This window comes from Calypte anna, chromosome 1 (genome assembly GCF_003957555.1).
Source record: "Calypte anna isolate BGI_N300 chromosome 1, bCalAnn1_v1.p, whole genome shotgun sequence".
In the NCBI taxonomy this organism is placed as follows: Eukaryota; Metazoa; Chordata; class Aves; order Apodiformes; family Trochilidae; genus Calypte; species Calypte anna.
This window is the reverse complement of record NC_044244.1, coordinates 169,116,042-169,174,247: the sequence shown is the minus strand read 5'-3', so window position 1 is coordinate 169,174,247 and position 58,206 is coordinate 169,116,042. Positions and strand designations below refer to the sequence as shown.

The window sequence follows — 58,206 nt, the reverse complement described above, 5'->3', positions numbered from 1 at the left end:
GAGAACTGCAGGTGGCCATGGGGTGCAGAAGTGACTTTTGCCTTGTGACAGATGGAGAAGACGTAGCCTGAGTGTGCAAACAGTGGCCACGGGCATCCCTGGTTATTCCTGGGATAGTGCTGGACGTGCAGCATTGCAAAGCAGCACTGAGGGGAATGATTGCACAGAGCAGAAGATGAGCTGCTTAGAGAGAGGAGGAAGGCAGCAGGGAGGAAATGTCAGGAAGAACCTTGGAATTGTGAATTGGTTCCAGTTCAGCAAATTCCATTTTCTCCCCAGTTTTGTAAGATTATCTCTGGCATTTATCACGGATATCTTAATTGGCATGTTATTTAACTCTTTTAAAAACTGCTTTTGGTAGTTCTTGCCCAATGAAACCTGGCCTTTTGTGAAAATGAGAATCATCGAGGCATTTACGATGACTTTCTGCTTAAAGAAGAATCCATACAATTCCAGTGCAGCTACTGCTTTTATCAATCCATGGAGCAAAAATGGATTTTTGAAAAGACATTTGGCAAACCAATTCACCACAAATAAAGTATTGTGAAAAAGTCAACAACGGTTGATGGCATTTTGCTTTTGAAAAGAATCCTTGATTTTCTAAAAGAGAGAAGAAGATTTGCTGATGCTCTCACCTCTCATCACTGTAGACACAAGGGAAGAGGAGGGAGAGGAGAGGAGAGGAGAGGAGAGGAGAGGAGAGGAGAGGAGAGGAGAGGAGAGGAGAGGAGAGGAGAGGAGAGGAGAGGAGAGGAGAGGAGAGGAGAGGAGAGGAGAGGAGAGGAGAGGAGAGGAGAGGAGAGGAGAGGAGAGGAGAGGAGAGGAGAGGAGAGGAGAGGAGAGGAGAGGAGAGGAGAGGAGAGGAGAGGAGAGGAGAGGAGAGGAGAGGAGAGGAGAGGAGAGGAGAGGAGAGGAGAGGAGAGGAGAGGAGAGGGAGTGGAGTGCATCCACACATTTTTCAGGGAGGTTTGAGGTTCTCCTCCCTCCCTGCAAGAATCTCTGGCTCCCACATGGCTGTGCTGAAGTGATGTGAAAGCTTCCCTGCAAGGGAAGAGGAGGTATGGGAACAGGGACCCAAAGGGGTGGACATGTCACACCCATAACCAGTGCATCTTGAAGCTGTGAGACAAACAGGTCCATTTGTTTCTCTCCTCATTGGCACTGAGTAGCAGATCAGGCCCAAGAAAAGATGGGGAGGAGGGAGAGGAAATGAAAAGAGAAGCTCTTGGGGAAGAAACGTGCTGTACAAGGAAAACATCTATTGGGTTTGCTGAAGGAGAGTTTATGGAAAACCTGTGCCTTCAGATGGAGAAGGTCTGTGGTGGCAGAGGTTTTACTAGCAAGGGAAAGCACAATGATTCTTCCCAAACTGGGAACCAGCTTCATGAGAACCATCTATGTTAGGGTTTTTGGAAAGGACAGTCTCCAACCAAAGCACAAAGCTGTTGGTGGGAAGTGATGTGTGCTTTACAGTGGTCACACTGGAGGCATGCAACTCTTCTCTCAGTTTTAAAAATTGCTGGATCTGCTTCTCTTGGAATGTGTCAGGTGGCACAGATGTGACAGCTGTGGGTGCTGTGGAATACCAGGAGACTGAGCAGCAGATAGAGGCCCATGCCTAGATATCTCAAAATGCCATCTCCTGGAGTCACTGATGAGGACAAGGTGCTGGGCTGGAGGGACTCTCGTACTGAGTTGGTGGAACCTATCTTACCTTCTTGCTTAAAAGATCTGGTGGACAACAAAGGAAAATTGTAACAGTGCAAATACCTCTCCTCAGGACTAGGAGAGCAGAAGAAACTTCATGCATCAACTTTGCACACAAAGGGTGCAGAAAATTGCCTAACATCCCAGTTAGGTCAGAGAAAACACATCCTTAGTACACCCCATTCCCCAGTGACTATAAAGAGAGCTAGGCTGACGCACTCAGATGTAGACACTCATGGAAGAGGTGTCTAGTTGGCACAGATCCTGCTCCTGCAGCCCCTAGACAGGCATAAAATGGACTTGAACCTTGGATAGATAAGGGGCAGTGATCCGTTTAAATAGCCAAACAACATCTCTAAGAGGCAGAGCTGAGGGTGTAAAATGAGTCCTTCCCTGCCCCAGGGCACCCATGTGGGCTGCCCATTCCAGAAGGCATCAGCAGGTTAGTTTGCCCTGGCTCCTTCCCCAGAGGAGTGTAAGCAGTGGAGCCAGAGTATGTCCTGCATTAGCCAGAAATCCTGCTGGCACCCAGCAACAGGGCTGTGGAAGCAGGCTGGTGAGCTGCCCAAACGGATATAGATGGAACCTCTCACATCCTTGAGATTCAGACTGGTGCCAGTGTTGTCGAGGCATTTTAGGTTTCCCCTCCTGCTTTGGGTGATGGAGGGGAGCCTGGTGCCACCTGAATGGGAATCATCCTGTGGATGTCAGCAAAATACACAGGTGAGGATGAGAAAGAACCTTGCTGTGCCTGCAGTGACCGGAGGGGGCAAGAAGAAATGGAGAACAGCATGTAGGAAAATCACCCCCAAAAGTACCAGGGAAAGAAATCCGACTGAAACCCAAACTTTAAAATTTAACTTTGGGTTTGGACAGATTGATGCATCTCCCAGCCTGTTGTCCTGCCAAGTCACATGCTGCCTGGATACCTGTGGTTTCCTGTGAGCATATCTATTTCACCTCGACAGCTCTGACCAAAAACAAAATGAGCAAACCAGAAAACTAGTCTTCCGGATGCCAATTTTTATGTCTAGTCACTTTTGCTGTGCTAATCTTACACAGCTGCACCAGCAGTCGAGCTGTTACAGCATTATAACCCCATGGGTATGATGGTGATGCCACTCGAGCTACTAATTTGGCAAAATCTGTATTCTAATGATGATTTAGCCTATGGCCTTTTGTCATATCCTTCCTGCACATTACAGAATTAACAATGGTCTGGTGGGAGGTGTCCCTGCCTATGTCAGGGGGGTTGGAACTATAGGATCTTTAAGGTCCCTTTCAACCCAAGCGATCATTCTCTGACTCTATGATGCTATGACCTTGGAAATAATGAATTGCCAGAAATTAATTAGTGACCAGAAGTTAAATGGGATTCATCCAGTACCCCATGCATATGGACTTGTTCCTCCTCTGCTGGCTGTATCCACACAGCTAAAAAAACCTCAGTGAGGTCTCTCTCCATCATTCAGGGCCAGGGAGGGCAGCAGACCTTGCATTTCCAAGCCTTAGGAAGACCACAGGAAATTCAAATTAATGGAGTTACGCTGGTCAAGAGCCCCTCTGTGCAAAAGCAGAAGAAACACCTGGATTCACACCTGCCCACCAGACCATGGCTGCTGAGCTTTTGTTTGCAAGTGAAGCTGCGTGCATAGAGACTGCCACAGCTCACCAGATCACAGAATCACAGGATCATGGAATCATTCTGGTTGGAAAAGACCTTTCAGATCATCAAATGCAACCACTAACCTAACCCTACTGAGTCCAGTGCTAAACCCTATTCTCAAGCACCACCTCTACATGTCTTTAAAACAGCTCCAGGGATAATGATTCAGTCATCATGCTGGTCAGCCTTTTGCAGTGTTTAATAACCCTTCCAATGAACAAGGTTCTTCTAATATTCAATCTAAACCACTCTGGCACAACTCAAGATAATTTCCTCTCATTCTATCACTTATTATGAGGGAAAAAAGACTGGCTCCCACCTGGTTAAAACCTTCTTTCAGGTAGTTGAAGAGAGCATTAAGGTCTCCCCTCAGTCTCCAGGCTAAATAACCCCAGTTCCCTCAGATGCTCCTCGGAAGACTTCTTCTGCAGACCCTTCACCAGCTTGGTTGCCTTTTTCTGGACTCGCTCCATCACCTTGATGTCTTTCTTGTAGTGAAGGGCCCAAAACTGAACACAGTAGAGATGCCTACATCTCTTAGCACCTTGCCAAAACAGTGCTAAGTTGTGTGTTGAAAAGCAGTAAGGGGGTGCTGTGAGACACAAGAATATGACATGAAAAATATGGGCAATAAAAAAAAGCATCACCACAAACATGAGCTCATGCTCTGGGCAGGAGTCACCTTCAGATGTACTGGGCACTTGTTTTCATCCTTTTCCACAAATGCTTCTGCTGAGGAGCTGCTCCTCAGGTGACGTGTAGAAAGTGAGATGGGCACAGATGAATGTGGGGATTTGGGCACTGCAAAGGCTGCTCACCCAGCCTTTGGAGCTGGTCTTTTCTTTACAAGGACAACAGCATTTTCTGTATACCAGCCCAATGACAAGGATGTATATTTAAGTTGAAGGTGGGATCATGTTCTCTTTTGCTCAGCCTGAGGAAGAAGGCAGGTCTCAGGGGGCTGGATGGCAGCCCCACCAGAGCCCCAAGGGTGGATGGATGGCAGGGCTGAGGTGTACAGACTCTGATGCTGATGAACTTGGTCATGGTCCCAAGCCTAGGCATTCTGTTCAGTCAGTCAGTGGAACAGAAATAATCCCAGGGGATTTAGGTGGCAATAACCAATGTAAATAACAACGCACCTCTTGCTCATTTAATGCTTTCATGGCAGAATACTTGCACTGATAACTTGCAGGCTGAAATTTTCTGGTAGGAAGTGTTCGTACATCTATCAGATACAAATCAGGAAGAAATAAATAAAAAATAGCTGGATGCTCACAGCTACTTTGGGAACGGAGAAAAGGATTCATTTAAGCAAATCAATTCACTTAGTTGTCCCCAAGTCTGTCTGAAAATATTCTCAAAGTGTCTCTCAACACTGCAAAAATTATCTCCTGTTCTCATTTACAAGCGAATGTTAAGAACTGAAAGATACATATTCCTTCTGTCTTCAGTGGGTTTTTTGGGGGGGTTGTGTTGTCAGCTGTTTCAGCATTCACAATATCCCTCTTATTTATCTGTTCAGGCTTTTTTTTTTTTTTTTTTTTTTTTTTTTAACACAGAAGCTCTCTGCAGTCTGGCAGAGCCAGTATCGCAGTATTGATTTAAGAAGAGGCAGCTGTGACAATCCAGTCCCAGGCTGAAGCCCATGCTGTACAGGGGCTGCTCCATCCAGAGCACAAACCTCACCCCCAGTGCCTGGCTCACATTTAAAAAGAAAAGGAAAAAAAAAAAAAATAAGAAAAAAAAGAAAACCTACTGTTTTGTATTCAGCTTTTCTGCTTTGAAGGTAAAAAGGATTACCAAGGCTAAATAAGCCAACTGAGTGCTTAGCTAGCAAACCTAAATAGCACCCTGACAGGAAGTTCTGGTGGAGAATTAATTAAATTAACCGTCTTTGATTTATTAACAAGCAGAGCAACATATCAAACAGGACTGTCCCATGGAATGAACGTGCTTTCTGATTCCCTCGGCTGCCTCGGTGCAGTCACCTCCTGGAACACCCGGTTAGGAGGACTCAAGCTTAATGAGCCTCAATGGCTGGAGAAGGCTCCCTGCCCACCAACAGAGACACGCACTGGCAATAACAGGCAAAAGCATGTTATTTCCCTTGCACTTCCCTAATTCCTTTTTAATGCTTAGGAGCATCTAATGGGTAATTAGTAATTTCCTGCCCAGTGATATGCAGATGAATGACAAGCAAAAGCCTTCTGCATGTTTAATTATTCTGTTGATTTAAAGGCCACTTTTCCCTCTGTGCAAGTTTGTCTCGGTGTGTGCTCTCATGCATCATGGATTTCATTATTTTTAGAAGCATGCTCTGTGCCTTTTTACACTCTGATAGTTCCAGCATCCAGTAATTACCATGTTTTGTGTCCAGTGGACCTGATCCACCGGTGAGTGTAAATGAGGAAAACATCCCTGACTTCCAATGGAGTTACTCCAAGTTGTACCAGACCTGTGACCTGACATGTCCTATTTTTAGTGGAGGGGGGAAATGTTATTTGTGTACTGGGACCCTTGTAAAGTAGCAGAATGTGAAATTCAGAAAACTTCAGAGCTGTGTAAATCCAAATCAAAGCCTGCTAATGCCCAGACGTGTATCTATTTATACAGCCTGCTCTACCTCTGCTTAACCCCTGCCAGGAATTGCAACTCTCTTTGCATATTTGATTTTTCTCCCTCAGTAAAACATAGTCCACTTAATCTATTTTAGCTAATTTCAAACAGTTTCAGCGGTGGGCTTCTTCCCTGCACCTTCCATTTAGCTTTGGTGCCTGAGTGCTATTTTGTTAAATTAGGGCAATTAATAAATGGAGACGTTAAGCAATCAATTTTGCCTGCATATCTCCACAGCCTTACGTACGACTGGCTGTAATCACAAGATAAATGCAATGTGCTGATGTATGGTAATGCTCAATAATACATTCTCCACCAGGCTCAATTCATCAGGGAGTTTCTGGAGGGGAGGCATTTGTTATTGGCTGTCTCCGGACCTCAAGGATAACATTTCTGTCCTTTCCATTGGCCGCCCCGCTGCTGCAAGCCTCTTCCCGTCTTATTTTGATGATGAATATGAAGGCATCCTAAGCCCTGCCGGAGCGGAGCTCTCGCCGACTGCACTCCCTCCCCGGGCTCAAGGACTCAGGGGCTCCCTCGCTGCTTCCCCTGCCCACAGCCCGCTGCAGCAGCAGCAACAGCAGCAGCAGCAGCAGCAGCAGCAACAGCAGCAGCAGAAGCAGAAGCAGCAGCAGCAGCAGCAGCAAACGCCAAAAGTTGTGATGCTTTTCTTCACCCAGTGCTTTGGGGCTGTGTTAGATCTTATTCACCTGCGGTTTCAGCACTACAAGGCAAAGAGGGTTTTCTCAGCTGCCGGGCAACTTGTCTGCGTCGTCAACCCAACGCACAGCCTAAAGGTGAGTTAAAAAAGATTTGGGTTTCTTCTGATACCGCCGCCGGTTTCTCCGCAGGGAATGAAATGACGCTGTGGCGGTAAGGAGGGAGAGCTGTTAACACCTTGCAGCCCTTGCAGAGAGGATGTTTGCTTTGTCTGGCTGCACGATTCCCTCCGGAGTGAAGGGGAAGCAGCCCTCTGCTCCGAGAGATGGTGGAAAGTCACTTCTCCCCTTCCCCAAAGTTTCTTCACCCCTCTCGCCTGTGTAAATCGGCGTGCATGTTGCGAGTGCTTGGAAAAAAAGGACTGGAAAAGTTAGTTGGAAGAATTAACATCTCTTTTTGGTGGAAGGTTGCTGGGCGGTCTCCCAGCTTGACACCCGAGCGCGGCGGGTGCTGCTCGGCAGCGGGGACTGGGGAGAGAGGGAGCAGCATCAGACGGGTCCCTGACTGCTGCTGGTCTTGTTTGCTTTTGGGGGGAGGGGAAAAGGCTGTTTCTGTCTCCTGAGGGAGTCTGAAGGCATTTCTCCGGTGCTGAAAGTGTCCTTAGGCTGTTAGCAAGGTGAATCTATTTTAGACAGGAGAATATATTTGCCTTAATGCAAAACTATTTATAGTCCCCGTAAAACATTTTTCTTACTCGCACGCTTCTGGTTTTTCACTGACGAAGTGTCAACAGCTCCGTCTATGCCAGAGCCCTAATGTTTTCATGTAGAGAAGGACCAGCAGGAGGAGAAAGCCACTGGAAGGCTTCAGTTACTATATTAGAATAGTGAATGATCAACTTTAACAAAGTGACTCCTGTTTTACGGGAAGTCCTTGTGGACCCAACTTGTGATGCCACACTGCTAGCCTGGCACAAGCTCAGAAATTAAATTAATTCAGGACAACTTATCTTTGGCTCTGCTAGGGTTCCTGTGAGGAACTTGGGATATGGGAGCATCTTTCCTCAACCTCAGGCACCCAGGGTGTCTTTTGGTGGGGTAAACCCCTCTTCAGAACGGCATCCTTCCCCCCTAAAAGAAAGGTAGATTTCCCAGAGTTATATTTCGAGTTTCAGGTTGTGCTTAGGCATGGAGAGGTTGTTTTTATGGGGGCACAAGCTCCGGGAGGATTTCCCTGTAAGGCTTTTCTCATCCCCTCAAGCACTGCCGTCTGGGGCAGGCAGTCCCAGGAGACTGACAGCTCAGGTGCAGGCTCTCCTCTCTCAGCATCGAGCTCCTTCGCCAAGAAAAAAACCCACAGCACTGTTATTATCTGAAAGGATCTACCCGTTTGAATAGATAAAGGAAATAGCAGTGTTCCTAAGTGCATGGAGAGATTTTGTAAGTGAATGCTTCTGTGCTTGACTCCTTTTATGTAAGTCTCCCGCTACTTCAATCTATCATTTTAATCATTTAAAGAATAACCTGAGCAGAAAAAAAGGTTATTGAAGGTCCCAATACAATTTCAGTGCCAATGGCACTGTCTGATGAGGTCCCATAAGCACACAGAGGGGTAATCACAGCCTGCTTCACTGGTATGTAGGACTAGACCTGAATTCATCAGTTCAGGTCCTCTAAAGTTGCAGATCTGCTATTGTAGGAGCCGCAGCATACCAACACAAGCTGATACTTCTGTTCCTCACTGTTAAACACAGAGGAAATTGTACTGTATTAAAATCCTCCATGGCCAAGTTCCACACGGATCAGACCCAAAACCTAGCAGAGAGACAAGGTGTCTTGGTACTGTCATGGCAGTTCCTGAAAGCAGGCACTGGATGCAAAACTCTCTTGGAAACAAACAGAAGCCTCTAGGAAATGCTATGATGTGTCAGTGAAGCCCCAGTGAGAATTGTCTTGACCTGGATGAGAATTGTTCCTGTGATAGGATTGCACCCCATGGCAAGTGCTTCCCATATGGGATAAGCTGCCAAGAAACCTCCCTGCTCTGTAAAAAAAAAACTTACTGTAAAGTGAACTATGCTTTGAAGGTGCTCCTGAGCCACCCAGCTCACATCCAGCTGGGTAAATACAGTGGGCTTTAGCTCTGATCCTCTCTCAAGTTGCTCACTGTGCTTTCCCACCAGCTCTATAAGGAGGAGCTCCTCCCTCTGCCACAGCTTTGTGGCAGAAGAGAGGGATGGGTCAGACCCCTTTGTACCCAGCATGGCCCTACCAGCACCCACCCACCAGTGTTAGCAAGCCCTGGGAGCACTCCCAGATGTCTCCTGGTGAGACACCTCATCCCCCCTGCTCATCCCTGGTGGTGGAGAGATGGGTGCCTCCAGCCAGCAAGGAGCCTTGTCCAGAAACTGGTATCAAAGACATATCAGATGAACCTGCTTCTCTGGGTGCCTGGGGATGCACAGGGAGCTTGTGGTTGCTTCCTCCAGCAGTCTGCCACAGAGACTTCTGAAGCTGGGACAAAGAAATCCCCCCCAAACTGTCCGGGACACCAAACAAGACCTGAGGGACCATTAAAAATGAAAAGGCTGAATGTACTCCTCTGTGATGGTTTACAGTATTATGACTACTTTGATGTTTCATAGTCTATTATTTCCAGCTGGGTCATTTCAACTGTAACATTTAGTTGACAGCCCCCAAATCTATCTTAACAATTGACAAGTGGAGTGAAAACTGTATTAAGGTTTGCGGTCGATGAATACAAGCCTGCTAGGAAACTAGGGCTAGGAGCAATGCCATTTGTCTCCCTTCACTTCAAGGTTTAAATGTTAGTGCTTACTTCTAAATTGTAAGCTCTTTGCGAAGGGATTATTTTATTTTGTATCTCCCCAGCACCTGGTCAAGGGGGTTTTTGTCTGACTGGTGCAAATGATGAATGACAGGCATCATATTCTGGTGTGATTGTGCATGTTGACAGCCCTCAAATAGGTCAGGTCCTCAATCAGTGCCAAGCATAGTTTCATTAAAGTAAAATCACAGCAGGACCTCCATTCTGACCCCTTCCATCCAGGGAGGGGGTGGTTTTCAGCCCACCCTGAGGAACCACACAATTGGTGATTATGTATGTGCATCAGAGATCTGGAATCACGTAAGGAACTCAGGGAATGGCAGGGGAGCCCTGGTACCCTCCAGCAAAAGGTTGCACAACCTTCTTCTGTCAAAGGCCCATAGCTAGACCAAGGCTGGCCTCCAGTAAATTTATATCAGTGTGTTGTCACTACAATCCCAACCCAGACCTCTGGCCATGACCAGAGCCCATCAGTTACCTCTTCCTTTAAGAGACGTCCAGAAGTTGGCAGAGAAGCACAGCTTAGAAAAAATCCCCTGTCTTTCTTCCCACTGAAAGGCTTATTAACTGGGAAGGCTGATGAGCAATTCAGTGTATCTTATGGGAGACAACCATAAGAGTGTCAGTGCAGACACCTCTATTGATCTACTGCTATTTTCCCTGAGCACGACAGCCTGACACAGGCAGCTCTAAACAAGGAAAGACAATTTTGCAGCCACCACTCTCAGTTTTGCCTGTTTGGCAGAGGTATGAATGGGGGTGGTGGTGGGGTGGTGTTTTGGAGCCTCTTTGTCCTTCTTGCTGTTTTCTGCTCTTTGTCCTCCCACAAGCTTTCACAGGCACAGCAGCAGCACCTTACAATGTGGTGCTATGCTGGGATCAAAATTCACTTGCCAAGCAGAGAAAACCACATATTTACCACACTTCTGTAGGTCACCTTTGTTCTCAATCATATTATATGCCTTACCTTGTAACCTCTCTTCCTTCAAGCTTACAGCAGCCCCGATGTCTCCCCTTGGAGAAGCACAGCCAGGCAGTGGAGTGGCTGCTCCCTCCAAAGCCCTATTAATTACAGGACCACCATTCATAGAATAGATTCATTAAAGTTGAAAAGAACCTTTCAGATCACCAAGTCCAAAGTTGTGCTGCTGGCTGCATGCCTCAGCATACGGAGAAAGTTTTAAGGTGCTCCGTGTGCATGGAAGAAATGAGAAGGATGTGCTTGCAGGATCCCTGCAGAGGGGAAGCTCAGTGAATTTTCCTGCATTTTCTTCCTGTTAACAGCAGTTCCCATCAGTGCTGCTAGTTATACCCTGGGGAAAGGTGGGTGTCTGTGTCCTCAATCCTTAGCAAGCATCAGTTCTTGCCTCAAATCCAGACATACATGGCAGGGAACTGTACAGCAATCACAGCCCAGCCAGGCACCAAAGCCTTGCAAAATGCTGTGCCTGGCTGAGTAAACAAGATCTTCTTCACTCGAGGAGTTATTAGCTTTTAAATGCAAATTTAACTCTTTAACTGAGTGTGAAAAATGTTCTTCTGCAGAGTTAAAAAGTGCTTGCCATGTTGTTATAAAAGCTACCCCTCTCCATCTCTGTAAGACTTCAAGGAACTCACTGACTTACAAACAGAAGCACATTAAAGGAAGGCATAGATATTGCAATCTTACATTCAAAAAGGGTCAAAGCATGGTTTGTGGGGCCAAGCTGTCTTCTAGCTATTTTTAAAGCAACAAGCAAATCTGCTCTGAGTTAGAGAAGGGGTTTGAATCCTGTTATAATAGTTTAGCTCTGCATGCAGTGGCCAACCAAATAGCACTGTAATCCACTTTATCCTCAGCAGGATTAAAGTGCTACGGTGCATTATACCCCCACGATATTTAATTATTTCTCTGGTGGAAGGGAGGAGAGGGACACTGAAACCTGCTGCTAGCAAACCCCAGACATCATCTGCCACTGTTTCAACCCAGACACCCTCAAATCTCCAGTGTAGGGTTGTGATTTGGGGGACCCCAAGTAGCATCTGGCTTCAGTGTCAAGCATTATCCTGACAGCTGTAGAGAGAGGGGCTGGAAACCTCCCCTCCTGCTCCTGGGTCCTGTCCTAGCACTGGGCACCACAGAATTTCAAATCTGGGAACACCTAATAGTGGCCTTTCAGTACTTGACAGGAGCCTACAAGAAAGCTGGGGAAGGACAGGTAGTCCTTTTTATAAGGGCAGGTAGGATCAAGGGGAAATGGCTTTAAACTAGAAGATGGGACATTTAGGTTAGGTATTAGGAAGAAATTCTGTAGTGTGAAGGTGGTGAGACATTGGCACACATTGCCTGCAGAAGTTGCAGCAGCTCCTCCCAGGCTGGATGGGGCTTTGAGCAGCCTGGTCTGGTGGGAGGTGTCCCTGTCCATGGCAGGAGGGTTGGAACTAGAGAATCTTTAAGGTCCCTTCCAACCCATCCAGTTCTGTGATTCTGTGATGCAGCAGGCAGCATGGCTTTGCCACCCCTCCTTCAGCCCTGCCTCTGTTTTAGGGGGACTCAAAGGGAAAAACTGGAAACAAAGTTGGCCATGAACACCCCAGAACCCCTCTGTTCCTAATCCATGACCATAAGGATGCTCTGCAGAAGGGAGGCAGAGCACACTCCCACAGCTCTCTCTGGGCGCTGTCCCTCCATGGATGCTGCTGCCTGGTCCCAGGACATGCCCTCTCCCATACCCCATTAACATTGAGGGCACAGACCCACACACAGACACACTCTGTGAGACCACGGGGTGGGCAAGGGGGGTGGCACAGGCTTTGCCCCAAGTGTGCTGCACATCAGAGCAGCTTCCAGCTTCAGTGAGGTCTCCCAGAATAAGAATTACTGCATCTGCTCAGAGGAGGGAGCAGGAGGGGAAAAGCCTCTGTCTCACAAGTTTCTGTTGTTAATATGCTCCAGCTTCTTCTTCCCCATCTTCCACTCCAAACCTGCTGTGGAAAATTAATTACCACTGTTAACTGGTGTTACCTGTTATGCTGCAGCTCCAGAGATGGGATAGAGTGGGAAAGAACTGAGCCCTTTCCTCCCCATGTTTGACTGTGAGGGTGAATTTCAATAATAAACCTGACCTGATTGCAGAACATTTCAAGTCAGCTGTTATCCATGGGAGACGGTGTCATTATTGTAATACTGCAAAAATGCCTCTCCTCTCAACAGGACGTTTGACAGCAGGGTGAGAAGAAGTCATCAGACACCACCACATAAGCCATTTAATCCACCTACTCTGATACAGCTCAGTCTACCAAGAATTTCCCAGTGCAGCCCTTTGGAATAGAGATAACAGCCTGGATACCTCCCTCTGGAGAAATCCTGTCCCACAGCAATTTCTCTGGCTAGCACACGGGAGGGGGGGAGGAAAGAGACATGGTTTAGTATAAACCTTGTTACATGAAATGAGTGGTGAGGTCTCAGACTGCTTCCCAGCAGACACAAGCCACCCCCAGACATTCTCACAACTAGAATTAATTAGCACACTTTACTGGTTGCCTCAGTAGAGGAGCCAAACTGAGTCTGCAAGCTCAGATGTTAATAAGTCCCAAGCCAGGTTCCCAAGCACAGTGAATTCTGCCTTAAAGTCACAACTTACAGACAGTATAAATTCTTGTTTAATCATTAAGCTGCTCTCCCGGTGCCAAAGACCTCTCAGCACACTTAGCTGGGGGGCACTTAGAAACTTTTCTCAGAAACAATCTGACTTTCCTAAGTGATCCAAACAAAAATTAGTTTGAAGGAAGTACAGCAAATCCCAAGAGCTCCCATAAAACAAGGGAAGGGAAGCAGCTGCTGCAGCTGCACCCTGTATCCCCAGGGCTTCCTATGCCATAGAATGACCATTATGCTTGTCCTGCCTGGCTCAGAGCTGAGATTTTGTGTCATTTCTCCCCCCCCCAGCACCCTCCTCAACACCCCCGAAGCCTTCCCATCACAAAGGCATCTCTAAGCCTGGTGCAGAAGATGGAAAAAACTTTTAATCCTGCAATAATTTCATGGGGGGGAATGCAATGGATTTAGTCTTTACCCAGCTTTACCAGGGATGGAGCAAGGTGGCAAGGAGTATGGGAGACACATACAGGGTGCTGGGGTGACAAGATCTGCTGCTTCCCCAGCACGATGGGAGCAATGACCATGGGAGTGATGATGGTGAGGAGCTACCCTCAACAACCCTGGGTGCTATAGGTGCTGTTGCACATGGCATGGCATGATGTGTCCCAGAACAGTGCAGAGCCACTCTTCTCCTTGGAGCTGCCAGGGGTGGTTGCCAGGAGGTGCACACACTGCTGAAAGCAGGGGAATTATTTTGTCAAGCCAAACAATATTAAGTAATATCCTGGGCCCACTTTTGGCAACAGTGGCTTTAAGGCAGTAAATGCAAGCAGCCACGATCAGCTTCTGATGAAACTAAGGAGAGCATGGGCCTGAGATCTCCACTTGGTGTTGGTTGAAAAAAGCTTCCCAACCCATCTCTCCATATATGTGCTGTTTTTTGGAAACAAAACCCACAGATGTTGAGACATTAAACACTTTATTGGACTGCATTATTTTTCTTTCTTTCCACAGCATGCTTCATTTTTCATTAAACATATTTTCTTCTGCACCATTGTTCCTCCTCATTCTCCCCATTCCCTGCAATACTAAAGTCTTAAAGCGAAATATTCTCCTCATTTGTCATTCAGCAACCTAATTTTGGCCTTTCTTTTAACTCCCACTGAAAGGAAGGCATCACTAATTTCACCGCAACTTTGGATCTTTTATTTTCCTCTGAGCTCCTTCAAAAGGAAACACAGTCATTCAGTCCTCAGTTTACGTGCCTCTAATTTACTTATTGACAAGTGAAGTCCCCCTTTAAACTAGTCATCAAAAAAAAAAAAAAAAAAAAAAGTCATCAGCAAGAGGAGGAGAGCTACAAAAAGCAATGAAACATCACTGTCAGCACTTGCTGAGGCAGCTGTCAAGGAATCCAAGTGCCTTTTACCTGCGTGCAAAACCTTACAGCCATCAGGCACAGGACCAAGAAGGCAGCCTGGGCTGGATCATAGAATCATAGAATCATAGAATTGGCTGGGTTGGAAGGGACCTCTGAGATCATCAAGTCCAACCCTTGATCCACTACCGCTGCAGTTACCAGACCATGGCACTGAGTGCCACATCCAGTCTCTTTTTAAATATCTCCAGGGATGGAGAATCCACTACTTCCCTGGGCAGCCCATTCCAGTGCCTGGTCACCCTCTCCATAAAGAAATTCTTTCTAATATCCAACCTAAACCTCCCCAGGTGCAACTTAAGACCGTGTCCTCTTGTCTTGCTGAGAGTTGTCTGGGAAAAGAGACCAACCCCCCCCCGGCTCCAACCTCCTTTCAGGGAGTTGTAGAGAGTGATGAGGTCTCCCCTGAGCCTCCTCTTCTCCAGGCTGAACAGCCCCAGCTCCCTCAGCCTCTCCTCATAGGGTCTGTGCTCGAGTCCCTTCACCAGCCTGGTTGCCCTCCTTTGGGCCTGCTCCAGGACCTTGATATCCCTCTGCCTGTTGTGCCCCAGCCACAGTCATGATCCATTCACCAGCACTGGCAAAAGAGAATATCTTCTCTCTGTGGCAGCACAAATCCACTTTTTGGCAGGGATTGAAGCTGGTGATCTGGTGTGTGCTCTAACAAAGCAGGCACACATCCCTGCTGCTTCCATGCTACAGGAGCAAACATCTGTCAGGATAGTGGCCTCAGCTGGTTTTCACAACCTCCCACAAAGCTTATTTCCTTAGGGATTATTGAGGGCTGTGCTGAATGGCAAAATTTCAGCAGTGCATGGAGATCTCCTGAATATTGCTCTGGGTGACCTGCTGCTAATAGCCACCTGCAGCACTCCTCTTTGGCCCTCCCACAGCGTTTTCCTCCAAAGAGGGAAGAGCATCCTGGCACTGCTGATGAATTGCCTGACACATACACAGTGTACAATTTGAAGCACTTTTTTATTTATTTAGAGGCATTTTGGAACATCTTATATAACATTAATGGATTTATCTTTAGCTCTCCCCTTTAGTCTCAGCAACAACATGAAAGCGTCACTGGGCGAGAACAACAGAGACCTCCAAGTACTTTGTGTGTCTATTTTGGTGTACTTTATTTTTAAAGGTAGAAATGTTTAAAACCATTTTTGGAAAGGAATTAATCAGTATAGTGCTTTATGTTCAGGTGTTTTCTTCTAGAGCAATTTAATAATCTCAGCTGATCCAAACTGAAATCCCTTTTCCTTTCAGATTGGCCTCCCCAGTAAAAAAAAACCTTTGCAAAGCTTTAGTGATGCTACCAGTATTTTACATGGAAATATTAAGCTCCAGAGTGTCTGGCCAATTGTCCATCAACCCCTGGGAAATAGGTAGCGGAGAGGAAACACAGCTCTTTGTAAATACCTTAAACACAAGATCACACACTGTCTCATGTCAAGTGCCAGCTGAAATAGAAACAGAGAAATGGAGCATAAATGAAACAGAAAAAAACCCGAAATCAGTAATGTCTCCTTGTGCAGAAAACAAACACTATAGAGAGTGAGGAGGTGGCTGCTGTGGAGCAGAAAACCACATCAGCAGAGAATGAAAATGTTTTTCCACTCTTCGGGACCGCCATGTGGAAAATAAGCAAAGTAATAAGTGTGAAAATGGAGTAAATAACCACCACGCAAGGTTTACGTAGGGCAGCTGGGGTAAGGGAAAAGTTAAGGTCACCTTCAGGCTCTCTAGTGGAAGTAAGATGAGCACAACTGATGCCTATGAAAAAAAGAAAAAAGAAAACGAGAAGAAGCCAATCAGGATAATTGTCCCCTTAAGATAAATCCAGAAAGTCTGAGCACAGCAACACCAAGTATTTTTATGCAGGTTCAGGTGAGACAGACTTCTTTCCACTTCTCAAAAGCAAGCTTTGAGGGAGATCTCAGACATAGCAAAAAAAGCTCTGGTAACATAACTGCAGGGTGAAAGCTTTTGATTTATCTCTACTAGAAGGAACTTCTCCTCAAGCAAAAAGCAGGGAATATCTTTTTGGACTAATTAACGAGAAAGAATTTCAGGCTTCCTACCACAGGAAAAGTATTGAGAGAGAGGAGCAGCACAGTGAGGAGCACCAAGGTGGTCAGGAGGCTGGGGCACAGGATGGAGGAGGAGAGGCTGAGGGCTGCACTTGCTCAGCTTGCAGAAAAGTGAATTGCTGTCTGCAGTTAATTAATGGGACTGTACAGACAAAACAGAGCCAGAGTTCACAGATGGAAGAGTCAACAAGGACTAAACATAAGCTGAAACAAGAGTATTTTTGTACTAGATACAGGGCAAAAAGTGCGTCTCATAGGAGTGGTGAGACACTAACACAGGCTGCGCAGCGAGGCTTTGCTGTCTGCATCCTTGGAGATTTAAAAAACCTGATAGGACCCTGAGTAACCTCACCTATCTTTGCAGTCAGCTGTCCTTTGAGCAGGGTTTGGACAACATGATGCCCAGATGTCCAATCATTTAGCCCCAGCAAGCCTGTATAAAAACAGGTTTGGTGTTTTGGTGTGCAAGGAGGGTACAGCAGTGTAGGGATCTCAAGAGCAATCACTGAACTTTTGTATCAACAACAATCAAGCCAAAGTCATATCTGAAAGATACATCTGAAAAGAATGAAGGCAGATAGACAGACATGGGAGACAAACTCAGGAATCCAAGAATCAGCAGAGTAGACTGACATCAGTGAAAAAGTATGGGGCTGTATCAGTTACACAAGTATCTGGTAATTTAAACTCATCAGAAATCCAAATCCTCACAGCAGTCCAAATCCCAGGATTATTACCAGCTAATGAAATCTGTCTGGGTTGGAGAGGGGGTCACTGTGGCAGATGAAAGATGGCAAAAGAAAGTAAGACACACTTCAAAATAGCCTTTGGGATAAGCACCCTTATTGATAATTACAGGCAATACGAAATAAATTCTAAAGGGGACAGACTGTTCAACATCCATCTGCCAAGACATTGCACCATGGCACAAGGGTAAACACTTTCCTGATGAACACAGAGTGGAGCAAATAACGTGGAAAAACTCACGTGGAGCAAAAGATCCACTTGGACAAATCTTTCATTGTCCTTATGAGACCTCTGCCAGTAGAGCAAACTTTCCCTGGTTTTACTCAGTTAAGGGCTTCATGATTATTTTCACCTATGGCAGGATCCCTAATGCTTCAGACCTGGTTTTTGGCATGTGATCTGTGTTAATTAGCTGTGCAAAGAGGTAAAAAGCAGAGAGGCTACTTTAGTAGTGTTGTTTCTGTTCCCTGCTTGGATTCTGTGTCTGATCTCAGGCTTGGTGGAATTTGTCTCTATTTATTTTTGATCAGTGCAAGCCAGAGGTGCTACACAGATTTTGGTGACATTAAATGAGAAAGCCTCACCAGAGGTGAGGAAACCCTGATTTACCCACCCCTTTTAGGCCAACTCATGGTTTGCAGTATGAAAGTCTGCAGGTGAGGTATTTTGTTGGGGCAGCTTAAACTATTGCCATCCCACATGAATTTGCTGGTCCCCTAAAAGCCAGGGGCAACAGAGGAAGACATAAGTCCACTCCTCCACTACCCCCAACCCATTTCATGAGCCTTCGTGGAGTTACAGGAAGAATTTACACTAATCTATCAGGCTACAGAGGCAACTGGAATGCAGGAACATGTTGACCTTTGCTGACTGGGCTGTGGGAACTTGAGTCCCAGCAGTGGCCCAGCAGGCACCCAGACCAGGAATGTTCTGAAGGAAGCTTTACCTGAGGATACCTGGCAGAAGCCTGAGGCACTGGTCCTTTAAAAAGGTTTGTTGGCTTGGGGGAGAGGTCTGTGTTTCATTTTGTTCTTTCTTTCTTTCTTTGCATTCCTACAAAGCAGTTGTGCTGTGATGTGGGGCTTATCTAACTCAACATTATTTTCCTAATGTTTTTTGGGGACCTCTTTACTTCTCTTGAATCAAGCAGTATCACAGGTCCAAGGAAGTGATTCTGCCCCTATACTCAGCCCTGGTGAGGCCACACCTCGAGTCCTGTGTCCAGTTCTGGGCCCCCCAGTTCAGGAAGAATATAGAGGTTCTGGAGCAGGTCCAAAGGAGGGCAACCAGGCTGGTGAAGGGACTCGAGCACAGACCCTATGAGGAGAGGCTGAGAGAGCTGGGGCTGTTCAGCCTGGAGAAGAGGAGGCTCAGGGGAGACCTCATTGCTGTCTACAACTACCTGAAAGGAGGTTGTAACCGGGTGGACGTTGGTCTCTTTTGCCAGACGACAAGACAAGAGGGCATGGTCTTAAGTTGTGCCAGGGGAAATTTAGGTTAGATATTAGAAATAATTTCTTTATGGAGAGGGTGATCAGGCATTGGAATGGGCTGCCCAGGGAAGTAGTGGATTCTCCATCCCTGGAGATATTTAAAAAGAGACTGGATGTGGCACTCAGTGCCATGGTCTAGCAACCGCAACGGTGGTTCAAGGGTTGGACTCGATGATCTTTGAGGTCCCTTCCAACCCAGCCAATTCTATGATTCTATGATATAAATATTCCCCTCAAGTCATGTACCCAGGTTTAAATCTCTCATTATTTGTGCTTTGGAGAGTGGGTGAAAAGCCATGTTTTCCACAGCCAGATGCCAACCTCAGTGGAAGGCAAACTTTAAGAAGGCAGCATTGCACCAAGAGCACATTCCTTACAAACAGCAGTGTGTTTACTTGCTGACAATTCATGGCTATGCCCAGGACAAGGTATAAAGAGTGTCAGGAAAAGAGACAAAAATGTTTGCAGTGATTCACCATCACTTCATCTGTTTCCCCCCTTTCAGCTAAACTGGAATCAATTGTTCAATTAAATTTCCACTTGGAATGTTAAGGGTCTAAATCATATGGGAAAAAATATAGCTTTAAAAATAAACTGAAAATTTTACTGGGTTTCTTCTGCCATAGAAAATATTTTTTAAAAAAAGAGACTCAGAAATGTTAAGGTCATGCAAGGTTGCACAACCATAACCACTGGTTTGTAAATAACTGATTATAAAGACTGAATTTTCTTTCAGGCTGTTGGTAAAAGATGAAGGCACTATCAAAAAACAGATCTAAAGCCAGCTTAATCTCCAGGAGCTTCACAAGGCAACTGGAGATAATTTAGTGTTGCAGCTAAAGATGAGCTTACTGGCGAGGTGTCTCATAATAATTTTTAAGCTTTTAATGATTTTTTAATAATAAGCCAGTGATTAGAAAACAACACCCTCATTCACAGATAAATCCAGGCTAGGTCTGGGTATTTTGCCTACTTGATGCTTAGTCTAAAGCAACTTGGGTTTGCCAGAGGCAAATCAATAGCTTATAGCAAGAGAACTCAGTGTGATGAAGCAGATGTTGGGGAAAGGAAGACTTCTTCTTTACTCACTCATAGGGAAAATTAATTGATGCTGAAAGCAGCCTTTCAGCATTTCTTGTAACAGTAACTTTTGCTTCGTGACTTTTACAACAAAAAAGAAACTTGCAGATCAATTGACTTCTGAGTTGGTTTTCATGAAGAAGGACCTTGATGCTCTCTACAGGCAGGTCACACATTGGGTTGCTACCAACCCCAGTCCTGACTGACCCATAATTACAGCTCAGGGACTCCAGTGAGACCTCTGCTACCTCCTGTTTGAAAATAGCTGAGTGTTGAAAGAGGAGCAAGAACCTAGCCTAGGCCTCTGCAGTCAAGAAATCTTACAGTTTTGCAAATAACTTTTTTCCCTGGTGGGGAACAACCCTGCCCCTTGCTGGGGATTTCCAGGCTTCTCCAAGAGCCATCCAGTGATCATCTGTTCCTGGGCAAAATCAGCCTGAGCTCCCTGGAGAGCACTCAGAGGGGACTGACCCAATGCTCAGGCTATGCCTAATGCTGCCAGAGAGTTGGCTGTGGTCACCTCTGTACCCAAACCTGCTTTTTCCTTCCGTGTACAAACACAGCCTTGGAGCTCACCAACAGCACTCTTTGGCTGCCTTTCCCCTGCCCTGCTCCCCCCAGGAGCTGTGGTTGAAGAAAGGACAGAGCTGAGACACAGCAGAGGCTGGATAGGAGCCAGAGCAAGCCCAGCAGCTGAAGAGCTGCATTAGGCAGGTGCTGTGCCTGAACTAATAAGTCCTGCAGGAGACAGGATCTGCTCTCCACAGCATCCTGATGAGGCATTGGGGTTTTTCAGCCTCCAAACCTGACAGGAAGGTCTACATGCTGCAGTGCTCCCTTGCATGAGGGAGCTGCAGAGGGGATCAGCTTGCTAGGATGCTCCATGGGCAACTATGCCTTTGGCTCCTCTCTTTGTAAATGAGGGGGGAGACAGTGTTCTTCAACATCAGCTAGGTGCTTTGGGATAAATTGTTAAAGCTCTTGCTGTAGGTTAAACTGCTGTACATGTGTGAGGGACCCAACTGGTCCTGCTGCCATAAACACTGTGAAGCCACTGATGCTTTTAGTGTCAGTGAGGCTGGGGGGATTTGCTGTTTGGGTCTTACAGTTGGACTGTAAATAGACCCAAAAATGAGGATGCTAAAGCTTAACTGTAGCCACCTGAGTTTATTATTTTTTACCTTAATCCCCTAATTATGATTATACTGTAAGTAGAAAATATAAAGCATTTTAGGAGCTTAAAGAAATTCATAGAGGGCTCATTAATCTGCAGTTAATATGCAGCCACCACTGAGAGGGAATGAAGCAATCATGCCACCTCAGCACCACACCTGCCTTCAGGAGGGAAGAGGAGGATGCCTGATACCCCTGGGATCTCAGGAGGAGGCAGATGTGGATAGAAGACAATTTTTTGATGTAGACACCACAAGGACTATGCAGCCCCCCCTAACCTACCTTGTCATCATGCACTGAGGCTTTGGAGCAGACCTGCACCAGCATTTTGACTTTCTACTTCACAAAGACAACTGAGGAGACTCCTTCTATTTTCAGCTTCCAATCAAAGCCAAATTCAGCCACCTAGGTCAAGGTTGAAGGTCCTGCTTTTGAAAGGTGTATGTATGTCAGTGCAGCAACCCCCCTGCTTTTCCCAAGCAAAGATGAAGCTCCTGGGAGGTCAATCATAAATCTTCTAGGCTTCACAACACCAATGACCTGATAAAGAAATTAATGTGTGGGAGTTTTCACCAGCATTATCTTCACTGATAAACAAAAATGCTCTTCAACACTTTGGGTTTTTTCAGTGGTTCCTCATTCAGGTCTGTGATTAGACTGTACCTTGTTCATTCCCAAGCACGATGATGTTCCCAGAGCTGAAGCAGAGGCAGAAATCACAGTAGCTTCAGTACAGCCAGCCAGACCCAGGGGATGGGGGGGGCTTATTTCAGGGGCAGTAATTCTTTTAGAAAACGTCTTTATATCACACAGAAAATAAAACCATTTTGCCAGCCCAATGATCTTCGTTGTTCACAGACAGAAAATTCATGGGAGTGCTGTGCACTGCCTGAGAACAGGGCTAAGCAAGAATGGAGGGGCATGTCAGGCAAAAGGGGATGTTTAGGTACAATGTCAAATGGAAGGTGTTCCTCTGTCCTGCCAGGGGAACTTAATTTTCCACACAGCTGTCACCATAGAAAATGACTGCTGGGGCTGTCATAGTCCCAAAGGATGTTTTTTTGTTGTTTTTTTGTATGTGTATTACATTCACTTCCAGCATGAGAGGCCACTCGCTGACCATGTTACAAGACCTGATCAATGGCACCCTGGATGCAAATATAGGGTCATGGCAAAATCTCTAAAAAAGGCACATATCTCATCGGCCCTTGGTAGCTGCTTTTGTTGCAAAGCAATGAGAGAATCAAGAGCAGGAAGCCTGCTTTTCTGCTGGTCTTGCTTCTGAAACCCAGTCCCAAAGCTGAAGAAGAGAAGAAACACATGTGCTTGAGGGGTAAACCCTTCTCTGCACCAGAGCATCAGGGGTGCAGAACCCCACAAGGTTCCAAGTCTGAAGGAGCCACATGGGTGTTACCCTGGTGGGAAGCAATCCATGGTGAGCATGCAGCATTGGCAGCTGCCCTAAACTTCGTGGCCAGGAAGCAGGGAATGTGGACAGATTATCCTCAAAATATAACAGCTTGCTGCAAATCATCCCCCCCCCCCCTTACTTCTCTGTGCTGCCCTCATCGTTAATGTGGACAAATCCTTTGTGCCTCCTCTAATCCAGAAGCTATGCCTGGGGAAGCAATAAATGCCAGACTGTGATGTGATGCTCCTGGTTTTCCAGAATTTTTATCTAAGCATAATCCATTGATGTTATTTAATTATCATAAAGCATCTGCCTTATAGAATCCAAAATACATCTATTTGCCTTAATTTTACCGTATGGTAATTAACTACCAATGACTTATTTAAAATGTATTTACAGAGGGAAATGTCAGAGATGCATCAGTTCTTCATGCTCAGTAAATGCACCCACAATAACCAATTTGGTATTTAATTAGATTGCTTATGAGCTCACCTTTGAGAAAAATTATTTCAGAGCATGTGTTAGCTGTGATGCTTAAGCAGCTTCTCAGAGAGAAAATGCACCAGCTGCAGATCAGGAACAATTTTTTTGCTTTATTATGTCGGGGTGTTTTGCTGTTCAGACAGGCTTAACATAACATACATGGCCTTCACATCATTTTTCAGTTAAACTATTATCCCTGCAGAAAATCAATATGCAATAGAACAATGTTAATTAAGCAAACCATAAGTCAACCATGCTGTAGACACAGCAGGCACCAAAGACTTTCATAAAACTCCTGGCCTGTCATGATCCAAAGAGAGGAGTCTGTTACCATGAACAACACATCTCTGCATCAGATGTGGGTTACGTGATATACACTCATATATATATAACATAGATATATACATATATGTATGTATATGTATACATATACGTATATACATATACAATATATATATTATATACACAACAAATATTAATTGGGAAGGGAATTTTTGTCTGTTAGGACCTGGTTACAGAGCAGTTCTTCACAGATGTCTTCTGTAGTTCCCTGGCCAAGATGGGAACCACACAAGTCAAATGGCTCTTCCCTTTGTACCTCGTGCTCACATGCATAGTCCTCCTGCGAAGTGGTCCCTCAAATAAGGGTCATCCCACCATCCTCTGGGATCACTGAGCTGCCTCTCAGACACCAACCCCAGGAACCTCAGAGCATCATATTTGTACCTTCTTTGGCCTAAATGAAGGATGAGTTGCAAGCCTAAAGATCTTCCACTGCTTGGCACTGACTTTGTGTATTCGCAGCACATTCTTCCATCACTGAGGACAAGCACCTGGAGGGACCTGTGAAGCTGGAGGCAGGGGCAGGGGAAAGGAGGGATCCTATTTTGAAATTTCACTGGCATAAATCAGAGTGAAGCTTTGGTGGGGGAACAATGAAATTGTCTTGCCTCCCAGACATAAATTGACATAGAAAAGGTTCTTATAGTAACTTAGCCAGACCAGCTACACAAATCCAAAGCCAAGATCCTTTCTCAGAAGCTTAAGTCCTTAACTTCAGCTCCCTGAACCTCTAGCTTGGATACAATGACTTTCATTGATAGAGCTCACATGTCTACAAGCAAAATATGGTATTTTTAGAAATGCTACTGTGTCAGCAGAAAAAAAGGCTACATTTGATTAGCTTGGAAGGACTTTAGGGAAGCTGGGAAGGGGCTGTTCAGTGTTTTCTTTTCCCTGACCGTTAATGAAACAGCAGCAACTTGAGACCCCCCACAAAAGCCTGGAAATTAAGCATTCCCTCCTTCCTGCCTGGGAGAACTTTGATATCCCCACAGAAACACTGTGTCTGTTGTAAAAAACAGAGCAACTTTGCTGGAGGTTGGAGGGAAGGCAAAGAAATGACCCCAGAAAAATCAATTGCAACTGATTGACAACAGAGGTTTGTATTGATCCAGTGAGACTCCCCTTCCTCGGGATAGTTTTGCAATAGCTTGATGTTCCCTGGGTGCTCTCATGGCATCAGCCTGGTCTCCTCCCCAGCAGCTTTCCCCGTGCTTCTCTCCCAGCTTTTGCAGGTGCTGGTACAGCTCATCTCAACTGCTGGATCAGCACTTCTTGCCCTCTGAGGCTTTGTGAAAGTCACCCCAGCTTGTGAAACCACTGACTGGAGCTTCAGCACTCTGTAAAAGCCAGCAATATCTCTGCACACCACTTAACCCCTGCTGCAGAATCCCAGCTCCTTCCACCACTTTCCCACAGTAGCTGCAGCATTCTCCTCCTACCCCATTTTCCCAAATTCCTCCTTTATTTTTCCCCCAGTCACATCCTGACCCATCCAGCTGGTGTCTCCATCCAGGAGTGGGCAGAGATAGCACTCTTCCTGCAGAGCATCTGCTCTTGAAGGCTCCTGGTCAGCTCTGGTCTTGATCTTCTCTAGTCAGCCCACATCAGGGTGATCAGCTGTGGGCTTTCTTCTCCCTCTGCCTTGGGGGTACCAACCTGGTGGTGCTGTGATGCCTTAAAGCCCCACTTCTGATCTAATTAAATATCAAAACTGGATCTGCTTATACTTTTTTCTTTTTTACCTTTTTTTTTTTTTCTCTCCTGCAGTCGACTCTATGGCTCACTGGTCTGGAAAATATCGTGCTTGTCATTGGCAAATAGCCAGGCTCTCATGAAATGTTCTTCAACTAGAAACTCCCAGTCTGCTTATAAATACTGTCACCTACATTTTAAAGCTGGGGAAAAACAAGGCTTTTCAGAGGTTAAAGCAAGGTCTGCAAGACAGAAAAGAGAAAGTCTCGGTCTCCTCTCTTTCTTGTCTTCTTATTAAGGAGGCGTACTCAGTAATTCTGTGGAATGAGAGATGAAACCACTTCTAAAGTCAGGGAAATTCTCAGGGGCTCAGTGCTTACAGGTTCACACCTCCCACCAGCAGAAAGAAGGGGCATTTTTTGAAGTTGATCAAAATAGATTTGATTTTGAAGTCACAGAAAGCCATTAATTATGCTGTTTTCAGAGATAACCAGTCTGGGCACCTGCCACATACAACAAACAGAAATACAGTACTAAACAAAAAACAAAAAGCAAAAAAGTAAATGTGAGCTAAATGTGCCTGTTGAAGGGCAGACATCATTCATTATCTCATCTCAAGGTACACAAACCAACAGCTCTGTAGGGATACTTCAGCTCTAGCTACAGCTGTTGTGCCAGCCTCTACAGTCGGGAAAGTAAATTAAGAAAGCTGCTTTCAAGTCTGTACTGCACTGTCTCAAGATTAAATTGAACTTGTTATCCAAAGTGCAGGAAAAAAGAAGACACTGTTAGGTATCTAGGGGCAAAAGTGAAAATTTCATGAAAGATGCCCTTTCTTTGTCCCTAAGGACAATGCTTGGGCATCACCCACAGGATGCTGCCTTCCAGCTATGTCTCTGCCAATGATGGTCACAGAGGAGAGACCCACAGCAAATGTCTTCTACTGATTATTCAAGAGGAAAAGGGAAGTTTTGATTTTGTTAAATCTGTGGTAGACTTTTCTTAGGGTTAAATCACAGCTAAGTTTTAAGTCTCTATTTTGCAACAGGTGACCACTTGTTTCCTTTAGATTTTATCCACCTTTGAACCAGAACTGGAGGGTGGAGAGAAGTAGGAAGTGGTTTCAGTGCCAAAAAGGGGAATGAGAGGGGATCTTGGTCCTAGAATCACAGAATGGTTTGGGTTGGAAGAGACATTAAAGATCATCTAGTTCCAGACATCCTGCTGTGGGCAGGGACAATTCCTGCTAAACCAGGTTGCTCAGAGCCCCATCCAACCTGGCCTTGAACACCTCCAGGGAGGGAGCAGCCACAGCTCCACTGGGCAACCCATGCCAGTGTCTCACCACCCTCACAATAAAGAATTTTTTACTAATAAATATTCTAAATCTCCCTTCTTTCAGTTTGAAACCATTACCCCTTATCCTATCACTCCATTCCTTTGTAAAGTCTCTTCCCAGCTTTCCTGTTGGCCCCTTCAGGAACAGCAAGGACACTACAAGGTCTCCCTGGAGCCTTCTCTTTTCCAGTCTGGACAACCCCAACCATCCCAGTTTGTCTCCATAGGAGAGGTGTTCCAGCCCTCTGACCAACTTCATGGCCCTGCTCTGGGCTCACTTCAACGGGTCCAGGTCCTTCTTATGTCAAGGTGTAGCAGGACAAGCCTTTCTTGCTCCTGAGGCTCAACGAGCTGCTGGCTTCTCCATTACCTCCCACCAGAGTGAGCTTAGTTCTGTGGGTGTGTGTCCCACCTTTATTGGACCCCTGGTAACAGGGGCCTGCCCTAACCAGGCACAGGTGGACTCACACCCACTCTTTGGCAACTCGAGGCACCTGGTTTATCTTGTTTCTCTACATCGAGGTCCCCAGGACTGGTCCCTGCCCTCTGGATGGGTATGAATCTTTGGGGCAAGCGAAGTGCACAGTGCTGTTCTGCTGTCACCTCTGTCAGCTCTGAAGCACAGTGTTGTTCTTTGGTTGTTCTGCCAGCTGAGCCTCTCAGAGCACAACAGGAGAATTGTCCCACGAGTGGTCAGAACTGTATTTTTCCAATCACTCAAATTCACAGCGAGACTGATGGTAACACAGGGTGTTGTACTTTTCTCCTGTCTTTTTCTTCCTTTTAGCACAGCAAAGGGATCCTCTCCTAATGGCCATGCAGCAAACTGCTCAGCACTGAGAGCAGGAAATGATCATTTCAGGGCCACTGCAAAGAAAACCTGTTGAAGTGTCTTGGGGTAGAGTGTAAACCTAGTATTTGGGGATTAATTATCTGGAATTTAATGAGGCCAAAAGCCTGGAAGCAATTAAATGCCTGTAGATGGAGAGGGTAGTTTGATAACAGACCTCACAGTGCATCTGGCTTAAAAAGTTTCTGGTCTCTTGTCTCAGTCTGTTACCAATATAATTTGGGAGGCTGTGCTGTGAACTAGATTCTGAAGTGATCTGCATTGCAAACTCTTTTGGGGGATTATATTTGAGCTGTGACATTTCAAAATTAGGCTCAGGTGTTTGCCAAACTGGAGGAATGAGGAAGATGTACACGTGTTGCTCTCTGCAACCATCTTAAAAGAGGATGTAGGGAGGTGGGTGCCATCCTCTTCTCTCAAGTGAGCAAGGAGAGGATAGAGGAAAACTCCCCCTGAAGTTGCACCAGTTTAGACTAGATATTAGGAAGAATAGTTTTACCAAGAACGTATTTAGGTGTTGAAATGAGCTGCCCAGAGAGGTGCTAGAATCACAATCCCTGGAAGTATTTAAAAAAAAAGGTGTATGTGAGGTGCTTCAGAACATGCTTTATTAGGCAGGGTGATACAGATATTGATAAATATACTTTATTTTATTTTATTTTATTATTTTATTTCTTGGGATGGGATGTTGACGATTAGACGTGGTGATCCAGAGGCCTTTTCCAACAGTGACAGTTCTGTGATGCACGTGTACATTTATACACATTAACAGAAATACATTGCAAAAGTGGTGTTTGCACAGAGCAAGTGAAGTATCCAAGTCCAAGACTGGCAGGTTATGTCTGTACTGCTAAATGAAAGAGGGGTGAGAAGCAGTCTCTTGCCTGAAGCTAAATGCCAGTGACTTCTTCAACTGGTCAGGGTTAGGTCTTGCTAAAGCAATTTCACCTGGGTGGGATATAGCTGGAATAAAGTAGGAAGTGAGCTGACAACTTGAGTATCTGGATGATCAGGAGTCCAGTGCTTGTGTTCATTCCTTGATCTTCTTTTGCTGGACATAGCCATATATCCCTCTGCACTGAACATACCAGCACTGGATACTGGATTTGGGGGTTTGGGGCCCATCTGCCTGATGCAATCAAATTTAGAATGTTTTAGTTTGATTTTTGACCTTCTTAGAGTTCTGAATATATGTAAATATTATATTTATATATGTAAACATAAAAATAAAGGGAGGTTAGTTTTTTTTTTCCACAGTAAATTGTATTTGGAATAAGTCAACAGGAAATGCTATTTTTTCCTGTTTTCTGTTAAGAAAAACATGAATAGCTCCTATTTAATGCTTTTAAGCAACACATGTTGCACAGTGAAATTCTTGACCTCTGTACCAACTCCCACACAGGCACCTACTTTGTAGTAACCAAAATCCATTCCTATCCCCTATTTAATCCAGTCCAGATTTGCTGCAGAGTTCCTGTTTCTTTCTGTGTACAATAACCATATCACTGCAGTTATTGCTGTCATAGCAAGGAGATCAGACACGCTGCCTGGCTTCTCCACACAGTATATCAACTCTGGTTATATAAAATATTACAATAAATTATTACATCAAGCAGAAGCACACAACTGGATTAAAACATTATGGCATGACACATGCAGTATGAAAGTACATAATATGACCAGGTATATGTGTATATATTGGTTTACATATGGGGCCTAAGAAAATATTTGAGAAGATCATTTTAAAATAAAAAAATCAAAATATAGCTGCTTTAGGCTTGAGCAGAGTCTTTTCTTGCCTCTTACAAAAAAACCCTGATGTTTTTCTTCCAGCCATGGAGCAGCTCTCCATCACATATTTTGTTCTTTAAAGCCATAATGAGATCATCCATAGCTCAGCTTTCCTTAACTCTCTGCAGGCTTGTATCAAAGCAGATGTTCATGAAGAAGGGATAATGTTTTAAAAGCTCTAATTTTGTTACCCCCTCTGCCATCTAAACTGATCCTAATGTGATTAGGAATGTCCTTTCTTACTTAGGCAGGATCCATTTGTTTCAGAGAAGGTAAGCAAAGGAGACACTGAGGGTGCCAGGATTGGCTCCATGCTCAGAAACATTACTGTGGGGGCTAGGAGGCTTGTTAATGTGGTGTCCTTCATCACATCCAAAGGCAGGGGAGAGCAGTCCATTTTAATCATCCCATTCTTATTTGCATTTCCTTGGAAGCAATGGGCTGCCACATTTCCACAAGTGAACATTACACAATAAGTGTCTCTCAAGCCAGGTCACTGCAGTTGTACCAGATCAGGTGGTGCCTTTGGATGGGTTCATCACATCTGATTTACCACAGAGCTTCACCTCAGCGCAGTGGAGGACCACAGGGAGCCCAGGGCATCAGGGAACAAGGTATCAACATGTTGACACAACACGTTTAGCTGCCAGGCTTCTGACATACTTCACATCCATCACTCACAACCAGACAAGGAAAAGTTAATGCAGTTATAAGGAAGTTAACTTAAGGTCAGAAAATACCAAGACACTCCCAAACCATCAGTGACTGAGGCAGGGAGGAAGCCCTAAAGAGACGTTGCTGCTGTGTTGGCCAGTGCAGAGACCATCACAGGCAGAAAGTTGGGTTGGGTTGGGAGGGTTGGGTTAGGCTGTTGGGTGACACTGGTTTCAGAGCTCTGTGCCATCAGAGCAGGGTAGGAAGAGAACTGTAGAACAGAGGCCATCAGAAGGGGGACACAGGATTTATTACTGGTGAATGTGCCTGTCGTCTGGCCATCTCTGTGATGTGTTGTTTGCCTCGCACAGAAGGAGATGTATGAGAACACTCAAGAGAAGACTGCTTTTCTTCTCCATTCACCTAGAGCAGGCCTGAGTGGAAACAATGATAAGTTTTCATGTGGGAACTCTCATCTGACCATGGGGTGTAAATTAGCACTTTTCTCCACTATGTCTGACCATCAGAGGTTGAGAACAAACTAATTGTAAAAAGCTGGTGATAACCTATGCCTACAGCCTCCTCTTCCCCACTGGCAGGGCTGCTCAACCCCTGCTCTCAGCATCCCACCTGAAACATGAGCAGGCTACCACAGTACAGGTTAACATTCATCTGCAGGGGCTGAAGACCACAGATTCAGGCCTCACTGCCAGCTTAGCCCATTTCTTTGGGGAACATCTCTGACAAAGCTACTATGCTGGTCTTGGCCTCAAACTGACATGCTGCCCTTGACCTCTATTTGCTAATGCACTTATTTTCTGGTCATCCTGATGCAAATCACAAAATTCCCCTGGCAATTCCAGTTGCTGGTGCTCCACACTGCTTGCTCACAGAATCACAGAACCATCCAGGTTGGAAAAGACCTCTGACATCATCAAGTCCAACCCTTGATCCACTACCACTGTGGTTACCAGACCATGGCACTGAGTGCCACATCCAGTCTCTTCTTAGAAACCTCCAGGGATGGAGAATCCACCACTTCCCTGGGCAGCCCATTCCAATGCCTGATCACCCTCTCCGTAAAGAAATTCTTTCTAATATCCAACCTAAACCTCCCCTGGCACAACTTGAGACCATGTCATCTTGTCTTGCTGAGAGTTGCCTGGGAAAAGAGACCAACCCCCCCCTGGCTACCCCCTCCTTTCAGGGAGTTGTAGAGAGTGATGAGGTCTCCCCTGAGGCTCCTCTTCTCCAGCCTGAACACCCCCAGCTCCCTCAGCCCTTCCTCACAGGACTTGTGCTGGAGTCCCTTCACAGCCTCCTTGCTCTTCTCTGGACCTGCTCCAGCACCTCAATCTCCTTCCTGAACTGAGGGGCCCAGAACTGGACACAGGACTCGAGGTGTGGCCTCACCAGCGCTGAGTACAGGGGCAGAATCCCTTCCCTGGACCTGCTGGCCACGCTGTTCCTGATACAGGCCAGGATGCCATTGGCCTTCTTGGCCGCCTGGGCATACTGCTGGCTCATGTTCAGCTTCCTGCCAATCCAGACTCCCAGCTCCCTTTCTGCCTGGCTGCTCTCCATGTGATTCCTCCATGGCAGCCAACTGGTGTGTGATGTGCATCAGCTCTTCAAACTTCATGGGCAATTGTTCCCCATGGGTGATCCAATATGGGTCTGAGGTTACTGCTATCATGTGGGCTGACTGCACACCCTGTATTTTCTCAGCATCATGGTGGTGGATGCTGAGGACCAGATCGTTTGTTTGTCACTGCCTTGTCTCAGCTTTGTATTGCAAAGTTCCTCTCACTGAACTGTACACAGAGGTGGCTCAGTGCTTTGAACCATCTTTTCTATAAATGGCACAAACACAAGTTTCTTTCTAAATGTTTTATTCTCACTATTTCCTTTCTTTTTTTTTTTTAACTCCCTGTTTTTTCAGTTTTAGCACTGGGTCATGTTTCAGTGCTGTTTGTCAAACTGCTTTTTCATTAAGTGTGGGTGCCCTTGCTGCTGGCATTGTTCAAATAGGATCTTCAGGATTACAATAGTAATATTGCTGAGACCTTATACAAAGTGGGAAAGTTATTTTAATGTCTGATGCAACCAGGTGTTAGAAACTTCCAGTAGAACTGCTACTTTCGGGCTGTGGCTCCTTGCCTGTTCTGTGACATGTGAGCTGTGGAACTGCTGTTCCTATTTCCTTCACATTTCAGCAATGCTGCTAGGAGCTGATGAGTTTGGTTTATTTCATATCAATGCCCATTTTCTGGTTTCCTCTCCTTTTGATATTAACTAACATTTCTTGCCCTATTTGCCCTTTGACGTGGGTTAACCCTAACCAGTAACTAAGCATTGACCAGCCACTTGCTTACCCCCCACCATCAGGATGGGGGAGAGAATCAGAGGAGCAAGAGCAAGACAGACTCAAAGGTCAGGGAAAAGGCAGTTTAATAAGTGAAAGAAAGAGAGGAAAAAAAGAACAAATTATGCAAATGCAGTCACCTGCCAAGTCCCCCCAGCAGACTAATGTCCAGCTGGTCTGCAAGCAAAGACTACTTTGAAAAGACTACCCACACTTTCATTGCTGAACGTGGCATGATATGGTATGGAGCATCCTTTTGATCCCCTGGGATCAGCTGTCCTGGCTGTGTCCCAAACCTCTCACCCAAACCCAACCAACTCATTGGGGAGAAACAGAGCAGTCCTTGATGCTGAGCAAGCAGTGATAATAAAAACATCTGTGTGCTATCAGCACTGTTCTTGCCACGAATCCAGAGCACAGCACCATAAGGGCTGCTGTGAAGAAAGAGAACCCCATCTCTGCCAGACTCAATGCAACTTATTTTGGTTTCCTCTCACAGCCTCAGTGACTACTCCCTTCTTGCACACTGCTCTTCTCTGGTGTCAAATTCAGAAGATTCCTGAATAAAGGCAAGGTCTCATTTCACCTGGTGAAAATAGGCATTTCTGGATTAGATGCAAAAGTAGATCAGGAGGCAAGCCCAGAGGACGATCCTATTTATTCAGACTGTTAGGAGAGCCTGTATTGAGTAGATCACATGCAGATGCCTGTGAACCTGTGATATAAGGTAAGATGAATCAGAGTTTTTCTTTCAGTTGCTTTTGAAACCTTTCTGTGATCTCCAGACTTTGAAACACAGTGCTTAAAACTTTAACCAGGCTGCTCTTTTTGAGATTGTAGATACTCCAGCCCAGCAGAATGTCACCTTCTACCACCTAAATGGCTCAGACCTTCAAAGGTGTTTTATTCTGTGGCTCTTACTAAAATCTGACTTTCTGTCCTTAGAAAGAGTCAGCACAACAATATGTTACATCCAACATTTTCCACTTATGTACAAGTAGAAATACAAGTTTGGCTGCATCTTTTATCCCTTTGCTTTTGTGGTGACCCCCCCCACAAACACATCACAACAGAAGTGGTTTGTTTTCATTTACTGGAGGAAAGGTGAAGATTAAAAGGGAGATCAGGAACAAAGAAACCAGATTTTCCTTTATTGGTCACACTAAGCTGGAGAGAGGAAAGTGTAACCTTCCTTTTCTAGGTCACTTTGTTCAGATGCCTTTTGCTATGCACAAAGAGACTCTGCAAGCAGGATGTACACAACTTTGAAATATAACCTGGTTATTTACTGGTTGACACAGACAAGAGATAATGGGGATTTAATGTGCTGCCAGGCTAAGCATTAATATATACTCAATGTCCCCCATAAGACATCAGGTGAGGAAGGGCTGGTTTCTACTGCACTTGTGTCAGGCCCTCAGTCTTGCTGAGTTTCCAGTTTCCAGTTCTCTGTGTGACCATCTAAGGTTTTATATCTTCCAGTGCTGATGTTTTTCTTCTTGAATCCTATTCCCATCTCAGCAATCCTAACTCTGTTTGCCTTTCCACTTTTCCTGTCTCACAAGTCACCATTCTTCAGACTTTCTCCCAGTACTTCCTCAGTGGTCTGAGCTGAGGGAATGGCTGAACCAGAGGCAGGTGCTGGATCCCTGGGTAGTGCTATATCCCTTGGAAGAGAGGATGTTGCAAGGGTGTCAAGGCCTAAGTGATTTATAGATGCACAGATTGACAAGCCATTTTTTGCTGGACACTAAAATCAGCAGTGTTGGTGAGGATGCAGGGTACACCTCTTAGCATGCCACCAGTTTTGTATGCCCACATCTAGTTAACCTCCATACTAGTATTTCAGACTGAATCCCTGACTGAGCCTGGCTTCATTTTCCCCATCCTCTTCTGCAGCCACAGGCACCACCAGGCTCAGCTCCTATAGGCAGAACAGAGACCTCCAGTACCTTATCCCTCCTTCTGAAGTCACCTTCCAAATACCTTAATTCGAGGTGTCCCCTTTTTCTCAGCTGGTTCTATGAAACTCAGTTGGTGCAAGCTCAGGTGTGGTGTCACAGAATAGACTCTTCTAACTCTTCTGCAGTCAACAGATTGAGTTACCCAAGGTTTTCAGTGGTCCCCCAGTACTTAGGGATGGATAAGCCCTCATGATGGGTGGTGACTTAGCCAGGGGCAAACTGTGCTGTTTCCTTTACCTGTCTGTGAGCACAACTTGTTGGGAAAAGATGGTTTTTTTACATAATGCATTATGAAAACAAACACGTACGTGGCACGTAGCTGCATCTTGTCACAAGATGCCAAAAAAAAAAAAGAGCCTTCCACAGGAAAGTGTTAATTTTCCCTTCCAAATGACCAAGGGCTTAGGAAAGGTGCCAAAAGACGTCCCTGAAGACTGACAGTCTTTGTGCAACCATTAGCCTTCAAGGTCTTGGGAAGCAGCACATGAACTCCTGTGATATGGACCTGCACAAGCTGAGCCACCTCTGGCCATGGGAAATCTGTGTATGACTTTATCCACCAAGCTGTAACAGGCCATGGGCACAGCACCAACTTGCAATTATCTGTCTCTAATTATCTGGTCTCTAATTCAACAAGACTCACCTGATCTTTTAGGCACTGTAAGAACCCTGGTACATTAAAACTGGCACTGGAAATGTGCTGATGTGCCTAGCCCTGCCCCTAAAGGGCTGACATCTTAGGACATCATGTTGCTCACATCAGCATCTCCCACTTGTACTCCTCTGGGTGTAAAAGCAGGCAGTTCCATGCTCCCCAAAGAACTAGATCCTATATTTAATTAGTGAATGTATCCAATGGAGTGACAGCACAGAGGGCAGGAGAAGACAACTCTCCAGCAGCAGCTTTCAGTCCACATTTCATTCACTGCCTGCAGAGCACCCTAGAAACAAGGAGTTTCTCCCATGGGTGGGAGGCACATCTCCTACTTCTCACAGCAGTATCCTGATGGTGGAAGGGGTCAGGGCAAGCAACACTCTCTCGTGTTCCTGTTGAAGCAAGGTCATTATTCAGCTGAAACCACAAGTGCCTTAAGCTACAAGTATAACACCATACCCACACATCTTGTGGAGCTGCAGTGAACTGCAGCCTGGATTTTTTTAGCTACTCTCTCCTGTAAAATACAATCCTCAAAAACTACAACTGGATCCTTAATTTATCTTCCCTCATGTCAGCACACAACCTGTGAAAGCCTCTGCTGTCTCTGTGACTCTCCTGCTCCGAGCAGCATAGCTTTGTAGTGGAGGTGCAGTGGCTGCAGTAGAGCTGTGCTGACTTTGTTCAGCAAAGAATTTGAGCTTATAGCAGTTCACCCTTTCTGTGTGGCCCCTTTTCAAGGTACCTTTTATGCTCAGTCCCAGAGAAATAAGAACAGCAGAAACAACGAGGCTGGTAGCAGAGCAAAAGCAGCCAAGTGAGAAACGTACCTCTCCAGTGCACGTGAAACCTGCTCTGGCTGCTCAGCATCTGCTTTTCCCCCTGGAGCAAAAGCTCCTCTACCAGCAAAGTCTATAAAACCTTGAGGTGCCTTCATTAAAAGATGATGTCACCTGCACAGCTGAGCATGTTTGACCGAATGTGACCCTTTGCCAGGTGTCTGTACTTGTGCTGATGGGATTTGGATCCCTAATGAGGAGCCACATTTACTTGAGATACCCTTGCTCCAGAGTGCCAGTATCAGGAAACAAATGACATAAAAGGAAAGTGATGTACTCCTATGCCTGTACTATACACTTAAGATTAATTCCCTGTAACTGAAACTGATTGTTCACATAAATCTCATCCTGCTTTTAAGCTAGGACATAACCTCAGCTTAATTGATATTCGTGCTTGAAGACAAAGAAATCAATTTGGCACATCTAAAGAGCATTAACATTTTTCACAGAGAAAGACCTTCCCTGTTAAATGAGCTTCTCTTTTTATAGGCTCAGGTTTGTGAACACACAAGATACACCTTTATCAGTTACATGCATAGACATAGATCTCCTTGATGGACTTATAAAACCACCTTCTGTATGGATCCTTACAGTGGTCTTCTTGGCTTTCAAATGCTTGGGCACATGAAAACTCACACAGGTATTTCCCATTCTTTCCCTCGTCTCACTATTACAGCATACAGCAATAATGACAGCTCGTTTGTAATTATTTATCATTTTGTACACCATCAAGCCCTGTGGAGCCACATACTGAGATGTATGTATGCCACTTCCATTTCTGTTTTATTGTTCTTTAACCACTGCCCACCTAGTAACATCCTTTAACATTTCAGGCATTGGAACAGACTGTCCAGGGCAGTGTTGGAGTCACCATTCCAGGAGATATTTCAAAGTCTTTTAGACATAGGACTCAGGGATATGTTTTAGATAAGGAATTGTCATGTTAGGTTAACAGTTGGACTTCATGATCTTCAAGGTAATTCTGTAATCCTCAGAATCAGGTGAAAGTGCATAAATCGGGTGGGAAAACTCATTTTAGCATCAAACCTGGAGTGTGGGCATATCAGCATTAAAAAAATAAAAATATCATAGAATTATAGAATTATATAGAATTATATAGAATTATATATAGAATATATAGAATTCTATAATATAGAATTTAATATATATTAGAATATATATTCTATAATATAGAATTCTATAATATAATACAACATATATAATATAATATAGAATATTATATAGAATTATAGAATTATAGCTGGAAAGGAACTTAAAGATCATCAAGATCCAACCCCCCATGCATTGGGAGGGACACCTCCTGTGATTTAAAGTGTGAAAAAATGATCAAAATCTAACACGTTGAAAATCCCAGTTCCATTTCTGGCTGAATGGAGTTTGGATGGGTTTAGCTGTATACCCTCACAAGAACACCTTCCCTTAAAATTCTGAGCCAAGCAGGTCAGAGGGCAAAGAGCCTGTGCAGGATTCTGAAATGATCTTGTACAGCAGCTTCACTGCATGCTCCTCATGCCTGGTAACATGCTCTGCCTCCATGTCCTACAACTTATGTGCTAAGTATTTCTAATATAGCAACCACACTGATTTCAAGGGCAGTTTGCACAGTGGTATGACTCTTCAGCTGACAGGGAAGGTAAGGCCTGAATGCCCTCTTCTAGCTGTAGGAGAGCTGCAGCAAGGCTGAGGAGTTGAAATCAGTCCAAAAGAGCTGCTGACACAATGTGCACTTGAAGGAAAAGATGGTTTTTTTTACATAGTGCATTATGAAAACAAACACGTACGTGGCACATAGCTGCATCTTGTCACAAGATGCCAAAAAAAAAAAGAGCCTTCCACAGGAAAGTGCTTATTATTTTCCCTTCCAAACGGCCAAGGGCTTAGGAAAGGTGCCAAAAGACGTCCCTGAAGGCTGGCAGTCTCTGTGCAACCATTAACCTTCAAGGGCTTGGGAGGCAGCACATGAACTCCTGTGATGTGAACCTGCACAAGCTGAGCCACCTCTGGCCATGGGAAATCTGTGTATGACTTTATCCACCAAGCTGTAGCAGGCCATGGACACAGCACCAGCTTGCAATTATCCATGCTGTGTGATGCCCAGCATCTCCCTGGATATGGCCCATGCTAGCAAGTGGTCTCTTTGGTGGGTTGGTTCAGAGAGACCAGGGACTGTTCCCACCAGGCACAATGCAGAGTCCACTCTGTGTGAAGGGTGAGTAAAACCACATGAAGAAAAGCTGCACCACTTGTCTTCAGTGTCAGGGAATGGCTCTTGGTCTGTTTTTCTGACCTGGATAAAGGCTGATAAATTAGAGATGAGGTCTGAATTTGAGGTCTGGACCTTGATCACCTTCAGGGCTCACATTGCCTTTGTCCCTTCAGTCAAGGGTTGTGTCTAAGTTAGGCAGTGTCACCTGAGTTTGGGAAGAGACCTGCCCCTAAACACTCTTTATTTGGCAGTTTAGGCCTTGCACATAAGACCTGTGCATCATTGTCCTTTAAAGGCTGCAAGCCGTGGTGAAAACAGGGATGCTTGCTTTGGCACTGGACTCTTTCACACAAGGCATCAGGTGTTACAGAGTTTGTCAGCGTGACAGTCAGTGTCAAAGCAGATGTAGGAGAAGAGGAGAGGAGAAGGTTGAGTGGGATACAGGAGTGCTGCAAATTCCCTGGCACTCACTGACCCTGAAGAAGAACAAAGAGCTGTAAATAACTTTAAGGAATTTGCCATCTGACTGATGTTACGTCCTGGTACCATGTACCTCCGGTGGGAATGGATAGATAAGGTTTTATGGTAGTAGAGAGAGCACTTTGAGGTGCAAATTGTAGATCAATCAATAGATATTAGGATGCTGTATATGTGTAACAAACCACACAATCAACTGATTCTGGTTGTGCACAGCAATTGGGGTCTGTGCCTTCATGTCTTCCATAAAGCACATCTTCACACAGCAAGAAGAGGGCATGGAGGTACTCCAGCTGGCCAGCTGAGACTCTGAAAGTGTGCAAAGATTAGAGTGAGATCTTACTGATCCTGTCTCATGGCTCAGCTATTCAAGGAAGAGCAGATATATTACTAGAAAAGTCTAAGTTCCTAAAGGTACTCATAAGAAGAAGGACATGGGGGCAACAGAAGGGCTATGTTTGAGACCATGCAAGAACAAGGCAGTGTGGAGCCAGGCAGCAAGAAACATAATCAAAGGGCTGAGGAAGGCCAGGAGGCTCAGGAACCAAGGCAGGAGCAGGGTGGGATTTGTCTCAGCTGAGTGTAGGTGTTGAAAACCAAACATCCTCCTCTGAGTCTGGCTTCTTCACCCTCAGCTCCCTTGCAGCCAAGTCATACCAGAATCAGGACAAGAGCAGGCTGAGCTGGGAAGGAAGTTTTAGCTGTAACTCTGTTGCTCTACAGCTTTAGATGCTTTAACTTAATCTGGATGTTATTTCATATACAGGCTTGTCTGAATGTTCAGCTTGCGTTCCTCTAACTACAGATACTTGTGTAAGGCCAGTAGCAAGGAACTACAGTATAAGGGCATTTGCCAGTCAGTTTACTGGTGTCACTGATGCTCATCTTCATATCTGACTGCTAAGAAAGATCTGTAGTTTACTTTGCTACATATCTTAGTATAAAGTTGCTGCTTAAAACTGTTTTTTACCTCAGTTTCTCAGCCTGAAAAATTCACATTCCTCTCATCTTCTGCCAGTGTCACCCTGATGTCTATTGCCTGTAGCTGCAGCTGTCTCCCCTTCCTTTTCCCTTACTGTCACTTCTATTTCACCAACCAGTTGCATGGCTTGAAAAATAGTATCCAGCCATCACTGCCACCAGTGTTTGACACCTTTCTAAGTACAGAAAGAAAATAAAATACCGAGCAATAATAAGTTATAATGAAGCAAGAAGCAGTGTGGCAGATCACCACAATGCGGAGTTTCTTGAATCACAAGGGGATTTTCCTTGAACTGTTTCCATTTCAAAAGATCATCTGTGTAACTACTGTGTTACAGTGCCAGGTCCAGAGCTATTTAACACAACACCAAATCTTCTCCATACCCTATTAATTTGGATGATCTCTGACCAGCTTAAGCCATGACAGATACAGATCCTGCTGATTGCCTTCCTGATAAACAGCAACAGGGAGAAAGGAAGAAAACAGGCTGGACTTGCTCCTCCATTTACTTAATGTATCCTCAATAGCATTGCCCCTGTAATATATCTGTTACCAATCAATACTTGATATAATTTTAGTGAATGGTGCTGGAGCAAGCCCAAAAGCTAAAGCAAGTCTCTGTGCAACACAGACAGGAGGAATGAGGAGAAAGCTGACATGGGAAGAAAGAAAGAGATGTGACTTGCAGGTCCAACTTTGCAAGGCTGATCTCACATCCTCAGGTCCACCAGAAAGACAAAACAGTTCTGGGAAAAGAGCATTTTCAATTAATGTGTTACAACTGCAGTGACAGAAAGGGAGTGGGAAGTTTCCCAGTTTAATTGCTTCAGAACTTTCTGTGGAAACAGGTTCTCCACTGCCTGCCCTGAAGTTAACTCTGTGATTCAGGCCATTGGCTCAAGGTCCTCTCATCACTGAGCTTTTACTGCATGTAATTCTTGAGAGAGGGCCTGGTAAAGGCAGTGCTCATCTCATTATCAATTCAATTTTTGTGACAGCTCTGCTAGGGCTTAATTTCTCATGTTAAAACAACAAATGAGATGACCCAACTGAAATCTCTAATAGGTATCATGGGTCAGTAATCATTCATCTGTTATGGTGACTCTCACCCAAAGGACAGAGATGAAAATTTGTTCTCCTAATGGCAAGAGCTGTAAATTAGTTTTATTTCATTGCTAAATCTAGAGGCCTGAAAATTAGGATGCCTAGCCCTTAGCTGGGAGGAAAATGTGTCAGCTCAAGGGATGTCCAACCCTGGCCCAGTGACCCCAGTGATTCTATGTATTCGGAGAGGAGAGGAGAGGAGAGGAGAGGAGAGGAGAGGAGAGGAGAGGAGAGGAGAGGAGAGGAGAAGAGAGGAGAGGAGAGGAGAGGAGAGGAGAGGAGAGGAGAGGAGAGGAGAGGAGAGGAGAGGAGAGGAGAGGAGAGGAGAGGAGAGGAGAGGAGAGGAGAGGAGGAGAGGAGAGGAGAGGAGAGGAGAGGAGAGGAGAGGAGAGGAGAGGAGAGGAGAGGAGAGGAGAGGAGAGGAGAGGAGGAGAGGAGAGGAGAGGAGAGGAGAGGAGAGGAGAGGAGAGGAGAGGAAGAGGAGAGGAGAGGAGAGGAGAGGAGAGGAGAGGAGAGGAGAGGAGAGGAGAGGAGAGGAGAGGAGAGGAGAGGAGAGGAGAGGAGAGGAGAGGAGAGAAGAGGAGAGGAGAGGACCTCCTTCCTGTAGGTTCTGCATGGTAATTTCACCTTTCCCTGAAGATAGACATGTTTAAAAATAGGGATGATGAATTGCTTTGTGGAATTCCATCTCATCTTCATTGTTCAGGGAGATGCAGGTAAGTAGCATGTCTGGTTTTTTAGATACATACTTTGAGGTGAGGCAAAGCCCACCCAGAATTTATCCAATTGTTTTTCAAGAGTGTTTCTTCTGCTAAGTAACACTAACCTTCTCCTTGAAGGCTTTTCAAGCTCCATGTGTCTAAAAGATGTTATTCTGAGTATGCATTGACTTTGATTTGGAAATTGCAGGGCTGAGCCATCCCTTCATGCTCAGATGGTGGAAAGGAGGGAAAAGGAGGGTTTTAAAGACAGATGGAAGATATGTTGATAGGGCATGGAGGTGTCCTATCAGCCTTCACGGAGCAAGCAGCTTCCAGTGTTGCCTCAGGAACTCTTGAGCAGCTCCACCTGGAAGTGTGGGCATCCCTCCTGCAGTAATTACACACCTGATCCATACCTTTGGCCTGACAGACTGTGTAAAACACCCCACAGCCATTCCTACTTGTTAAGCATGGTCCCAGGGCTTTCCTAGACCTATAGAAAACCACAAATGGCTGGAACACCCACCCCAGCTGACTCAGGTGGTCCTTGCAGCAAGGCCATGCTGTCCACCCCAGATAACATCTCAACAGGGAGTGGGGACTGCAGCTGGGACCTCAGCAGCCTCAGCCCTGGGAGATGCAGCCCTGCATCCTTACTCCCCTGCACCCTCACCCCCCTGCACCCTGGCCCAAGGAGCAGGTAGGCAGAACTGCAGCCTGAGAGATAGGGAGGAGATCTTCCCTTGTGTCCCATCCTTGAGCCACCAAGCTCCCTCCCTCTTCCAGCCCTGGCAGCTCTTTGGAAAGAAGGAGAGAGATTTGTCCTGAGAAAGAAAGGCTCAGATGCCTTTGATGTGATGAAAGGAGTGGTCTGGCATCTTGTTCAATAACATGTCACACAGAAAGCTCTATAAAAAGCTCTCTATAGAAAGCTGAAAACACAACAACAACAAAAAAACAATCCCCAAAAAACCCCCCAAAAAAGCAAAACACACAAAAAAAGAAAACCCAAAAAACCCCAGAAAGCAAACAAACAAACAAACCCTAAAAAAAACCCCAAACCACCCCTCTCTCAAATCCTCAAAACCCATAAATGCATCCAAATCGTTGTGCAATTATTCACTTTTATGACATCCAAAGTATGAAGTATTGTAGAGCTAGACAAGTTTATAAGAACACATATTAAACTGCCTGCATGGAGAGGACTTGGCTGAATTTAAAACATAAAACTTTCATATAAGACAAATGGGAGTGTGAGGGGAGGACATTAACATGCAAGAATGGCTTTGAATAAGAAATGTGTCATTTTTGCCCCCTTTCTCCAATGCTACACTTGCAGTGAAATATAAAATTTTAGGATGGAGAGACAGAAAGACCAGAGCCAACAGAAGGAGCCTGTGGTGTTATGACCAGAAGCTGTACAGTCCACACCAATGGATTTCCAACAAGAACCTTCCTGACTTTAAAAATAATTAAACCCCTGGAGCTGCAGGTCCACTGGGTGACAGGTCTCTTCCCTCTGGACTGTTCATCTCCTGGTGACACCCAACCAGTCAGCCTCACATCATTTCTTGGTAAGATCATGGAGCACATCTTCTTGGAATATGTCAAAACATATAGGAGACAAGGATGTGATTAGAGACAGCCAAAATGGCTTGAACAAGGACAAATCATGCCCAGCTAATTTAGTGGCCTTCTACAATGAAGTGACTGTGTCAGTGGACAAGGGAAGAGCTATGGGTATCATCTACCTGGTCAGTGCAAAGACTCTAAAATGTCCATGTGTGTCCCCCAACAATCTTACCCCTAAATTGGAGAGAAATGAGACTGATGGATGGATTGTTAGGTAAAGGATTGACTGGATACTCGTGTCCAAAGAGTTACAGTCAATGGCTCAATATCCAGCTGGAAACCAGTAACAAGTGGTGTCCCTTAATGATCCATACTGGGACTAACACTATTTAATATCTTCATCAGTGACATAGACAGTAGGATCTGCAGAGATACCATACTGACTAGTGCAGCTAATTTGCTTGAGAGAAAGGATGCCACCCAGAGAGGTTTGACCCACCCAGGGTAGACCCACATGAACCTTATGAAGTTCATCAACGCCAGGTGTAGGGTTCTGCACATGGGTTAGGGCAATCCTTGGTGTCAATACAGGCTTAATTAACTATTAATAAACTGGGAGCAACCCAATGGTGTAGAACTTGGGTGTACAAGTGGAACAAAAATAGGTCTGACTCAGTAGGATGTGCTTGCAGCCCAGAACCTCAACCACATCCTGGGCTGCATCAAAAGCAGCATGGCCAGCAGGTCAAGGATTCCCCTCTCTTTTCCACTCTGGTGGGACTTCACCTGGAGTACTCCATCCAGCTCTGAGGTCCCCAACATGAGAAGGACATGGATGTGGACATGGATATGGACATGGACATGAACATGGATGTGTTGTAGTGGGTCCAGAGGAGGGCTGTGAAAATGGTCAGAGGGTTGGAACACCTATCTTGTGAAGAAAGGTTGAGAGAATTGGAACTGCTCAGCCTGGAGATGCAAAGGCTCCGGGGAGAATTTATTATAGCCTTTCAACATTTAAAGGGAGATTATAAGACATCAGGGCCTGTAGTGACAGTATGAGGGGCAATACTTTAAACTCAAAGAGGGTAGATTTAGATTTAACATATAAAAGAATTATTTAATTTAGTTTTTTTTTTTTTGCAAAGAGTGCAGTGAAGCACTTGCACATGCTTCCCAGAGAAGCTGTGGATGCCCCATCATTGGAAGTGTTAAGGGCTAGGGTGGACAGGGCTTTGAGCAATCTGATCTGGGGACAGATGCCTGTGGCAGGGGTGTTGGACCAGATGAGCTTGAAAGGTCTCTTCCAATGCAACCATTTTGTGATTCTGTGATCCCTCTTGCTGGTAGCACATGGGGTCACAGTGGAGATGCTGGCAGGGCATGTGAGGAGATTCCCTCCCCAGCATGGAGACTGACTTGTTCTCTCCTGGTTAGGGGAGAACATTTGGTCTCAGATCTGAGGCATTTGGACAGGGCAGGTGGAGAGGAAAATGAACATGTTTGCTTTTTGTGCTACCATCCTTCTTCAGGCAAAGCTCTGCAGACTTGGAGGCTGTAAATACTGTACCTTCCACAAGTATGAGTGTTAACTTACAGGGCTCTAGGGTTTGTTTTTTGGTTTTGATCTTTTTTCCCCAACAAAATCCTTTAAACTTTCATTCTATTAATAGAGATAATTTTCCTTCTGTAGGTGGAACATTGTCTTTTCTGACTAAGCTGAACCTCCCTTTCTGTTCTTTTTCTCCACCTGCATCCTCCCTGTGTGCAGAAAACTTCTAGAAGAACCATTCTTTGAGAGTTTGAGGGGGAGGAAGAAGAAGGAACAGGATATGATTTGCACAAAATTAGAAGCTTTTGTGCCACAAGCCAAATGTTCCCACAGAAATGTCCCTTTCCTTACTGTAAAGAGTACATCAACAAAGAATCAACATACATTGCACAAACTAAAAAATTTCCCCAGACTTACTGTTTGTTTTTCATGCCCAAAGCTAATAATAGAATTGTAGAATGGCTCAGGTTGGAAGGGACCTTCTAAAGGTCACCTACTCCAACCCTTATGCAGTAAGCAGGAACATCCTCAAGTACATCAAGTTGTTCAGAACCTTATTGAGCCTCACCTTGAATATCTCCAGGGGTGGAACCTCAACTACCTCCCTGGGCAATCTGTTCTATTATTCCACTTACTCATGGTAAATGTCTCACTTTGGTTTTCTGGGCTGATTTTTGTGCCCTGCCCTTTCTTAAGATTGCACAAACCAAGCCAAGCTATCAGCTGACAGTAGAGTGATGATGAATTTTTGATCTCTTGTCACAGGGAGACAAGTTGCAGGCACCAGAGGAAGGATAAGCTGAAAGGTCAGGGCTATGTCACTAGTGGGGAAGGGGCAGGGATGTGTGGGGGAAAGCAGGGTTGCTCTGAGTCCAGCACAATTTATTTTTACCTATTTTCTTCCTAGTGAAACCTGAGCATGACCTCTGTAACACCAGGCTGTTGTGGATGGGTTTAAGATGCCCGTTGTTTGCTGGTACCAGTGGAAGCTATGGTATGGAGGTACCTGGAAGCTATATTGATAGGAATATGAAGGTGCCTTACAGCCTTCACCCAGCAAGTAGCTGCCACTGAAGCCTGAAATTTTAAGCCACTCCTGCATTCCTCCAGACACAGCTCTCAGAGAAAGTCTTAACAGAAAATTATGTCTCATACTTTGCTTAATGGCTGCTACAGAGATCATAGAATCACAGAATGGTTTGGGTTGGAAGGGACCTTGAAGATTATCTAATTCCAACCCCCCTGCCATGGGCAGGGACACCTTCCACCAGACCAGATTGCTCAAAGCCCCATCCAGCCTGGCCTTGAACACTTTCAGGAAAGGTACATCCACAAATTCTCGGGACATCCCATGCCAGTGTCTCATCACCCTCACAGCAAAGAATTTCTTCCTAATACCCAATTTAAATCTACCCACTGTCAGTTAAAAATCATGCCCTCGTCCTGTCACTATATGACTTCTAAAAAGCCCCTCCCCAGCTTTCCTTTAGGCCCCTTTAGGTACTGGAAGGGTATTGCAGTGTCTTCCTGGACACTTCTCCAGGCTGAACAACCCAGGTCTCAGCATGCCTTCATAAAAGAGGTCCTCCAGCCCTCTTGATCATCTTTGTAGTCTTCCTCTGGACCCATTCCAAGATCTCCATGTCTATTTTGTGCCAGGGACCCCAGAGCTGGATGCAGGTGGGGTCTAATGAGAGCCAAGTAGAAGGGGAGAATCACTTCCCCTGACCAGCTGATCACACTTCTTTTGATTCAGCCCAGGATATGTTTGGCTTTCTGAGCAGCAAGCTGACATTGCCAGCTCATGTTGACTTTTTCATCACATTCACAGCCTAAGACAGAGGACAGGAGCCAACGTGAGCAGCATCATGTGCCCTGTGCTGCTTCCCTGCTCCACCTCTGTGGCCCCAGCCCAGGATCTGAACTCAGCTGTGACCTGCCTGGAGTGGGTTTAATTGCAGATTACCCTGTGACACTTGCAAGAGCAAAATGTGCCATAGACCACAAAGCAGGTCCTCAGCCAGGAGGTGGCTGTGGATGGGATCAGAGGCATTGTTTCCACCAAGAGAGGTTGCAGGCTTGCTCGACAATCACCACTTCATCTCTCCCCTCCCTCCAGCAGAGTGGGAATGTTTCTGCCATCCTCTGGCACTCCTGGGGTGTGTTCCTGAAAGCAGTTAGTGAATTTAAATGTCATATAATTGTGATAGCTGAAGGTTGCCTGATGGAAGGAAAGCATTTCGATTGTCTCGGGGTGGATATGGTCTAATTATCTCAGATGACACCAGCAAATCTGCTGCTCCTGGGGACATGCTGTTACTGTAGTAACTTGTAAATGAATATTGGATGATGAGTTGTTAAAGGCAGTCTGAACTGGTAAGTTTATGAGCACAGTGGGCAATGATTTCTCCTATCCTTTTTTTTTTTTTTTTTTAATTCTTCTCCATATTAATTTCTTTTGCAATGTGAATATAAACCACAAAACCAATAGGCCAGATATAGGGCTCTCATGAACTCTACCTCCCCCATCAGACAGAGCAGATACAGCTTGGAACTACTTTATAACTTTGCTTTTAATTAGGGCCTATAATGGTTTAGCAATTTGTTAACTGGTTTTATCCAAAGTACAAAGTGGATAAATGGTGAAATAAATCTTCAAATAATTTTACATTTTGGATTGTCTCCTTCTACATATGCAGGCCACTCACTTCACTACATCACCCAGGTCCATAACCAGCACTGCCTCATGAGTGCTCTGGTGATCAACAGTGGCCAGAACCTGCCCTTCTGGAGCAAGAGCCTTGGCTGCTGATACTTGCCCTATGTGGCCAAAGGGAATGGCATTTAGAAGCACCACCTTTGCTTTAAACAAGGTATAAAATCTTCTAGTTCACAGAGTTGAAAAGGTAAATGTCTCCATACCCAAGTGCACCAGTGGTTGCAATACAACATCAGATACACTGTGCTTTGGTTCACTATCACTGCATTGTGCCAGCCCTAAAATGCAGCAAAGGGAATTCAAGTAGTAAATCAGTACCCAAGGGCATGTCCCACTCTCCAGCCCACCTTCTACAAATCCATACTGGCTCCAGCCCTTCTGTGAGGCTGGGCAGTCTGCCAGGAGGTGTTTCAGGGTCTCCCAGAACTGAATCAGAGAGGTAAATTGACTAACCCTACACTACCAGCAGAGGAAGAAGACTTTGTTTCTGACCTGCAGCTACTCACCCTTTCCACCTCTATTACTGACTATAGCTGCAACCCAGAATGCAGGATCTGGATTCATCCCCAGTACCATCTGCACTTCCTCGTGACAGGGGCAGTCAGTCACTGCTGCACCAACACAGCCTCAGTTCAGCTCCTCTCTTGGATGCCTCTGCCAAAGTCTTAAAAGTTAGTGGCAAGAGCACCCTCATGGGTTTCTCCTTGAGGAACAGGAGCAGTTTATTGTCTTCTTATATTGTTCCCCTTCATTTAAAAAGCCCTCCAAATTTTCTAGGAAGCCACTGGTTCTGTCCCAAATCAAAGTAACAGAAAGCAGAAAGGCAATATAGGTGAGGGTAGGATGGATGCAGGATAAACTCCACTGGACAAGGATGCTCTGGGCTCTCTGAGCATGTCTATTCCTATTTGTTCCCCCAGTCATGGTCTCATACTGTGTTTACTCAAAGCCAGTGTGCCTCTTTCCTGTTGTTACAGATCTTAAATCTAAGGTTCATCCTCAGTTAACCTCTCAGAGTTACCACAGGGCAATTAGTCCAGGGTAGGTGATACATTCCAACTTGCCAACCTGCCAGACCTCCACAGTTCCAGATGTTTCCATTTATTCCATTTCACCTCCGTGGCTTTAATTTATTTTGGTTAGCAAACACAGCCAGAAGTTCCCCAGGAATTGCTGGTGTGCTTGGTTTTGCTTGCAATCACCCAGTGTATTTTCTTCCTCAAAGGAAGCACAGAAAGTGATCTCAGGTAAGGTCCAGCAAACACAGCAACACAGCACCTAAACCAGGATCATTTGCCTGGGTGTCCATAACCCATCTTTGGCTGAGAGTCAGTGCAGGGGTGACTGAAGGGTTTCCCTTCAGCCTGAAACATGTGAACTTTCAGTATACCCCCACTTGGGCTGGGAATGATCCACCAAGCACAGTGTTAAAGCTGGAGAGCTGCAGAGCATGACCTTGTTCCACCCCGTTGGTGTCTGTGCCTGGGTGTCTCTCAGAAAGCATCTGCAAGACTGAAATGCTTTATATTTGTTATACTTTATACTGGCTATGCTTTGTTATAATTATATTGTTCTCAATATAGTGAAGAATGTCAAGTTTCTTGATAATTTTTGCTTGCACTTCAAGACTGCATGACAGCTTCTGCTGAAAACCTTGATTTTTGAGAAACATGCAAGGGATTTTAATTTGAGAATAATGTCTTTCTTTCCATCTGGGCTCCATTTAAAATGCTGTAACATATTTTTTCTACATCTAGAACTACCAGGAAAAAAAAAAACAAACAACTTTTTCTCAAAAATACTTCTAAAACTGTATAGCCTCATCTGAAATTCAAAGTCCTCTGATACAGAGAAATGTGATGCTATGGTGCAGACATGGAGTAAAGAAGCATTTTCTCTGCATACTTAGAGGTGTGTAATTAGCATGAGGACAGGCATTAACACATCCCATGTGCTGTGTCACCAAGTCGTGTCTGATTATGTTGCAAAAAGAGATTAGCAAAATGAGCTTGATGTTGTCTTCTTGCTGCCATTTGATAGTCAGGAAAACAAACCCTTCCACAGCCAAAGCTGCAGCTAATATTCAGTACTTAAGAAATTCAACTGATGCATTCATAATAAATAGGATTTTGTGTAATTAAAATTTTAAATAAATCCCCAACATGATGCTGGCTTGGGCTTCTTATTTTCAGATATTGAAGTACAGCTTTTGACAAAATAGGTTGAGGGTTAGGGGCGTTTTTTCTCCTTCCTTCTCTTTTCTTTCATCTGAAAGATTTACAAAACCTCATTAGCATACTAAAAAATAGTAAAAGTGGTATTAAATGAAGAGCAGGATTAAAAGACTCACTAGTTTCTTCATGTCACCTTTATACTTCTCCTGAGCATCTGCCCTTGTGTGGTGGGTGTAAGTAATATGGAGGTGGATGTTAGTGGGTGGCAAAGCTTTTATGAGACAGAAAGGAGCTGAGAGCTAGAAAATTGTTGGAGGCAGTTTCCATACAGATAAGAAGAAACAATCAGACCCTGAGAAGCCAGGGAAGAGGAGGAAGACACTAAGAAAACTGATTAAGTGGCCCATGTCACTGGCAAAGGAAATGCCTATTTGTTTAAACAGAAACCCTGGTGGGCACCATGGAGCTCTCCGCCAAAGCATCCCAAAGCTTCAAGCCCACGTCCCTCCTTGCTTGCAGAAATTTTTAGGTCAAAACTAAAAATCCACCAAGTTCTCACAGCATGTTTCCAGGTTGCTCACCTACCCCCAGGGTGGCTGCATCCCTTGTTGTCCTTTGTCACACCTGGGAGGATGGAGGACAAGAGGTGGCAGGTCAGAAAGATGGTCAGAAAGATGGTGTCTGTGGCTAGGAAGAAGAACAGATTGTCCTGGAGAGCTGGACTCCACTACAGCCTCTGACTGGAAAGCCCTGTAGGATACCAGAGAGTAATTTACAGTGAGCTCTTCATGGATGGCTTCTAGTCAATTGATCTCTGCTTATGAGTTGCTCAACCTAAACTCTTAAACCTGATTTATGCGTAGTTTAATCACTTGTAGCTGCATCTGAGGTTAATGGAGGCTGCATTTTGAAAATATCAAGTGCTCTAGAAGGCAATTCTATGAAAAATCAGGGGCTCTGATGTAAGCTAAGCAACAAAATATGGTCAGTAAATTTGGCTCTTTACTTTCTCCATGCCTAAATTCCTTGATCCTAAACTGGTAAATAATAATGCCTTTGTACTTCAGCTCAACATCCCAGGTGTCAGCTGACAGATGCCTGTGATGCACAAAGAGAGACAGCCATGGCAATGACCCTCAAGGAAGAAAAAATACATGACAAAATGAACTCTTCTCAGAGTTTGTTGATTTGTTTGTTTTTAATGCAGTGCCACATTTGGGATTGCTCTCAGAAAGACAGCAAAAATAATCTCATAACCAAAATGCCTGGGTATCTATCCATCCAGCTCACATTGTTGTTAAATAAAAATGGTACCAGAATGGTTAATGGGTTAATGGCTAAAGGGTTAATGGTTTCAAACTGGAAGAGATTTAGATTGGGTATTAGGAAGGAATTATTTACTCTGAGGATAGCGAGACACTGGCACAGGTTGCCCAGGAAGTTGTGGCTGCCCCATCATTGGAAGTGTTCAAGGCCAGGTTGGGTGGGACTTTGAGCAACTTGGTCTGGTGGGAGGTGTCCCTGCCCATGGCAGGAGGATTGGAGGTAGATGATCTTCAAGGTCTCTTCCAACCCAAACCATTCTGTGATTCCACAGCTGCATGATTCTCAAAAACATTAGAAGCAGACCTGTACATGTTATAAGTCTATATATAGACATTAATATGTGTTTACATAAGTGTATATATAATTTAATGTATACCTTAAAAATTTATACCTGAATTGGACTTTATCTCAACCAGTGTAAGCTTTATGAAGCTGTGCACAATAGGAAGCTGAATCCTGGAGTGGGGTGAGCAGAAGGCAGTGTCAGCACAGGTGCTGGGTCTGTAACAGGGGGTGTGAACAGCCCCTCACAAACCTCAGCTCCCACTGAAGGTCACAGCTCCCATGAACACACATGGTTCCTACCAAGCCTCCTATAATCCAGTCAAGAAAGCCTCAGCTGAAGAAGAAAGAATTTGAATCAACAGAAGGAGGAGGTGAGTTCCCTCTCTGGAGGAGGAGTAGGTTGAAATGTCTCAAGGTGTGCTGAGGATGGACTGTGGGAGAGAGGGACCACTCTCTGCTAGTTCAAGCTGGCTGGTGTGTCCAGTGGCTTTATTTTCATCTTTGCTGTTTTATCTGTGACCTTGCTCAGAAGCTCTACCTTGGTGACCGTCAGACTGCACCATGGAGTGCTCCAAGCAAACAGCCCAGCCCATGGGTCATTTAATGAGTGTTTGAAAAGTTCCTTGTGATCACTGGATAACATTGCATAGATGTAAGGTGTCTGGAAAAGGGAGGTTATTCATAGTACCTATTTTGCTGTCAGAAACTCTTACTGACTGGGCAGCAAATGAGTCCTTCTCACTCCTTGGGATGTTCTCCTCTGCACACTCTTCACTCATCATAGGCATTTAAAAGGCTGATTTTTTTTTTTGCACATTATGTGCATTATTGTAAAGTATGAATGAGGCATCCAGGGTCCCATTACAACACTGGGGGGCACTGGGAAGCACAGAAAGGTGATGTTTAACCTTTGCTCTGAAGAACTGAGCAGCATTTCTTCTACAATGTTGGGGTGCCACACACCCTTGTTTTATTCCAGATCCCCAGGGTGATCTTTTCCCCTGGGGTGATTTTGCAGCTAGCAAATTCCCTGTCTGCAAGTCAGGATTTTATTTGCAAGACATTTGGCTGCTCAGGGCAGCAACCACCTTTCCTCTCCTGTTTGAAGCTGATGAAGAGTGCTTGAGGGGTCATGGTGTAGCCAGTGCCTGCACCTCACAGCTCCAGGACCTCAGCCAGCAAGGGTGACATGTGGGTTGCTGCCTCTGTTTCCACTATATTTAACATAGCTGACCTAAAATCTTTGCTGTTTAAAATACAAAAGGTTCCTGAGAGCACGAGGAGCACAACCAAAGCCTTTACTCCTAGGTGGGTGCCTCAGCTTTGCAGCTGTAAACTGAGAGATACTCTTGTGTCTTCTCTACCTCTTGGAGATCTCTGCCTCTTGGATCTACCTCTTTGATGCTCCCCTGGATTTTCTATCAAGTCACTGCACACTTTAGGTGTAATGGCTGTAGGAAGCCACACATTTACACCCTTGTGTCACCAGGCATCCAGCTCTCTCCTCATGTACTGTGTTATCTGAAGTGCAGCAGAAGTCCATAGTGGTACAACTCCCTCCTGTCTGGAATAGGGCTGCCCTTCAGCTCCTCGTCTTGAAACCAGTAAAAACTCTGTGGGTCTGCCCTGAGTTTGGTCATGATGACATGTAGAATATGGTGTCAAGAGGGATGTTCCTTTAGCATCTGTTGGGATAAAGGGAATTGCCCTCTGGGGCTCCTCATGGGCTGTGAAAGGAGCTGCTGTTCTTTGGAGTTTGCCCTCTCCTTCTCATAGTCAGATGAATCACACTTTGATCAGTTTGTTGCATTTTTAGCAGAAAGTCTTTAAAAAGGTTGGGACACAACCCAGAAGCCCTGTGTCCAGAGTCCAAATATAACCTCTACTTTTTTTTTTTTTTTTTTTTTTTCCTCCAGTAAGCAAAGCACCATGTGTTTATAAATCACTCTTAGCCAAATTAATTCTTCTGAAAGAGAATTACACTGTAATAAGCTGCATCATTAAAAAGAAATTCTTTTCTGAGTGGCAGAGCCTGGTTTCCTGCGGTTTGGTGTCTCGAGGTGGGATTATCTCATGTCTAATGTGGAGAATGCTGGCTGAAGCTTTTTCTCTGGTTCATAAAGACACTGTCTCACGTGGGTTCTATGGTGCCTGTAATACATTTGGGATCAAACTGCTATTGTTTAGATTGTCTCATATTTGACAACGTAATATTGGCAAGCTGTTCCTCCCTGGAGATGCAAAGAGGTCATACTTTTGGTTAAAAATTGAAAGTCTTTGAGACTTCCATCACATAGTTAAATTTGACTGAAATCAGCCAACAGGCTAAAGGATAATTGAGAATAACACCAGACTAAAACAACAACATAATAAATGTAATTTTATTAGGTAATCGGGTAATAAATGATGGAAAGTCAATAGCAGAGCAGATTAAACATGGAAAAAATGTTCATAAATATTTATTCAAGGATTTAAATGCACTCAAGGTGACCATCTTGTGTCCGTTCTGCATATCAGTTTTAGAGGTTTAATTCACAGGCATGAAAGACCAACAAGGGCACAGGCACCACAATAGTTACACTCATACCTCAAAAGTAAAAGTGAAATAGTAGTTTTCTGTGAGACTTCTTATTTCAGAGATAGGAATATTTTAAGTAATTCTTTCAGAATATTACAAAATTTAGAATTTAGAAACAGAAATGCTGAATAATTCAGAAACCAAATCTTAAAGATGATTCTCATTGAGTCAGAGAATAAAAATAGATTAGATGGTTTGTGCTGGATTTTCAGAATTTTCAATAAACCTGAAATGAACAAACTCAGACCAGAAAATTCTTTACTGAAGTGACTCATGGAAATGTTTCAAAATCGTAAGCTGTGAAAGGGAAATCTTGATTATTTGAATATACATTAAAAAAAATTATCACAAATGAAGAAAAGAAGAAATTGTACAAAAAAGAAGAATTGAATTGTACATTCAATACATTGGATAAATTGATCGTTATAAATTATTTTTCCAGTTCATGAGCCATAGAAACATACTTGTCACACAATGATTTTTGAAGATACTTGTATTTTCTTACCTTAGATACAGTTTAGATGGATGAGCTACCAGTGCTCTGCATGCTTATCAAATTAGGAGAATGCATTTCTAAATTCAATTACAACCTTAGTGGAAATGGTTTCTCTTACTCTGGTAATCTTTGGAGAGGAATTATATACAGTCTATAAAGCTTCACATTTCAAAACCTAATTTTGAATATTATTCAAGAGGTTAATTTAAGATTCATCTTACTAAAGAGGAGTTAAATAAACCTGATAGAAGGATGGAAGTTGCCCAGTGGTTGAGAGGTTTATCAGCATGTGAGTATGAGTTCATTAGTTTTAATTAGTATAATCACTAATGTTGCATTAACAGTTTGGTGAGAGAAAGTAATTGCTCACACCCACTGTATTAGATTGGGAGATTAGAAGTCATTTTATGAGGCAATTAGCATTTCAGGGATTTTTTAAAAGGCTTTTACAATCTGCCATTGCAATAGCCTCCTTCACCAAAAAGAGTTTAAATTAACCATAACTTTCATCCTAATGGGATGCAAAAATTAATGTAGAATTAAGTGATCCCACCAGTAATCCCACCGCGATAAGTAGGCAGCTGAAGCCACAAACCTCGATTAGTTTATAATGACCTGTTTTATTTCCCAGACAATGAGTCATTTATCTGTCCTCAATTCATTATCTTCTTGAAAAGTTTATATTCTTGGATTTTATACAGCAAAACAAATAAAATACGAGGAAGGAAAAAGTAGAGCAGTACTACCAAGGTAATAATTCTCCAAAGAAAAAGATGCAAGGGTCAATAATATTGGATTAAGTAGCCAATTATTCCTCATATCAAATGTCAGAGGAAGAAGAAAGAGCTCCTTTTGACACCCAGGGTCTTGGGAGGAACCATGAATTTCACAGCAGCAGCGATCACAGCCCTGCTCTGCCCACTGTGCCCCTTGGCAGCTACTGACAAAATGATAATATAGGTCCAGGACTTTGTCATCCTGGTTGAGAAAGAATTCCTGGCCATCTGAGAGTTGGGAGAGTTGACCCAAGAGATTGTCCTCCAAGACATCTTGGAAAGCAAAAGTGAAACTTCTGATGAGATAAACTGCTTGAAGTAAGAGTGCTTGAAGTGGCAGCCATGGAGAAAGAAGGCAACGTGCCACTGGCAACATATCTGGCACCTCTTATATGGGATGATGCTTGCCCTCAGTTAAAACAAAGCTCTGCTTAGAAACAGGTGAATAAAACCCAGATCTGCTATGACTTGAATGTGTCATGGAGGAGAAGAGCTGTGAGATGTTAGAACCATATTGTTGTTCTTGCAATTTTGAGTACGTTTGTTAAAGTGAGCAGATGTGGGGCACTATTCAAGGAATTATATGACTCTTCCTAAAAATATGTTGAAGCAAAACATACATAAATATATGTGCATATGTGTGTATATATACATATAAATACATATATATATATGTATATATACTCAACTCCTATAGTCCTTATAAGCATCTCCAAAGGAGTTTGAAGGGAGACAATGTCCTCCTATAATTAAGTATCTAAAATTTAGGAACAACTGGACAGATTGGATCTCAGGCACTCTGGCAGCAGCCAGTGCCACCATGAGAAGGTGAATTACTCCAGTTAAGATCTGAACCTGCCTCTGGGAAGAGATGCCTCCTTCTATTGGCTGCAGAGGCAGTCCAAGGTAACCAGGTTTCTGTCTTGGGTGGCTGGAGTAAAGGCTTAAAATTGGATAGGATGAATCATGACCAGGATGCCTGTGCCTTAGGGTTTGTCTGTGCACAGAGTTATTGCAGGCAACCATCACTCTTCCTGAATAGCGTTACATGTAGATACACTTTTGGCTTATTTCTCTTCAACAACATCCCCATAACAGATGCAGAGTGATTTGCTTCATAGTTCTCATGTGGAACTATTCTGCAAGAGCTGCTGCCTTTTCAGCTAGTTGCCCTACCTTAATCCAAATTAACTTTAATATGAAAATGCCCTTAATTTGCCATCCGTCCACCTCCAAGAGACATTTAAGATTTATGGATGTGAGCTCATCAATTAAGTACAAAGAGACTGAAAAAAAAAAAGAAAGAAAGAAAGCATTGAATACAATAAAAACCAACTTTTATTTCACAAATTATGGGTGTTATAAAACATATTGTTTCAGGAGAAATGCCTGTATTTGCCAGTGTGTTTCATTAAAGAATAATAAAGTCATACATATTTCATTTCCTTGCTCTGAGTTGCAAGAATATAAAATGCCCCATGCTGTCCTTGCTTTGTTGGGATTTTTTTATCTTTCTAATCTGATTTTTTTCCCCAAAACTAATGAAATCACCCTTTAAACACATACATCACTTTCATTTGAACTGACTTATCATGGCTCTCTCTTCTTCTGGAGAACAAGGCAGCTGCCAGCACCTTTTGTTGTGCAGATTCATGCCTTGATCCCCATTGATCTCAGCCTGGTTTCAGCAGCGCTGAGCTGCTGGTGGCCTCACCAGTGCTGCCTAAAGTGGGATACTGGGTCACTGGTGTCTGTAGGGTCTGCACCTTGGGTATCTGCACCAGTTCCTGGCCCACCTCCCATCACGTGTAATCTCTTTCTTCTCACAGTATGCACCGACCCGCTGCGCATCTGCGCCGACCTCCTCGGAGCAAGGCACCCTTCCTCCCTGCCATCACCACGAAGCTGTGCACGACCCTCAGCTGGTTCCCTGCCCGTGCCCGCTCTTCTCCTGCCCCTGGGAAGGCCACCTGGAGGTGGTGGTGTCCCACCTGAGACAGACCCACCGCATCAGCATCCTTCAGGGAGCAGAGATCGTCTTCCTGGCCACGGACATGCACCTGCCCGCCCCCACAGACTGGATCATCATGCACTCTTGCCTTGGCCACCAGTTTTTGTTGGTCCTCAGGAAGCAGGAGAAGTATGAAGGCCACCCCCAGTTCTTTGCTACCATGATGCTGATCGGGACGCCGACCCAAGCCGACAACTTCACCTACCGCCTGGAGCTCAACCGGAACCAGAGGCGCCTGAAGTGGGAGGCGACCCCCAGGTCGGTTCTGGAGTGTGTGGACTCTGTCATTTCAGATGGGGATTGCCTCGTGCTGAACACTTCCCTGGCCCAGCTCTTTTCCGACAATGGAAGCCTAGCCATAGGAATTGCAATAACCACCAGCAAAGTTCACAGCGCCGAAGCTGAAATGTGAAGGGGGAGAGGAAGAGGAGGAGGAGGAGGAAGAACAACCACCATTGGTGCTCTAGCTGCCTCGTCAGAGCCAGAACTCGCAGACTTTTTCGGGGGGGGTCTCAGGTCTTTTCTGGTATTTAGTACTCGTCCACAGCGGGCATTATGTAAACATCCTGTGGTTATGGTCTCTGTGTAACGTATTTACTGTTTTGTTAATACAATTTTATGAGAAATTTTAAAGAGGCTAATCAATTTATTGTTGCCTTCCAGCAACTCTGGAAACAACGCTTTTCTCCAGGAAAGTGCACCCAGGGTGACTCGTAGAAACCTTTACTGGGAGTAAGCTATGCAAATGTGTTCCCTTCATTATATGCCTAATTGCCTGGTATTAAGAAGGCCCCTGTGCTGGGTAAAAGATAAAGTATTCCACTAAGGGACGAGAGCATCCGGGTTTCCATACCAACAACAGTGATTTAACTCTTACACTGTGGTCACAAGTGAGCCCCAGGGAGCCTGCAGTTTCAGAACTCCCTGCAGCTTCTGAGAAAGAAACCTTCACCACCTGGACAATGGAAGCTTTAGAAGAAAATGGCACCACCTCCGCTGAGCTGGGGCCTGGGAAACCTCATCCAGCATTAAATCAGGGATGACAGCTTGTGGATAGGCACTGCGAGCATGGTTAAATCTCACTCTTGTGTCATGATGGGCAGAGAGAGGCTTGCTAGATGGTATGGCTCCAGGATGGATATAACCACAGCCAGTCATCAGGGCATTCACCTTTTCAATTGCTATTTCCTTAAGCATTCAAAAAGGGATTTTCAGAAAATGAAGTGTCAAGCCAATCCTAAATTGTGTACTGATCTTGCTATTGAATTCTGCGCCCCTTAGACCCACAGTGTGTGTTTCTAAATATTGATTTACAACAATGCAGACAGAATATATCTGTGTGCAAATTGGCTATGAGATTTGAAATGTTCTCCTCGGAAAATAACTTTGAGGTTTTTTTCTTCTGTACACTTTGGGGGTGGTGATGGTCCCTTTAGTCTGCTGAGTGTGTTTTTCAGCTGGCGATGGTCAGAATAAGGCATGGGCTGCTCTAAGAGCTTCTGCCTCAGATGACTCCTTAGGGAGAGTCAGAGCAGATGCTGACCACACTTGGCCCCATCTGCAGCCAGGAATGTTTCCTCCACAGACAACAGCAGCAGTGAAATCCCACTGCAGTAGGTGACACGTGGAAGGAGGGGGCTTTACCAGAGAGCTCGACACATGAGAAGCATGGGAAATTGTCTTTTCCTCTTTTCCCTTCTGCCCCTGTGTGGCTGTGGCCTGGCTGCTCCTGAATGCTT

At 44.8% G+C, this 58,206-nt stretch overlaps 1 protein-coding gene across 1 annotated transcript; it reads left to right on the top strand.

Moving 5' to 3' along the window:
- The first annotated feature begins 6,654 nt into the window (after nt 1–6,654).
- On the top strand, nt 6,655–56,916 carry SIAH3 (siah E3 ubiquitin protein ligase family member 3). Its single transcript, XM_008492775.2, has 2 exons — nt 6,655–6,789; nt 56,286–56,916. The coding sequence occupies exons 1-2, from the start codon at nt 6,655–6,657 to the stop codon at nt 56,877–56,879; spliced, it is 729 nt and encodes a 242-aa protein (XP_008490997.1). The 3' UTR covers nt 56,880–56,916.
- Nucleotides 56,917–58,206: the final 1,290 nt, after the last annotated feature.

Excerpts from the sequence above, each read along its gene's own strand:
- SIAH3 (XM_008492775.2), top strand. The coding sequence starts at position 6,655 with ATGCTTTTCTTCACCCAGTGCTTTGGGGCTGTGTTAGATCTTATTCAC. Across the intron at positions 6,790-56,285 it reads ACCCAACGCACAGCCTAAAG|TATGCACCGACCCGCTGCGC; the intron begins GTGAGTTAAAAA and ends TTCTTCTCACAG.